The sequence below is a fragment of the Arachis hypogaea genome, chromosome 20 (genome assembly GCF_003086295.3).
Source record: "Arachis hypogaea cultivar Tifrunner chromosome 20, arahy.Tifrunner.gnm2.J5K5, whole genome shotgun sequence".
Lineage (NCBI taxonomy): Eukaryota > Viridiplantae > Streptophyta > Magnoliopsida > Fabales > Fabaceae > Arachis > Arachis hypogaea.
This window is the reverse complement of record NC_092055.1, coordinates 99,610,725-99,678,346: the sequence shown is the minus strand read 5'-3', so window position 1 is coordinate 99,678,346 and position 67,622 is coordinate 99,610,725. Positions and strand designations below refer to the sequence as shown.

The 67,622-nt window shown below is 37.4% G+C and overlaps 2 protein-coding genes across 2 annotated transcripts; both read right to left on the bottom strand.

Moving 5' to 3' along the window:
* Positions 1-38,494: 38,494 nt before the first annotated feature.
* On the bottom strand, positions 38,495-39,826 carry LOC112786049 (protein FAR1-RELATED SEQUENCE 6-like). The gene is made up of 3 exons (XM_025829474.1): positions 39,664-39,826; positions 39,369-39,441; positions 38,495-39,272 (listed from the first exon to the last, which is right to left on the bottom strand). The coding sequence occupies exons 1-3, from the start codon at positions 39,824-39,826 to the stop codon at positions 38,495-38,497; spliced, it is 1,014 nt and encodes a 337-aa protein (XP_025685259.1).
* Positions 39,827-39,832: 6 nt separating this feature from the next.
* On the bottom strand, positions 39,833-42,409 carry LOC112786048 (protein FAR-RED IMPAIRED RESPONSE 1-like). Its single transcript, XM_025829473.1, has 4 exons — positions 42,215-42,409; positions 41,001-41,060; positions 40,161-40,897; positions 39,833-40,064 (listed from the first exon to the last, which is right to left on the bottom strand). Exons 1-4 carry the CDS (start codon positions 42,407-42,409, stop codon positions 39,833-39,835), a joined length of 1,224 nt encoding a protein of 407 aa, XP_025685258.1.
* Between the last annotated feature and the right edge of the window lie 25,213 nt (positions 42,410-67,622).

The following is a 67,622-nucleotide window of genomic DNA, read 5'->3' as shown; positions in this document are numbered from 1 at the left end:
CTAAGATTTATTTTTCATCTAACAATCAACAATTATTCAATGCATGCATACTGATAAACCACTATTTTATGGTTTATCTTGTGCTCAATTGAGTGGATTTTATCAATCTTTCATACACTTGTTCATACAAAATGCATGTTTTACATTCTCCTTCCTGATTTTGTGCTATGATTGAAAACATACTTCTTTGGCCTTATATTTGCTAATATTAATCTTCTCTTATTACCATTCGATGCCTTGATATGTGTGTTAAGTGATTTCAGAGATTACAGGACAGGAATGACTCAGAGGATGGAAAGGAAGCATGCAAAAGTGGAAGGAATACAAGAAACTGAAGGAACTGCTAAAACTGTCCAGCCTGACCTCCTGGTACTAAATTGACCATAATTTGAGCTACAGAGGTCCAAATGACGCGGTTCTAGTTGCGTTGGAAAGCTAACATTCGGGGCTTCACAACGATATATAATTTGCCATATCTGCCCCAAAGCCAGGCGATGCGAACGCGTGGGTCACGCAGACGCATGACCTGGCGAAAATGCAATCCGCGCGAACGCGTGGACGACGCTTCCGCGTCACTTTTCCGCGACCTGTACGTACCAGAAATCGCTGGGAGAGATTTCTGGGCTATTTTTGACCCAATTTTCGGCCCAAAAAACACAGATTAGAGGCTACAGAGTGGGGGAATGCATCAATTCAATCATCATACTTTACACATTCAAAAATTTTAGGATTAGATGTAGTTTTAGAGAGAGAGGCTCTCTCCTCTCTCTTAGGATTAGGATTTAGGATTTCTATTCGGATTAGGATTTCATTTTCTTCATTCCAGGTTTAATATTCCTTTACTTTACTTTATGTTTTCTTCTACTTCCATTTATTCTATTACTTTAGTTGATTACTTGATGTTGCCAATTTAGTTTATGGATTCCTATGTTCAATCTAACTTTTTATTTAATATAAATTGAGGTGTTTCAGATTTAATTTTGCTTTATTTTATTTATGAATGCTTTTAATTCAAATTATATTTATTTTTCCCTTTTTGCTTTGGTTAAGTAATTTATAACACTTGAGTTATCAACTCAGCTGTTGATTGAAATTATAATTCTTTGCTGGTTAATTTGCACTCCAATAACTCTAGTCTCTCCATAGGAGTTGACTAGGACATGAGGATCAAATTAATTTTTTCACTTGACTTTCTTTTATTTAGTAAGGGTTAATTAAAAGTGGGAGCAGAATTCAATTCTCATCACACCTGATAAGGATAACTAGGATAGGACTTCAATTTCCTATACCTTGCCAAGAGATTTTATTAATTATTAATTTATTTTTCTAGTTATTTAAATTACTTGTTTCTTATTTCAAAAACCCAAAAAATATTCTGTTTTATATAACCAATAATAAATCATACCTCCTTGCAATTCCTTGAGAAGACGACCCGAGGTTTCAATACTTCGGTTATCAATTTATTGGATTTTGTTACTTGTGACAACCAAACTTTTGTATGAAAGGTTGATTGCTTGGTTCAGAAACTATACTTGCAACGAGAATTTATTGTAAATTCTAAACCATCAATCTTCCGATCATAAAAAAATGGCGCCGTTGCCGGGGAGTTGCAACTGTGTGCCTTATTATTGGTTATTGTAAATATTTTCTTTTGCTTGTTTATTTCTTTTTATTTTAGTTTTTAATTTTTTTTACTATTTACTATGAATTCTCTCCCCTATCGCTTTGAGTTTGGTTCTAATAATATTGAAAGGAATGGAAGCTATAACAGGAACATGCATCAAGGTCAAAACAATCAAAGATGGACGGAGCCACGAGGATCTGATCAACCCTTTAGGCAACAACACCTTCCAAACTACCATGGACGACGACCATTCAACAATGCATGTCAGAACAATAGTTATGATGGACCCTCTTGTAATTACCGACAAGCCCATCATACACCTATGAACCACCTTCTCAACACAACTATGAACCACCACACTCACAAGCCAACTACCACCATTCACCTCTATATAACCCTACCCCATATCCACCCTAATTCCAACCTAATTACTCCCGAGAACCACCACCTTCATATACACCACATCCATATCCATCAATCCAAGAGCCTTATGATCCTACTTATGATATCCGAGCAGAACAAGAGTCAAGGGATCATCTCAAGGAAACAATGGATCAATTTCAAGCAACCCTGCGTCAATTGGACTAAGCGATAAACCAAACAGCACCCGAAGCTTTCATGGCTAAGGAATCTCAATTTGAGAGCAAGGAATTGAAGTGTGCTGTGCAACAAGTGGAAAAGATGGAGAGTGATGAACCACCACATTCTTATGATGAACCACCCTCTTATCATGAACCTTTTCTCCCAAATAATGAGCCTTCACGTCCACCCCAACCTTCAATGCATGATACTATTGGTGTTCTTCTTCAAAGGCAAATAGAGATGAAATGGGAAGTACTAGAATTCACGACTGCCTTTACTGAGGTAATAAATCGATTAGCTTCCCAACATCTGAGCACTCAAAGTACTCCCATGGCTACATGTGGAGAATCAAAAGAAGAGTGTAGCATGAAAGAGACACTAGAAACTCCGGTGGACAATGAGAAACATGGCTTTGTATTGGAACAAGTGGAGGAAGCCATAATAATTGTAGAGGAAGAAGTGGTTGAAGATTTAAGAGATGCTGAACCTCCATGGGAATCTAGAATTGTAGAGTATCCCTCCAATAAGATTGAAATTGATGTCAAGAAGGCCAGTGCACAACCTCCATGGCATATTCCTTACGAAGACTTGGATGGGATAGATCAAGAAGTAAGTTCCCTTAGTGATGAGAATCATGCATCAAGTCCTCCTTGTGATAAATCTACATCCGCAAACGAACTCCTTGAGTATGAAGACTCTTCTCTGATTGAGTTAGCAAATGATGTGGAAGTAGAAGCCCTTCGAAAAGGATGGACGGGAGTTGAGTACGCTTTGTCAAGAACGTTGGAGACTTCTCCACCTAGGTTGTCGTCTACTCCTTCACTTGAGTGGGTAAAATTTATCTCTGTTCATCTTCCTATCCCACTTGAGTACGGTATTCTTGAAATGGACGGCCAACTTAGGAACCTTTGTGGCATTAAGCATAAGATAAGAATATTTAGTGGTTGGATTTGCAAATCAAGGCTTATCAAGGTTGATACTTCAAGAGAAAAATATAAGGACTCAACTGGTGATAATTTGGTTAGATCTAAAAGAAGAGTTTGGTACTCTGTAGAGAATTCAGAGTACTTGCCACCCAGATGGAACCATGATGATCAACTTGAAGACGGGTGCAGAAACAAGATTTGGGATCCAGGCATATCTGAGGATCAAATTTGGGAGCTCAAAACTTGTGACAAACTCCATCAAAGCTCGAGAAATTTACTTGGTATTGATAGAGCTTATTGGAAGTCCAAGCATTGGTGGAAGTTTCAGGATGAGTTTAAGCACAAGCCGCCATGACAAGGAGCTCACCAAATGTCCAACTTAAGGACTTTAACTAAAAGTGCTAGGTGGGAGACAACCCACATTGGTATGATCGTTCTTTTCTTTCAGTTTTAATTTTATTTTGTTTCGTTTGTTTTTAAGTTTTATTTTATTCTATTTTATTGAACCTGGAATTATTCATAACATCAACATCCTGCATACTGCATACTGCATAAAAAAAAGCACGCACGCAACGCGGCAGCGACGCTGACGCGTCCGCATCACCAGTGCATTTTGAAGAAAAGAGAATTGGACAGAAAGTCACGTGAAAAGCGTGGCTGGAGGCGTGCCTTAGGCACAACTATGATCACGTGACCGCGTCGCGGACGCGTTCGCGTTGTTTGCGAAATAGCCTCCCTACGCGTCCACGTCATCCACGCGAACGCGTGGCCCTGCATATTCGACGTAAATGGATATATGGCAGAGAGTTATGATGGAGCTGGGCTGGAATGGTGCTAGATGCACCAGCTTTACCACGCGACCGCGTGCCCCACGCGATCGCGTCACCCTAAATTTTGGCAAAATGAGTTTGAGACAGAGAGTCGCGCGAACGCGCGGCTGCTCTCGCGCCATTCGCACAATTCAAGTCACGCGACTCCGTGCTCCACGCGTCCGCGTCACTTGACACATTCACATGCCACGCGACCGCGCAACCCATGCATTCGCGTCGCATGCAGCGCACAGATTATCCCCATCAACCAAAATATCTTATCTTTTCTTCTCCAAATCCTTATTTTTTTCCCTTATTATTATTTCTTTCTTCTCTCTTCTTCCTTATCTACTCTTTCTCACTTCTTACTTTTCCCTTTTTCTTTTCTTTTTACATCCATTATCAAGGTTCTTTTTTTCTTCCCTCTTTACTTCTTCATTATTATTCCTTTTCTTTTGTTCATGTTTTCTTATTACTTTCATTATGCATATCATCTTTTTTCCTTCTTTTTATTCCTTTAATTGGTGTTGAAAATTTTTTTGGGTCATTATTTATTTCTATATTCTGCTTATGGATTTATATTTTGTTTGACAATTAATATTACTTCCTTAAAGGGTTGCTTGCATGTTCTATCTTATATTTTCCACAACATATTTACCATGCATGCTAAGTATTTGTGAAAAAGCCCATATGGTATTGTGCATTATTTTAAATTACTCAATTCTACTACGTTAATGCCTATTTTTCACAAAACCTATTTTATATTTTATTTATTTAATTTAATTATCAATACAAACAGATTATTAGTTTGAAATACTTGGTAATCTAACTTGGACATTGAATGCTTGATCTATGCTACTCATGCCTTTGCCAGCATGCCAATAAACATCTTGCATTTAATTGCCATCACATGCACTTGCTATATTACCTTTGATGAACTTTTCACATGCAGTCTAGACCATGTGTTAACGACATCTTCCTTACAGTGCATTGATTACCACCCATAATGTTCGCTCCTTTGCTCGAACCCTTAGCTTTACATGTTACTTTCTTTTTCCCTTTTTAGGATGGCCACCAAGAAAGGTAAAGAGAAAGCTACTCTCAAACCACCAGTAAGGAGAGGAACAAAAAGAGCACTAGCTGCGGAACCACCCGTCCACTTGTACATCTTAGCATGCCCCGAAGACGGTGCAATCTTTAAGTGTGGGGAGGTCGATACCGATCTTCGTGGGTTAGTACCTTCCTATCCCAACACCAATGTTTAAATTTTCTTTGTAGTTAGTTGTTGCATTCACATGTTTGTTTGATTTTGTGCATATTTTACCACCACTTGGTTAAAGAAATATTTTATTTTCCAAGAAATTATTTTATAATATTTCACTAATTTGAATTAAAATTTTTTGTTAAACTTGTTTGAAGAAATATTATACTGGAACATGGTTTAGAGCTCGAACACAAAACCAGTGAGATTTTGAGCCTATTTGGATTGGTTGCATTTTATCAACCAATATTTTATTTTTAGTGTCTTGATCTCTCTAAAATTGTGATCTTTATCTTGCTTAATTCTATATTTCCATGGTTTGATGTATACACGCACTTATATGATTGAGGCCTTTATTTCACTGAGCTTACATACCCATATGGCCTTACCCTTTCATTATCCTTTGCAAACCAATTTGAGCCTATTTTATCCCTTTGTTCTTTACTTTAGCACATCATTAACTCTAAGCGGAAAACAATAATATCCTTAATTTGAATCCTTGGTTAGTTTAGACTAGTGAGAGTGCTCACGAATTAAGTGTGGGAAAAAGTGAGTTTGGAAATGTTTGGTTAAAGAATTGGGTGTTATATATCTTTATTAAAATGTGAAAAAAATGTTTAGGACATGTTCATGCATTCAATAACTTAATCATATGCATTGAAAAAAAAAGAAAAATAAATAAAAAAAGAGAGAAAAAAAGAACAAAAGAGCAAATAATAAAAAGGAGACAAAATGCCCCAAAGTAAATGGTGAAAGCAATACATATGTACTGTACTCGAAATTAGGATGCATGAATATGTGGAAAACATGGTTAATGGATAGTTAGATGTGGTATTATGATTACATGGATTGTCTAAAGCTAGGTGGGAAAAGTTTAAGTTAATTAAGGATTCAGATTTTAGTCCACTTGACCAAATACAATCCTACCTTGACCCTAACCCCATTACAACCCTCAAAAAGACCTCTTGATTTGTGTATTTGTGCATTAATTTTTTGTTGATTGTTAGATGAAGAGCAAGCCTTAGAAAGCAAGGTTAGTAGAGAATTGAGAGAATCGAACCTTAAACACTTGAGCGATTAGAGTGCATACACTTCCAGTGAGGGTTCGATGCTCGATTCTTTGTTCCCGGCTTTCACGAGCTATTTTCTTTTGAAAGTTCACTTGTACTTTATTTTGTGATTTGAATTAGTGAAATCTAGTTCATATTTATTCTTGAAAGATTTGTTTACTTTTAACCAAGTAGGTAGAAACATTTTGCATGTAGTTGTATTCACATAGATAGGTTGCATTTCATACAATTTACCATTCCTCTTCACTCTTATAGTTTCTCTTGAGCTTAGCATGAGGACATGCTAATGTTTATGTGTGGGGAGGTTGATAAACTACTATTTTATGGTTTATCTTGTGCTCAATTGAGTGGATTTTATCAATCTTTCATACACTTGTTCATACAAAATGCATGTTTTATATTCTCCTTCCTGATTTTGTGCTATGATTGAAAACATGCTTCTTTGGCCTTATATTTGCTAATATTAATCTTCTCTTATTACCATTTGATGCCTTGATATGTGTGTTAAGTGATTTCAGAGATTACAGGGCAGGAATGACTCAGAGGATGGAAAGGAAGCATGCAAAAGTAGAAGGAATACAAGAACCTGAAGGAACTGCTAAATCTGTCCAGCCTGACCTACTGGTACTAAATCGACCATAACTTGAGCTACAAAGGTCCAAATGATGCAGTTCTAGTTGTGTTGAAAAGCTAATGTCTGGGGCTTCGCAATGATATATAATTTGCCATAGCTGCCCCTAAGCCAGGCAACACAAACGCGTGGGTCACGCGGACGCGTGACCTGGCAAAAATGCAATCCGTGCGAATGCGTGGACGACGCTTCCGCATCACTTTTTCGCGACCTGTACAGAAATCATTGGAGGCGATTTTTGGGCTATTTTGACCCAATTTTTAGCCCAGAAAACACAGATTAGAGGCTACAAAGTTGGGGAATGCATCAATTCAATCATCATACTTTACACATTAAAAAAATTTAGGATTAGATGTAGTTTTAGAGAGAGAGGCTCTCTCCTCTCTCTTAGGATTAGGATTTAGGATTTCTATTAGGATTAGGATTTCATCTTCTTCATTCCAGGTTTAATATTCCTTTACTTTACTTTATGTTTTCTTCTACTTCCATTTATTCTATTACTTTAGTTGATTACTTGATGTTGCCAATTTGGTTTATGGATTCCTATGTTCAATCTAACTTTTTATTTAATATAAATTAAGGTATTTCAGATTTGATTTTGCTTTATTTTATTTATGAATGCCTTTAATTCAAATTAGATTTATTTTCCCCTTTTGGCTTTGGTTAAGTAATTTATAACACTTGAGTTATCAACTCAGCTGTTGATTGAAATTGAAATTCTTTGCTGGTTAATTTGCACTCCAATAAATCTAGTCTCTCCATAGGAGTTGACTAGGACATGAGGATCAAATTAATTTGTCCACTTGACTTTCCTTTATTTAGTAACGGTTAATTAAAAGTGGGAGTAGAATCCAATTCTCATCACACCTGATAAGGATAACTAGGATAGGACTTCAATTTCTTATACCTTGCCAAGAGATTTTATTAATTATTAATTTATTTTTCTAGTTATTTAAATTACTTGTTTGCTATTTCAAAAACCCAAAAAATATTCTGTTTTACATAACCAATAATAAATCATACCTCCCTGCAATTCCTTTAGAAGACGACCCGAGGTTTCAATACTTTGGTTATCAATTTATTGGGTTTTGTTACTTGTGACAACCAAACTTTTGTAAGAAAGGAATTCTTGTCGGTCTAGAAGCTATACTTACAACGCGAATTTATTTGTGAAAATTCTAGATCGCACGAGAGTTTCGTTCTTCACATACAAATATCATGAGGACTTTTCAAAGGTTGTAATGAGGCTAGCGTCAAGGTAGGATTGTATATGGTCAAGTGAGCTTGAAATTTGAATCTTTGATTAACTTGAGCTCTCATCTAACCTATAACAATCTATACAATTCTAATACAAACCTAACTACCCATTCTTCACTTTTACACACACTCATGTATTCTCTTTTTGATCACAACACATATGCATTGATTATTATTGAACTTTTCTTTGGGGCATTTTGTCCATTTTTTATTGGTTCCTTTTTCTTTTTTCTACATTTTTTTATTTTTTATTTTTCTTTTATTTTTTTATTTTTCTTTTGATGAATTATATACAAAGGTACCAATGCATGTGGTTTAAACATTTAATGCATGAGTATGTACCCAATTCCCAAGATTTTCACAAAACTATAAAGTACACTTTTATCTCACCCAATGTTCTCAATTTTCCTACAATTGAATGATAAACACTCTTACTAGCCTAAGCTAATCAAAGATCCAAACAAGGGACATTTATTATTTTTCGCTTTAAGGTATGTAACTCCCTACCACACAGAGCCTTATGCTTAAGTCGTAAAGCAGAGGTGGCAAGATATTACGACCTTTAAAAGAAAAGGATATGTACATAAATATAGTTGGATGAAATCATATATAGGAGCCTTGAAGGATAAGCTAAACAAAATGATAAACAGAAAATTGTGTCACACTCGCATGAATATTCGTAAAACGGATAGGTAAGATCAAAAGAAAGCTAAAAGAAAGGAAACATATATACATATCAGAGTTCTAAAACTCAGATAGCAAGCTCCAGACTCGACCTGCGAAGCTAAGGCCGACTAGAGTATATATATATATATATATACAACCCAAAATAAAACTCAAACTACAAAATAAACACCTGTATCTCCAAGTCAACCTCTAGGAGGGACAAAACAAAATGTACATACGGAGATTCTATAAACATATATACATAGCCCAAAATCAAAATATGACAGTCCAAAAGGTAGTTCTTCGCTTGTAAGGAGGGTCTCCAGACGCTCAACGAGGTGTCTCTCGACCTGCATCTGAAAAATAATAAAATATATATGGAATGAGAACCGGAGGTTCTCAGCATAGTAAAGGTGCCCGCATAGTTAATATAAAGGGTCCCGGGAGAGTCAGAGGCATTCCTAGAACTTCGACACTCAGATTTCAGCTTAAGGATTCAACTAAACCAGAAATTAGGTAAGTTATCTAAGGTATTAAAGTTCTAAAAATCTAACTTTAACTTAACACTTCACTTTCTGACTCCTCCAATCCTCCGAGACCCTGGTGGAACAACCCCCTTCATACCTCTGCCAAGAGGGGTTTCTCAGAAAACATACACATACAATTCAAGCAATGAAAATACAGATAGAGAAGCATTTACAGCAAGTAGAACAAGTAGCAGATAAGCAGAATTAAACAGTTAAGTAAACCAAAACAATGCACACTCAAGCAAACAAACAAGTGCATATGATGTATGCCTGTCCTATGGCTGATGAGTCTCATCTGTCGGTTATGCAGCCAACCCGACATGTCCTGGTAGTTAACCATCGGACAGTCCCTCTGTGCATACATCCCCAAGCTCAATAATATAGTATTCCATGGAGTCAAACTCTAAGATCAATAACATAGTATTCCATGGAGTCAAACTCCAAGCTCAATAATATTCCATGTATATATGCATACCCATGGGGAAATCCGGGAAGTTAAAGTGCCCGATCACATCTTGCAACAGAGGGTCAACAAATAGTCTCAAATACACAAGCCACATAATAATCTCTTTCCTTTCTAAAATAACACTTCAAATCAAAACTCCAATGCTTATAGAAAGTTTGGCAGTATCTCTTCTAAAACTCGAATTTCTGCCACCTTTCAAGGGTTCCAACTACCAAACCAAACACCTCTCAGTCATTCAAATCGTTTCCAATAACAAATTATTTCAAAATAAAACAAATACTAATATTAAATATTTTTCCAAAACCAACCAACTTCAACAGCAAATTATTAACAACAGCTAAACCACACATTTTATACCATATACACAATCCATCAATTATTCATTCAGTTCATTCCTATCTTAAGGTCTTCTAGCCTAAGTTTTCATGTGATATTAAACGTTAACTATGAGAAACCAAAACCATACCTTCATACGGAATCAAAATATTCAAAGCTCCGAAGAAGCTTTCTGACCGAGCTATCGAAGAAGAAAACGTCCAGAATCGTCTGTGCCTCCTAAAACTCCTGTTGGCCGAACTCAAAGGGTAGAGGAACTACGTTACCGTCAATTTTTACCGATCAAAAGCGGTGTCAACGTGTCGAGGAGGATGATACGAACACTTTTACCAGATTAGATTTTTGATTGAGGTTACGGATCACAAAAAATCGAAGTCGAAAGGTTGGAGGATGTTTACGTTCTCACGCTTCTCTCTCTCGGTCACTCTTCTCTCTCGCCACTCATTCTTTCGTATACTATATATATATATATGGATCCCGCTAGGAAGACAATGAAATATCTATACAATGCCTACAATGGGCTTTTTTATTAAGCCCAATTGAAATTAAAGCATGAAATTAGCCCTAATCCTATTATGGCTGTTTACTTTAACACACCACCATATTTTTGCTATTTCTACTTTTACCCCAAATCCACAATCCCTTTAGTTTCGCCGTTTCTCCTCCCCTACTCAAACCCTCTCAATTCGTTCCAGAGACCCGTGACGGCGCTAGAACCCTGAACCCCTGCAACCTGCAACACAGGAAGGTCACAGGTAAACGTAAGCGACCTGTTTGTTGCCCTCAAGCACGGCGCCGTCGCTGAACATCCGGCATTCGCTGCAACCCAGCCACCGATCAGAACTGCAGCCAGGGAGAACTCACCGCCGAACTGAACATCTTTCGAGTATTCTGAGATCGAGTCCCGTTGTCTCTGAGCATAGAAGCAGCTGACCTTGCATGAATAGCCGCCTGCTACTCAACGGTTCACCAGAAAGACAACGAACATCTTGATCGGAAGAATCCTAACCATCCAAGGTAAGTGGGTGAGGTTGTTCAGTTTTTGATTGGTAATCGCGGTTGCATGTTTGATTGTAGAAAGATCTTGTTGATGAAATGCATGATTAGCCATGGTGAAATAGCAGTAGGAGCCATCTTTGTAGTTAGTTTAGGTTGTTGAAGTTCTTCATGATTTTATTTTAGCGCGGGAAAGGTCGGAAATGTTTGGGATCGTGTTTATATATGAGTTAAGTTTGAAAATTTTTTTGTCTTTTTTGTGTGGACCATGTGCATGCAGCGTGACCGATAATGGCTGACCATGGTTGAAAATTGGGTGAAAATTTTTGGATGGTTACTTTAGTAGGATATTGGATGGTCAGTTTTGCGAATTTTCTCAATTCTGAACAATTTATAATTCCTTCTATGTTGCTCTTACCACTGCAGCCAAATAGTTACATGAACTAGTTGTTATTGGTTTGTAATAAATTAAAAATTATTTTTATCTCAGGGCTGGACCGTTATGATTTTTAAACCCGGACGGCAAAATTGCATTTGGAATAAAAAATATTTGTGATGAATGATACAAATTCTCTCTACTGATTAGATGGTAGTGGTGTTCATAGATTAGTTAGTTTTGTTTTAATTGATTTAATTGGGGGTGCTTTTCTTTTTATTTTTAATTTTGTGTTTCCTTGCAGATTAGTGAGTGTTCTTGTTTTTCAGATGGAGTGATTATTATGGTTACAAAGAGCAGTATTTTGGCTTTCAAAAATTGGATCCCAATTTGTTAGATGTAACCCAATTAGTGAGTGTTCTTGCTGTTACAAATTGTCTCTACTGATAGATGGTAGTGGTGTTCATGGATTAGTTAGTTTTGTTTTAAATGATTTAATTGGGGGTGTTTTTCTTTTTATTTTTAATTTTGTGTTTCCTTGCAGATTAGTGAGTGTTCTTATTTTTCAGATGGAGTGATTATTATGTTTACAAAGAGCAAAATTTTGGCTTTCAAAAATTGGATCCCAATTTGTTAGATGTAACTCAATTAGTGAGTGTTCTTGCTGTTATGTTTTAGCTTCATATCCAGGCTTTCAAAAATTGGATCCCAATTTGTTAGTTGTAACCCACTTTGATTATTTTGCCCCTTTTGTTCTTTATCTCGCTGATTTTTATCATTTTCTCTCTAGTTTCTAAATACATAAAATGGTGTGCCATATACTAGTCTTGTATATAGATAATCCAGCAATAGAGAATCATTCATTAGTGTTTAGGATTTTTTGCTTTTCTTTTTTAAGGTTTTATGAATTGTGAGTGCTTTGTGACGAAGATAGTCTTGTATCTACATAATTGTGTGTGTGTGTGTGTTCGGAGTTAGGGAATGATATATAAGGTCATTAATTTTTGGTTGCTCATGATTCATCACCAGCACTATATACCAGTACTGCCACTTCTTGAGAGTCATTATTTGATCCTATGACTGACTGTTGAGAAATCTGTGGTGTATATGTGACAAACCCCAATTTGAGGGTTTATCTTGTGCTGATTTCAGGGGTTTTATCAATGATTCCATACACTTTCTATATGAAAACACAAGATTTTGCATTCCTTTCCTAGTTTTGCCTCATGAATGAAAACATGCTTATTTCGCACTAAAATAGATACATTTCTAATCTTCTTTTGATGCCATTCGATGCCGTGACTTGTGTGTTACGAGGTTTCAGGATATAGAGTAGGAATGGACTGAAAGAGAGAAGGAAGACGGGTACAAAGGAAGGAAGCATGAGGATTAAGCTTTGGAAATTTCCGCATGGACGCGTGCGCGCACTTGGCGCGCCCGCGCGGATAGGGCAATGTGAAGCCAAAGCCAAGAGCCGGCTTGAGAAGCGGCTAAGCCAGGATCTTCATGGGTGCGCACGCGTACATCACGCCTCCGCGCACATTACAAGACGTCTCGACGGCGCGTGCGCGTCGATTTGCGAATATGATTTTTTTAAGAAGTCACGTGACTTAGGCGTGGAGGCAGTTAAGGATCCCACTTTTGGGGAAACACCTTGGCGGGAAAAGCTTAAGAAGACCAAAGGAGCAAGGGTTAAGGACAATTGTTAGTTCATTTTCTAGATCTAGATATTTTTGGGAGAGGAGAGTTAGTTACACTTTGGGGAGAAGAAGAGGGAGATTCCAAGCTTTTCACTAGGGTTCATCCTCATCTAATTTCTGAATTTTCAATGACTTTTTGGTGAGATCCATTACAATTCTCACTCCACTTTGTTCATGTCATAGATTTTCTTCTCCAATTTCAAGTAGTAGATGCAATTGATCAATTCTCATAGATCTAGAATTCAACTTTGTAATTTTGGATTTCATCCCTATTTTGAGAATTCGATTTTCATTGCTACTCTTTGAGACTTGTTGTTAGATCTTTGTGTTGCAATACTTTCAATTCGACTTTTCTTCTCATTTTACTATGACTTTCCTTCTTGCTCATCACATGTTTGATAAAATGACAACACTAGCTATGGAGTAGAATTTTCACACTTGGCATAGGGTTTGGTCCTTGGAAGAAGTTGAATAGTTGTATCAATAGTTGATTTGGAATTAGGGATTGCTAGTTGGCTTGGAGTGCACTAAAGCTAGATTTCCATAAGGTGAAGCTAGGACTTGTGACTCAAGTTGATTGCTTTCATTTGACCTCCCTCTATACCTAGGGGATAACTAAATGAAGCAAGGCCTAATTGTTGTCAACATTGAATGGACTATAAGGATAGAATTTCTAATGCCAACCCTAAGCCAAGTCTTTTGATAATTGATTGTTTGTTTCTCATTACTTTGCTAAAACCTTCAAAGAATCCCAACAATGCTTACTAAATCAATAAGATGCACACTTTGGCAATTCCAAGGGAGAACGACTCGGGAGACTAGTACTCTCGGATATAGATTGTAGATTTGTTTGATGAAGGATTTTGCGTCGGTTTAGACTATACTACGATTGATCATTTGATAATTTCTATACCGGCAAAAATTCGTTTGTCAAAATGGCGCCGTTGCCGGGGATTTTGCTTAGTGTGCCATGTTGTTGTTTTAGATTAAGCGTGTATATATGTACATAGTTGCACTTCATTGTAAACTGCTCAATTGACTAACTCCTCATCGTTACAATGAATTCCATTCCCCCTTCATTGCATGACGCGTTCACAACCGAATCCGAGCTTAGCCCCTTTTGATCCGGAAATAGAACGAACTTTGTTTCATATTAGACAAGCTCGGAGGCGGCTAAGATTTGGAAAGGGTGAAGAGGTTTTCACCACCTCAACCACCTTACTAGAAGTGAACATTGAACCGTCACTCAAAGAAGGCATTAATCATACTCCCATCAATCTCACTAACAATTCTTCTTTTGTTTTAGGTACTAATACCATGGACGCTCCAAGGAGAGTTACCATCAAGGAAGCGGGTGCACCGGATTATGTCCTTCAACCCCTTCATGTAACTCACCCCAATTTGAATGCGAACTTTGAATTGAAGACCGCTTTGATCAACCTCCTACCCAAGTTTCACGGGCTTCCCGCACAAGACCCTATTCGACATCTCAAGGACTTCCATCGCATATGCTCGACTACTAGACAGGAAGGGTCCGATGAAGTTGCTATATGGTTGTTTGCTTTCCCTTTCTCTCTTGAGGACAAGGCCAAAGAATGGTTCTACACCCTCTCTAGTGAAGTTACCTCTGATTGGGACCTACTTAGAAGGGGGTTCTTGGATAAATTCTTGCCCCCGGAAAAGATGGATAGGCTAAGGAAGGAAATGTCTTGTATTGTGTAAGGTGAGACGGAACCACTCTATGAGTATTGGGAAGGGTTTCGCAAACTACTAGATGCATGCCCTAATCACATGATCGACACTCAAGTATTGCTTGGATACATATGTCAAGGGATGCGAGAGCAAGATAGAACCCTCTTGGACACTTCTAGCAATGGTTCTTTGTCCAAATATAAAACCGCGGAGGAGGCATGGCAACTTATTATTGAATTAGCCGAATCCAATCAACATATGAGGCGAAGAGTCAACCGTCCAAGGACCGTGAACGAGGTATCAACTAGTAGTGAAGCCACCGCTCTAACTCAATCCTTGAATGAGATGACATCCGTCTTGAGGCAACTCCAATTGAACCAACAACAACCACAACAACCTCAATCATATCAACAACACCCTCCACCACCTCAACAACACAACCAACAATTGGTCCCTCAAAGAGTATGTGGCATTTGCTCTTGCTACTCTCACCATACGGATGAGTGCCCAAGCCTTCAAGAAGACAACACCTTGGCGGCTACCCATAATTTCTATGACCGCCCTAATCAAGGGTACTACCAAGGAGGCAATCCTAACCAAGGGCACCCTTATCAAGGAGGAGGCTACAACCAAGGAAGTGGACACAATAATCAAAATTGGAAAGACAATCATCAACAAGGGAATAGGGACAACAACAACAATGGAGGAGGTCAAAGATGGAATAACAACTCGCAAAATTTCTCACAAAACCGACCATACAACTTACAAAATCAACCATACAATCAACAAAACCCACAAAGAAACTACCAAACATATCAACCACCACATCAAAGACCATCACCCAACCAATCACAAACTCCTCAACTCACATATGCAACCACCCCCTCCAACCAAGACGAAACACTCCGGACCATTATCCAAGGCCAAAAGGAATTACAAAACACACTTGCTTCCGGCCTCACCTCTACACTACAAGCTCTTCTTGCACGCATGGACACACCATCGACCCCCACTCCTCAACCCCCAATCCAAAGTGTCATTCCCTCTCAACCTCAACCAAATCCAAAAGGAGGCATCAATGCCATCACCCTTAGATCCGGTACACAACTAAAAGAGAAGGAAGCAAAGGACCCAAGTCCTATCACAACCGCCCAAGAGGAAGAGAGAATAGATATAGAAGAGGTAGTGGAAGAGGAGACACCACAAGCCATAGTTGAGGATGAAGCCCAACCAACAAGGGAGACAACCAAGGCCAAAAGAACCTTGGAAGAAGAAATTGCTCAACCACTTCCATTTCCAACACTTGCAAAGAAAGCTAAAAAGCGCATAGAACTCGACCCCAAAATGGTAGAAATGTTCAAGAAAGTTGAGGTAACCATCCCCCTCTTTGATGCCATCCATCAAGTTCCTAGATATGCCAAATTCCTCAAAGATTTATGCATACACAAGGATAGAATTCTTGAATTGGAAACCATCCCATTGGGGAGTTCTATTTCTGCTTTAATGGGAACATTGCCAGAGAAGTGTGATGACCCGGGCCCTTGTATGGTCACTTGCACCGTCAATGGAGTTCAATTTAGAGATTGTATGTGTGACCTCGGAGCATGTGTTAGCATCATGCCGCTCTCCGTTTACCGGGTATTGAAGTTGCCACCACTAAAAAGGTCGACGGCAAGATTTGTCCTAGCGGATAAAAGCATAATAACCGTAGCAGGTGTTGCGAAAGATGTATTGGTGAATATAAAGGGGTTGGTGTTTCCGATTGACTTCTATGTCCTTGAAATGCCGTCAAGCGAAACCGAGAGAGCATCATCTATCCTACTTGGAAGGCCATTCTTGAGAACTTCTAGATTTAAGCTTGATGCTTACTCGGGGAACTACTCATTTGAAATAGATGGGAGAATTGTAAGCTTTAGCCTAGAGGAAGCAATGAAGCATCCACCGGAGAACCACTCTCTATTTCGGTGTGACCCAATCGATAACATAGTAGCCGAAGTGCATCTTGCAAGATTAGATGAGAAGTGCATGGTCGAAGAAGCAAATGAAAAGTCAAGCGAACTAAATACCACACATCATACAAACCATCCGGAAACTCAAACTTCAAGGAATGACAAGAAGATGGAATTGAAGCCACTACCACCTCACTTAAGGTATTCATACCTTGATGAAGCCCAAAAGCTACCCGTGATAATTGCACAAGAGTTAACTCCTCAACAAGAAGAAAAATTGCTGAATGTATTGAGGAAAAACAAAAGGGCAATTGGGTGGAGTTTGGCGGATCTAGTGGGAATAAGCCCCCAAGTATGTGAGCACCGCATATTTCTTGAAGAAGGAGCAAGACCGGTCCGACAACCTCAAAGGAGACTTAACCCAACCATTCTTGAGGTGGTGAAGAAAGAAGTCATTAAGCTACTTGAAGCGGACATCATCTATTCTATCTCGGATAGCGAATGGGTAAGCCCGGTCCAAGTAGTTTCAAAGAAGTCCGGAGTGACAACAATAAAAAATGAAAGTGGTGAACTTATAGCAACAAGAGTGCAGAATTCTTGGAGAGTATGCATAGACTACCGAAGATTGAATGCGGCCACAAGAAAAGATCACTTTCCACTACCATTTATCGATCAAATGCTTGATCGGTTAGCCGGTAAATCATACTATTGTTTTCTTGATGGCTACTCCGGATACTTCCAAATTCATATTGCTCTAGAAGACCAAGAAAAAACCACATTTACTTGCCCCTTTGGAACGTATGCTTACAAGCGTATGCCATTTGGCCTATGCAATGCACCGGCAACGTTTCAAAGATGCATGATGAGCCTATTTGCGGACTTTCTAGAGCAATCGATGGAAGTTTTCATGGATGATTTTAGTGTGTATGGTGAGTCATTTGAGCATTGCTTAGGTAACCTTGAAAAAGTCTTAGAAAGATGCACCAAAACAAACCTTGTCTTAAATTTTGAAAAATGTCATTTCATGGTCAAACAAGGCATTGTTTTGGGACACATAGTATCAAAGGAAGGCATCTCCGTAGATCCGGCAAAGATAAATGTCATATCCAGTTTACCTTACCCCTCCTCCGAGAGGGAAGTCCGTTCTTTTCTTGGACATGCAGGATTCTACCGGAGATTCATCAAGGACTTTAGCAAGGTGGCCTTACCTCTCTCTCGATTACTACAAAAAGACACCGAATTTGAGATGAGCAAGGAATGTATGGAAGCATATGACAAACTCAAGGTAGCATTGACACAAGCCCCTATTGTACGAGGACCCAATTGGATTCAACCCTTTGAAATCATGTGTGATGCTTCGAATTATGCGATAGGAGCCGCGTTAGCACAACGCGAGGGTAAGATTCCCTATGTCATAGCTTATGCTTCCAAAACATTAGACGGAGCCCAATCCAACTACACTACTACCGAAAAGGAACTCCTAGCTATTGTTTTTGCTTTGGACAAGTTCCGAGCCTATCTTCTTGGTTCCAAGGTAGTAGTGTACTCGGATCACGCGGCACTAAAGTACTTGTTGGCAAAAAAGGAATCAAAACCGAGATTAATTCGTTGGGTGCTCTTATTACAAGAATTTGACTTGGAAATCAAAGATAGGAGCGGTTCCCAAAACCTAGTGGCGGACCATTTAAGTCGCCTCGAACACACAAAAGGCGACACCACTCCTATCAATGATTCCTTTCCTTTAGATGCTTTGCATGCAATCTCGGAAGTGGTTCCTTGGTATGCCCCAATAGCAAACTATTTGGTTTCACACACTTTCCCTCCCAATCTCGACAAAAACAAAAAGGATAAGCTGAAAAGCGAATCCAAATACTATATTTGGGATGATCCCTATTTGTGGAGGTGTGGAGCGGACCAAATAATGCGACGGTGCATACCTCAAACCGAATTCCAAGCAATCTTGGACGCTTGCCATGCTTCCGAAGGAGGTGGTCACTATGGGCCCCAAAGAACGGCAAGAAAAATCCTTGATTGCAGATTTTGGTGGCCAACTCTTCTCAAAGATGCTTCTCTCTATTGCAAATCTTGTCCCCAATGTATTAGGTTTGGAGATATTTCCAAGAAGGACGAAATTCCCCAACAAAATATGCTTTTTTGCGAAATCTTTGACGTATGGGGAATCGACTTCATGGGACCATTTCCAAATTCCAATGGCTTTCTCTACATCTTGTTAGCCGTCGATTATGTGTCAAAATGGGTGGAGGCAATCCCCACCCGAACGGATGACGCTAATGTTGTGTATTCTTTTGTGAGGAACAATATCATTTGTTGCTTTGGCGCCCCAAGAGCAATCATAAGTGACCAAGGATCCCACTTTTGCAACAAAAGAATAGACGGCCTCATGAGAAAATATGGCATCATCCACAAAGTCGCCACGGCTTACCACCCTCAGGCAAACGGCCAAGCCGAAGTCTCTAACCGGGAAATCAAGCATGTGTTAGAAAGGATTGTAAAGCCGAATAGGAAAGATTGGAGCATTAAACTCTCCGATGCACTGTGGGCCTATCGAACGGCTTACAAGACACCCATTGGCATGAGCCCCTTCCGGCTTGTATATGGTAAAGCATGTCACTTACCGGTGGAGATTGAACACAAAGCTTATTGGGCCGTAAAGGAGTGTAATATGAACTTGGGTGGGGCCGGAGTAGAGAGAAAGCTTCAATTGGCAGAATTAGAATGTTTGAGATTGGAAGCTTACGACAACTCTAGACTTTATAAGGAAAAGTTGAAAGCCATCCATGACAAGAACATTAGGAGAAGAGAATTCCGACCCGGTGACCTAGTCCTTCTCTACAATTCAAGGTTGAGATTACTACCCGGAAAGCTTAGATCAAGGTGGGATGGGCCCTACCAAGTGGAGAAAGTAGAACCTTATGGAGTCTACCACTTGCGCCACCCATCAAGCCCGGACATCTTCAAGGTAAACGAGCACCGTCTCAAATTGTATCATGGTGAGCAAAGAAAGAACGCCAAGGAATTTGAAGTGTTCCTCTTGAGGGATGCAACTCTTGAACAAACACTATAAGTTACTGAAAGTCCAACTTAAGGACGTTAAACAAAAGTGCTAGGTGGGAGACACCCCACCATGGTAAGATCTTCCTTTGAGATTTGTACATAGACACTTGACTTCATGTTTGTTAGCTAGATTTTAATGATAACTCCCCTTCATTTGTTGACTTCATTTGCTATAGTGCTTAAGTGGCTGTATGGGGGGGGGGGGTTTTGAAATGTCAAAATTTGTGTAAACACTTGCAAATTTAGAAAAACCACCCCTCTGCGCATGCGCGCACATGGCGCGTCCGCGCACATGGGCGAAATCTGCCAATCGACGCGCAAGCGCACTATGCGCGTCCGTGCCAATTGCCTTGCTGCCCTTCTAGTACATCCTACAGAGAGTTAAGCCACTCTCAAGCCTACACTAAGCCACCGGCCCAGCACCTTTGCCGCGTGCGCGCACCTGGCGCGCACGCGTCCATACAAAGCGAGCACGAAATGCGCGCGCGCGCCGCAGCCGCGCACGCGCCCTTTCATTCTGCACTCCTCTCTGAGCCACTTCACAGAGAGTTGAGCCCCCTCTAGGCCCTTCTCATGCCTGGGGCACAACCACGTGGACGCGTGCGCGCACTGTGCGCACGCGCGCCAAAAAAAAAAAAAACGCTGAAGCAATCTCTGGTACTTCGTCCAGAGAGTTATGCCACCCCTGTGCCTCTCCTATGCCGCCAGCCCAAGCGCATGGACGCGCACGCGAAATGTGCGCGCGCGCGCCCCTAGTCTACCTCACTCCCTGCGCGAGCGCGCACCGCGCCGGTGATCGACGCCATCTTTAAAAAGGGCACACTTACCCCTTCATTCTCATTCCACTTCTCTTCTTCTTCCATATCCTTCTCCATCTCACAAGGTATTATACTAGGCCCCCCTCTTAGTCCAATAATCTCTTGTGGTTCTTATTCATTTAGTTGCACCATCTTTTAGGTAGCTTCTTTCTTCTTTTTTTTCCTCTCTTCCTTCTTTCTCTAGTTACTTCCTTGGGATGTCTTTGCTCTCTCCTCTCTTTCAATCCAATTCTTCATGGGCATTTGGGTCTCAAACTCACTTACATGAATAGATGAATGGTGTTGCTTAATTTTCTTGCAATCAATATGCACTATAATCATTAATAATGGATTGTGGAATGTTACATTGCTCTCATTTTCACATAATCACATACTACTTCAAGGATGCACGCCAAGTGTTCGATGAAAGGCACACTTGAATTTTGGACTCATTGTGACTACCTTGCCTCTCAACCAATCACTTTTGAGTGCATCCCCACTTTCCACAAACCATTCATTCCCATTTTCTTAGCTTGCCTTCCATTTATGGTCCCTAAGGGTGTGTGCTTCTCATGCCTCTTCCTTGCATGCTTAAACTACCCTTGCACCACATGAAAATAATTTGCCTTGCTCTTCACACATTATCCTAGTTACATGTTGCAGCTGTCATGTAACAAAGATACCCATATTCTATGGCATAACTTTTCATTACATAGAGCTCATGTACCTCCACTTCTTTGGATTTGATATTTTCCCTTTCTTGCTTCCACAGGATGGTCATCAAAAAGAACAAGGGGAAAGGCCCCAAGAAGCCAGCTTCCAATAAAGTGCGCCAAGAACTAACGGCCAGGCCCCTCCTGAAGAAGACCAAGGGCCCCGTTGACGTTCTAGAGAAGGACAACCCTCCTAAGGATTCAAACAAGTTTCCCAACCGTTACTGCGAACTTGTTTACTCCAGAATGATTGAAAGGAATTACCATCCGGAACCCCTCCTAGTCTTACCGGCTCACCTCAGTCCGCTTGTGATGCCACACATTGACCGGAGGCAATGGAGGTTCCTCTTGAGGCAACCAAAGGAGGCCAATCTCTCATGGGTGGTGGAATTCTACTCCAACTTCCACTCACCTCATCTCACATCAATATTTGTGCGCCGAAAACAAGTGTCGGTCACAGTGGAAACCATCCGAGAAGTCCTTGGGATTGAACCGTCAACGGATGCATATGACGCCTACCAAGAAGTCTTGGCTACATGCGTTGACCGCGCATTCGATTGGAGCGCGATCCTCCGCGTCATTGCTTTACTCGACGCATATTGGATTTGGGGGACCATAAAGCGAAGACCCAAGGGTTTAGATGTCTGCCACCTCACTCAAGAAGCCACGGCATGGGCCCAAATTCTAGCTCACTACGTGCTCCCAAGCACACATGGGTCATCCATCACCGCCGAGCTTGCCTTATTGATATGGTGCATCTTGACCGAGAAACCGGTCGACGTTCCGCATGCCATCCGCCAATCCATGGGGCGCATTCATGCCAAGGGAAATCTACCATTCCCCGCTTTAGTGACGGCATTAGTTGCGAAAGCCGGCGTCAACCGGGAGGCTAAAGATAGGCGAACTTCAATACCGGTCGATGGTGATATCATTCCGACCAAGAGATGCCTCAAGCCTCCGGAAGTCACCAAGGACATTGAACTGCCCACACCAACTGGCCACGCTACCACTTCATCTACATCACAAAAATCGGCTGCCCAACGCCTTGAGGACCTTCACAACAAATTAGACCGCTATGAGAGGCGTAACCAACGCCGCTATGCTCATGTGAAGAGGCTTCTAAGCATAATCACCCCACCTATGGAGGAACCCGATATCTCCACCTCCACCGCAACTTCAAGCGGAGATAGCAATGGCATTGGAGATGTGGCACACTCGGAGCTCAATCACCCAGTGCGCCTAACCTCTAGCACGGAGGACCGTGCTAAGTTTTAAGTGTGGGGAGGTCGGCCGACCGATCTCCGTAGGTAACATCTGAATAAATCTGAATAAATTAGGATAGGTTGCATGATTAGGTTTTAGTTAGCACCATTCGCATGATAAGTCTGCTTGGTTGGAACAATGAAATTCTCTCTTAGGAAACCAACACTTTGGGGCAACCATGACATTGCAAATTTTAAATGCTTTGATGCCAAAGTTGCATGAAGAATTATATTTTGGAACATGGGTTTGAAGTTAAGAACACAAGCTTGTGAGATTTGAGCCTAATGGTGTGGTTACATCTTATAACCACTTATTTTTCCTTCTTGTGTGCATTATTCTCTTTCTATGATTGTGATCTTTGATTTTTTTGATTCTTTATGTCCATTATTTGGTGTATTCATGCATTTATATGATTGAGGCCATAATTTCATTAGCTCACTCACCCAAATGGCCTTACCTTCTATCTTCCTTTGTTAGCCAAATTTGAGCCTACGATTAACCCACTTTGTTCTTAATTTAGCACATTACAAGCCTTAAAGCGGAAAACAATAAAAGTCCTTATTTGGATCTTTGATTAGCTTAGGCTAGTATGTGTGAGTATCATTCAAGTGTGGGAACCTTGGGACATTGGGTGAATAAAAGGGTATTTTGTATTATTATTGAAAATATTGGGAATTGGGTACATACTCATGTATTGATCAAATGTAAAACCTTATGCATTGACGCTCTTGTATATAGAAAAAAAAATGAGAAAAACAAAAGAACAAAAGAAAAAAGAAAAACAATATGGAAAAGAAAAGAAAAAATAGAAAAAGAAAAAAAAAAGAAGAAAAATAATAAAAAGGGGACAAAATGCCCCAAAGTGAAGCTCAAGAGGAATCAATGCATAAGTATTGTGAAACGAAAAGAAAATGCATGAGTATGTGGAAAAGTGAGGAATGGGTAGTTAGGTTAGTACTTAATTGTATAGGTCATTATATAGGTTAGGTGGGAAAGTTTAAGTTAATCAAAGATTCAAATCCTAAGTCTACTAGCCATATATGACCCTACCTTGACCCTAACCCCATTACAACCTAAGGAAAAGACCTCATGATAATTGTATGCATGCATTGAATAATTGTTGATTGTTAGATGAAAAACAAATCTTGGAAAGCATGATTAGGGGAGAATTGAGAGAATAAACCCCAAACACCGAGTGATTAGAGTGCAAACACTTCCGACGAGGGTTCGATGCTCAATCCTTTGATTCCCGGCTCTCGCGAGCATTCCTCATGCAAGGTTGCACATATTGCATTTGATGCTTAGAAAGTGGCAAGTCCTATGCTTTGACCACCATCGTATCCCATGTGCTCGCATATGTCCAAAGAAGGCTAATTTGCTCCCAACCAAGTGGATAGTGGCAATAGTCATAGTTGCATGCATATAAGTAGGTTGCACTTCATGAGTCTTATACTTTTGCAATCCCTCGGTCTTCTGTGTTTCTTTGCATTTCTCTAAGCATGAGGACATGCTAGAATCTAAGTGTGGGGAGGTTGACAAACCCCAATTTGAGGGTTTATCTTGTGCTGATTTCAGGGGTTTTATCAATGATTCCACACACTTTCTATATGAAAACACAAGATTTTGCATTCCTTTCCTAGTTTTGCCTCATGAATGAAAACATGCTTATTTCGCACTAAAATAGATACATTTCTAATCTTCTTTTGATGCCATTCGATGCCGTGACTTGTGTGTTACGAGGTTTCAGGATATAGAGTAGGAATGGACCGAAAGAGAGAAGGAAGACGGGTACAAAGGAAGGAAGCATGAGGATTAAGCTTTTGAAATTTCCGCATGGGCGCGTGCGCGCACTTGGCGCGCCCGCGCGGATAGGGCAACGTGAAGCCAAAGCCAAGAGCCGGCTTGAGAAGCGGCTAAGCCAGGATCTTCATGGGTGCGCACGCGTACATCACGCCTCCGCGCACATTACAAGACGTCTCGACGGCGCGTGCGCGTACCTTGCGCGTGCGCGCCGATTTGCGAATATGATTTTTTTAAGAAGTCACGTGACTTAGGCGTGGAGGCAGCTAAGGATCCCACTTTTGGGGAAACACCTTGGCGGGAAAAGCTTAAGAAGACCAAAGGAGCAAGGGTTAAGGACAATTGTTAGTTCATTTTCTAGATCTAGATATTTTTGGGATAGGAGAGTTAGTTACACTTTGGGGAGAAGAAGAGGGAGATTCCAAGCTTTTCACTAGGGTTCATCCTCATCTAATTTCTGAATTTTCAATGACTTTTTGGTGAGATCCATTACAATTCTCACTCCACTTTGTTCATGTCATAGATTTTCTTCTCCAATTTCAAGTAGTAGATGCAATTGATCAATTCTCATAGATCTAGAATTCAACTTTGTAATTTTGGATTTCATCCCTATTTTGAGAATTCGATTTTCATTGCTACTCTTTGAGACTTGTTGTTAGATCTTTGTGTTGCAATACTTTCAATTCGACTTTTCTTCTCATTTTACTATGACTTTCCTTCTTGCTCATCACATGTTTGATAAAATGACAACACTAGCTATGGAGTAGAATTTTCACACTTGGCATAGGGTTTGGTCCTTGGAAGAAGTTGAATAGTTGTATCAATAGTTGATTTGGAATTAGGGATTGCTAGTTGGCTTGGAGTGCACTAAAGCTAGATTTCCATAAGGTGAAGCTAGGACTTGTGACTCAAGTTGATTGCTTTCATTTGACCTCCCTCTATACCTAGGGGATAACTAAATGAAGCAAGGCCTAATTGTTGTCAACATTGAATGGACTATAAGGATAGAATTTCTAATGCCAACCCTAAGCCAAGTCTTTTGATAATTGATTGTTTGTTTCTCATTACTTTGCTAAAACCTTCAAAGAATCCCAACAAGGCTTACTAAATCAATAAGATGCACACTTTGGCAATTCCAAGGGAGAACGACTCGGGAGACTAGTACTCTCGGATATAGATTGTAGATTTGTTTGATGAAGGATTTTGCGTCGGTTTAGACTATACTACGATTGATCATTTGATAATTTCTATACCGGCAAAAATTCGTTTGTCAATATGTTCAGTGTATAGTTGCTCCTTCATATTAACTATTTTTATTCCTATGATCATTTTGTCTGCTGGAGCTCTTATTATTTATTTATTTATTTTTTCATCTTCATTGGTCCTGCTTATTAGAACAGTGTACGGAATATATGTATAAGGCCTCCACATCATTTTCAAGATTTGTTTCTGCTTGTCTTTTTTTAAGAAGAAACATTTATTTGTATCAGACCATTTTTTATTGTTATGTGCCCCTGGAATTAATTTTGAGACCATCTTGGACTGTTGCTGAGATTTTATTTAAGTAATTAGTACTTGCAATAATGCAGCTAGTTGAAAACAGCAACTACACCAGACTAAGTAAAAGACAAACCTATCTCTAAACCGGCCGAAGACAAAACCAGATGGGTAAAAAGGTATCCCATTGATTACATGAGTAAATGAACATATCTGGGTATTTTTTACCACCTTCTGCTGATCCATACTTGTTTTGCTCAACAGAAACTAGTCGAGACGCGTTGCTCACCTTGCTATATTAACAACTTATTTACCCACTTGGAACGACATAATAAGCAAGGTAAGTTGGCCGAGATTGAGGCCATTGGATTTGATTTCCTGCGCCGGGTACCTCAATGGCATGTGAAGCAGAGCATCATGCTCCAACTAGCAAGGGCCTATAATATGGAGACAAATACTCTCAGGGTCGACGCCGGGGACATTCGCATTACTGCAGAACTTATCGGCAATGTATTCGGCATACCTTCGCAAGGTAAGTGTAAATTATGTAAGATGTAAACATTTTGCTGTGTGGTAATGCTTATTCCAATGTTGACACGTACTGATAGTGGTAAATTGTTTTGTTTCGCGCAGGGGACCCAATTCCCGAACTGTAGAAAAAAATGAATCGCATTTGGCAATTAAGAGAGAATTTCAGAAGAAAACTACAACCCAACTACGAGACTTTGTATTTGCATGTCCAATGGAGACTGAGCAACAGAGGATGACCTTTAGAATGTATTTTATCATGGTTGTTTTGAAGATGTTTCTGAACCCTACAAGCCAGCAGACTATTTCTCCGTGGCACCTCCCTCCAATATTGGATGTCTCGAACCCTAGAAGGTTTCATTGGCCGTATCATATATTAAAGTGGCTGCGAGATGTGATAAGGAAATTCCAAGACGAGAACCGGGAAACATGCGGGGGGTGCCTGTTCGTGTTGCTGGTAATGGCAATAAATTACTTAAATTTAAAACCAATGTACGGCTATAGGTGTAATTCCTAAAATCTAACATATTTCTGTATAGGTTTTGTACTTTCACCGATTAAAGCATGGTCCGTTGGATGCATGTCGAGTACCCGAGTCTTGGATTATGGAATGGACCACTAATGAACTTGATAAGAAGGCCGACCATGTTATCTCACAGGTTCAAACTCTAATAATATATTTTTCATAATCTAGTTGAACAAAAATGCAATTGGCGGTTCACGTTGATTTTTTTCATCTCTATATTGCCCAATGTTGAACACACAGGGCTGCATAGTCAACAATGCAAGGAACCGGGAAAAAAAAGAAGAAACAGTCTTCGAGTGAAGCAGTTAACGAGAGAGGACGGTGTAAAAGGACTCGCAAGGACACTGACCAATCACCGTCTACCCAAGGGGCGACTACACCTCATCCAAGCTACAAGAAGGCGAAAAAGGTGATTTGCCTTACTTATAATAGCTCGTGAGCTCATTTAATTGGTTCCTTACTTGTGTGGTATGATGATTGATCCTTATCATAGAATTTGCGGTTACAAAATTCTAAAGTTACTTCCTTATGTGGCTGCATGGCTTGTTTTGATACATGGTGGTTGTAAATGAACGTTAGGCAGAGCTGAATTCAATGCCCGTGAATGATATTTACATGTTCTTATGTTGAAAGCTTGTTTGAATATAGTTGCTATGTCTTATTTTTAATAAGGGTTAATTTGAGTTGAGTTTGTTAATTAAATATATGGATTTAGGATTATCAAATTAGGTTATAATCTGAGCTTGATAGATAATTTATGATTGCTTTATTTGGCTGGCTTCTTATGTACAAAACAGTTGCTTTATGGGGCTGCCTAATTGGTTGATTGTAGTTGAGGATATTCACTCGAGTAGGGTTTTGGATGTTCACTATAGTATGGCTTTAGATGGTTAATTTTGATGAACGATTGTCTGTTTGTTCTGTTTCCTTAGCACTTTAAAGTTCACATTAGTTTTTTCCATCTATTTGTTGTCCCATATTGAACACACATGGTTGCCTAGTAAACAATGCAATGAAAGAGAAAAAACATAAGAAACAGTCTTCGAGTAAAGCAGTTAACGAGAAAGCAGGGTGTAAGAGGCCTTTCAAGGACACTGACCAATCTCCGTCTATCCAAGGCAAGACTACATCTCAACCGAGCTATAAGGAGGCAGATAAGGTGATATGCTTTCTTTATGATAGCTCATGTTATAAATTCACTTGGATGTTCACTTCCTAATTTCTTATTTACTTTTGATAATATTTTCATGCATCCTTCTTAGTCTTTGGACATTCCTTCATTGGCTGGTGTGCAACATGATGTGATGTGCATGTAGTTGTAAATTCGAATTACCTGCGTCATTATCATGTTTGTTTATTTTTGCATTCAAATGACAATATCTATGATGAAGAGTTTCATTGTTTTTGATGCAAATGACGATATACATGAATTTACCCCACAGGAATCCAAGACAGGCACGAGGAGAAAGTTGCCTGTCTGCAAAAGCCGTTCTAGACACGGCACCAAAAAAGCAGTTGCAAGAGAAAATTTAGCAGGAAGCAATGCTGCACTATTGGTTGTCCCAGATTATGATGATGATGACGACGTGTCGCTTGTTAGAAGGATACGGTTATTCCAACAGCAGCCTCCGCCACATGATTTGAAACAAGCAGATCCCGTGTTCAAGGGCAATCATAATAGTCATCAAGAAGCAAACACTGACCTAAAAAAAGGATCTCCACAAACACCGCCAGCAGCACTTGTATAGCTCAGTGACTATGATTTTGATCGGTTAGCGGTTTTTAGATTACCTTGTTGTATGCTTCTCTTCTTTATATTTCATACCCATGCCATGTGATTAACCATCTAGCTATGCATAAATTGTAATTTTAGCTAACTACATTTCGCATTCATTTGCAGTGAGTTCGACATCTTGATCGTTTAGTGTCCTGAATTTGAGCAAGTACTCAATAGTGTTGAACAGGGGTGCGAAACCAATGCCATCATCATGCATCCCCTGCAAACGGTCTTGCCAAACAAATCAAGCTACCATACACCGAGTCCAGGGAGACCGAGCTTTTCACTCAGTTTAACTCAATTTGAAAAGACTCCAACCCCTTCCCCGTTACATTCAATTCATCCAACCCTGAAAAAAATAAAGTTGGGGGAGAATAAGGAGGAACAAATCAGAACATGGATAGTTATCTCGTCCTTGGACAAAGATCAAGATTTAGCTAAGTATGAAGGGCGGGACTACATGGTATTACAAAGAAAGGACTTCTGGACCTTGAAACCCCGCAGTTGGGTCAATAGCTGCGTAAGTATAGGAACTTAATAATGTGTTTTTATTCACTATCTTTATATCGGGGTTTAGCTTTCACTTGTTAAGTAAACTGTGTAGGTAATTCAATGGATGTGCTACTCTTTAAACGACACCGACTCATCTAGATTCAAGCGAGACTTCTATTGCGTGTGTCTAGGCATATTGGTAATTACATTCTTCTCATTAAAATTTGGAGAAGATTTTATCGGGATTCTTACTATGTTTGTGGGTTTGCAGGAATCCGTCACATGAAATGATAGCCTTGCTTCATTTATTGACGGTGAGAGACCAATTTATGATGGTCTTAGTCCAAGCTTTGGTGAGGATACTAGGTTCTTTGACAAGGAAGTAGCAGCAAAGAGAAACAGGGTGAGTTGCTATTTTGTTTTGAACTGTTTATATCCACCTTGAACCCGTTATTGGTTTATGCGGCTTGTTTATTAGTTTACCGTGATTTTTTTCCAATCCCTAACCCGGGCTTCTGATTCAACTAATAATTACATGGTTAAATTTGGGACGGGGGGTTGATGAGAGGACTTTTGTGTGGCTTAGAAATTCACAAATGAAGTCTCGTTGCAAGTATAGTTTCTAAACTAACAATAATCCTTTCATATAAAAGATTGTTTGTCACAAGCAACAAACCCCTAAATTTATAAACCAAAATATTGAACCTCAAGTCTTTCTCCCTAGGAATTGCAATAAAGTGTCTTGTTATTGGTTATGAGTTATATTTGGGGTTTTAGAGCTTTTAGACAAGAAATATAAATGGCAATGAAAATAAACTAACTAACAAGCTCTTGACAAGGAATGAGAACTAGAAGTCCTATCCTAGTTATCCTGCTCAATTGTGACCACAAATTGTCCATTGCTATCACTTAGTTAACCTCTAACCATAGAGGAAAGTCAAGTGGATGAATCAACTTGATTCCACAAGTCCTAGCCAACTCCCAAGGGAAAGACTAGCGTTAGTGGTATCCAAATTAATTAGCAACTTCTAATTATCGATCAACAAAGGAATTAGATAACTCAAGCGTCACTAATTACTCTACCTAGGCCAAGAGGAATAAAAATATATACTAAAATCTAACCAAGCATTTCATCAAACACTTGGGAGGGACAAAAGAAAAGCATAGTAAATTGATAACAAGAATAGAATCTAGCAACAATTGAATGTAGGAAATTGACAACAACAATCAAAGAAAACAAGATCTACATGAATCACCTCAAATTGCATTAAAGGAGAATAGAATGAACAAGAGTGGATCTACAAACAAAATAGAAGAAATTAATAACAATAATGGAAGAATAATGAATGTAACAACAAGGAATTAAGAAGAAGAAGTAGAAGAGAGCATGAATTAAAACCTAGATCTAAGAACTAAACCTGATCCTAATCCTAATTCTAGAGAGAAGTGAGAGCTTCTCTCTCTAAAACTAAAACTAAAACTAGCCTAATGTGTGTTATGATAGACCATCCCCCTCCCCCTTCAATCCTTGGTCCTTTTGAGTGTTTTGGCGCCAAAGTTGGCTTGAATTGGGCCCTATAGGCCTTGAGAATTCGCTGGCCACGTTTTCATTAAAAAATCATAAATCAGCACCGACGCGTATGCGCACAGCACGGGTACGCGTCCATGGGTGAATGGCCTAATTAAAAGAGAAGTGCAGTCATTGATGATGAAATATGAAATTGCAAAAGAGGCAATTAAGTGAAAACGAGTCATCAGTCAATTCGTTGGCCATTGGGTTGGGAATAATTGATGTTGCAAGTTTGAATTGCATGTTGTGTAACACAAATCAAGAGAGAAACAAATTTGAGTGAAAATGAGTTACACAAGTAAAATTCACCAATTGTTGCCAATGCACGAATCATTTGCAACAAAATTGTAAGTTAGATCGAATGAGGAGTGAAGCACAAGATAAAGGCATTCGACTATCTTGAAAAGTGTAAACATAGAATGGTTCAAAGCAAGTCACAGGAAATGTAGGAAAACGAAAAAACCGACCCAAGGGTACCTAAGAATTGAACTTGGTGCAACTGGTGAAAACGCAATTCCAAAGCCAACAAGTTCAATTGTAGGTGATATGTTTAAAAGCAAAGCAATTTCTAGAAAATTGGACAGCATTCTGGCAGCAATTCAGACGTTCCTGGATAGGCAAAAACAACAAGATAGGCATATGAATCCAAAAAGCAAGAAGCATAGCCAAATAGTAGCAAAAAGTAATATTCATGATGATTAGTGGAATGCACAAAACCAGGCAGCAGCAACAGAATCACAGAATGAGAAATGCATCAGGCAACAAGGTATGAAGAATGCATCATAGCAGAATATGATCAATATCACTCAGCAATTAATCAACATGAGCTCAGTTAGGTAAACAAATACGGCGTAATTATCAGGCCTAGAATCCTCTATCCAGAACCTAACTACCTAACAGCAGATATCTCTATCTATCCTAACATGCAAAAATCAAATTCTAACTAACAAAGATTAAAAGACCAACAGTAAACTAGTGAAAGTAAAATAAAATGAAAGGAGCAGAACAGGGGAGTAACCTGGAAGCAGACCAGGGATGGAGTGGAGGGGGAATGAGAAAGGGACGGAGGAGGGTGCAGATAGTAGCACTCGCCGGCGGTGGAGGGTGGCGGCGCTTGGTTGAGGTCGTGGTGGTGAGGACAGAGAAGGCACGGGAGTGAGAGAGGAGGGAAGAGTGAGAAAGAAAGAGAGAGAAAACAGGGGTGAGAGAGGGAGAGAGAGGAGCGACGGCGGCGGCACGTCCGGCGTGGTGGTCGGAGGTGCGATGGGATGAAGAAGGGGGTAGGAGAGGCGTTAGAGAAGAGGGGGTGTGAAGGGGGTGCGTCTGCGCGAGTGTTCGTCACGCCCTAGGGTTATCCTAATTTTAGAACCGACACGGGCGCGCACAGCGCGCGTCCGCGTGCATTGATGAATTTAGGGATGGACACGGAAGCGTCTAATGCGCTTACGCGTGACTGAGAGAATTAGTAAGGACGCGCACGCGTACTGTACGTGTCCGCGTGCTACGAGTTGGGCTGAAGGCTTAGTGCTGGCCCAGCGCCAGCATAACTCTCTGAAAAAATATATGGGCTGGTGCCAGCCGCTCAGGGACGCGTACGCGTAAAGTGTGCGTCCGCGTGCATGGCCATCAAGTCTAGGGGCGCGCAAGCGCGATGTGCGCGCACGCGTGCCTCCCCTCAGCGCTGCATGGACGCGCACGCGTACTATGCGCGTCCACGTGGGACGAGTTGGACTAAAAGCTCAACGTTTGCACAAGAGAGGCCCAACTCTCTGGAAAATATATGGGGCTGCATCCGCTCATGAACGCGTGCGCGTACAGCGTGCGCGCGTGTCCTCCCCCTTTTTTTATATTTTTTTAGAAGCATAGAAATAGAATTTGACACTCTCCTAACCTATAAACACTCTAAAGCAACCAAAATTCAAATTTAACAAGAATCTTTAAGTTTTTGAAGAAATTTTCAAAGTCAAAATAAACACAACTTGCACTTCAAGTAACCTACTTTAACAACAATCTAAACTAATCGAAACACACTATAACAACCTATCAATCAAAACAAAATGTATAAGAGTATATAAAAGATAAAACTACCTACGATGGCAACTCAAATCATTTATTAAGTATACATACAAGAGAATGGAAAGAGTTTACCATGATGGGGTGTCTCCCACCTAGCACTTTTATTTATTGTCCTTAAGTTGGACTTATGGGGAGCTTCTTATCAAGGAGGCTTATGCTTGTACTCATCCTTGATTCTCCAAGGATTTATGCACCTCAAATGGTTGATAGAAATCCCAACCTTCTTCATCAAGTTTGGATGGAGTTCCACCCAAGATATGAGCTTCTTTAGTTGGTCTTCATACTTCGATTCGGGATCCCATATCTTATTTTTGCACCCATCTTCTAGTTGATTGTCAATTCTTCCATCTGCGTGGTTGACTAGTAGAACAAGCAGAATTCTCTCTAGCATACCAAGCCTTCCTCCTAGACCAACACAAAATAGCATGCTTCCAATCATAGTTCCCACATTTTGAAGCTTTGACCTCAATGAGCCTAATTCCAAACTTCCAACCACTACACAACTCCTTTCTACTCTTGCTCTCACAAAGAGCCCTAAGTTTTCCATCCATTTCAAGCAAGCCATATTCAAGTGAGAAAGTGAGGCCTAAGGGTAAGGGTGTTACCCACTTGAATGGTGTGTTGGATGGTGATTTAGGGAGGTAAGCCTCCCCACACTTAGACAATGCAAGGTCGACTTCCTTATGCTCTTCTTTGGATATTTCCACCTCTTGACAAATCCCTTCAATTTCTTCTTGTTTGTTGACCTCTTCCATTTCTTCCTCACCATCGATCAAGTCAAACTCGGGAGGTTGTGTGAGATCTTTTTTCGTATCAACTTCACACTCATTGAGAGAGTCTTCGACAAGGTTACTAATAGCACTTGGTGTGGAGTTGTCTTCAATAGCTACATTTTCATGTCCCAAAGGAGAGGATTCCACTTTGATAAAAATTTATTAATGATTGAATCCATCTCTTGATCAACCTTTTCATATTCTTCAATTTTGATATGCTCCGGAGGTTGTTGGGATTCACATGGTGGCTCCGCATCTCCTAAATCTTCAACCACTTCTCCCCTTTCTTCAATAACCATAGGTTTCTCCAATTGTTCTAACACAAAGTGGCTTCCCTCATCACCTACCGGGGTTTCCAATCTCTTCTTCATGCTATGCTCTTCAATTGATTCTTCACATGTGGCTATAGAAGCACCTTGAGTGTTCAAGCATTGGTAGGATAAAGTATGCACTACCTTGGTCAAGTTAGTCACAAATTCTGGGGTGTTCCTTTGCATGTCCGCTTGGCCTTGAAGTAGCAAGGTGAGAGAGTCATATATTGGGGCTTGGAGTGGATGGAGAGGTTCATCAATTTGGAGAGAGGGTTCATAGTAGGAAGGTGGTTCTTCTTGGTAAGGGTATGGAGATGGTGTGCATTGAGGTGGTTCTTGGTAATAATCATGATAAGGTTGTGGTGGTTCTTGAGGTTCTTGCTCATAATGGTCATAAGAATATGGTATGGGTGATTGGTCATATGGTGGATATGGGTCATAGGAAGGTGTTTGGTAATGAGAGGCTTGTGAGAATGGTTGAGGTTCATGTTGAGGATAAGAATCATAGGCATATGATGGTGGTAATTAATTGCCATAAAAAGATTCACCATAGCCATTGAATTGACATGCATTAGGATGTGAATTATACCTATAAGTATCCGGAGGTTGTTGCCAATAGGAGTGATCAATTCCTTGATGCTCCTCCCATCTTTGTTGGTTCCATCTATAATGAATGTCATCATTGAAGTTCACATTTCCTACAACACAATTAGGTCCACACTCATAGCCACAGTGAGAATTCATAGTGGAAAAGCAAAATAAATCTAACAAAAAAACTAGAAACAAGCAAAAGACAAACCTATTCACAATATTCACATATATACAATAACCAATAACATAACACCATTGCAAATTCTCCGGCAACGGTGCCATTTTGATGAGAGGACTTTTGTGTGGCTTAGAAATTCACAAATGAAGTCTCGTTGCAATTATAATTTCTAAACCAACAATAATCCTTTTATACAAAAGATTGTTTGTCACAAGTAACAAACCCCTAAATTTATAAACCGAAGTATTGAACCTCGAGTCTTTCTCCCTAGGAATTGCAATAAAGTGTCTTGTTATTCATTATGAGTTATATTTGGGGTTTTAGAGATTTTAGACAAGAAATATAAATGGCAATGAAAATAAACTAACAACTAACAAGCTCTTGACAAGGAATGAGAACTAGAAGTCCTATCCTAGTTATCCTCCTCAATTGTGACCACAAATTATCCATTGCTACCACTTAGTTAACCTCTAACCATGGATGAAAGTCAAGTGGGTGAATCAACTTGATTCCACAAGTCCTAGCCAACTCCCAAGGGAAAGACTAGCGTTAGTGGTATCCAAATTAATTAACAACTTCTAATTATCGATCAATAAAGGAATTAGATAACTCAAGCGTCACTAATTACTCCACCTAGGCCAAGAGGAATAAAAATCTATACTAAAATCCAACCAAGCATTTCATCAAACACTTGGGACGCACAAAAGAAAAGCATAGTAAATTGATAACAAGAATAGAATCTAGCAACAATTGAATGTAGGAAATTGACAACAACAATCAAAGAAAACAAGATCTACATGAATCACCTCAAATTGCATTAAAGGAGAATAGAATGAACAAGAGTAGATCTACAAACAAAATAGAAGAAAGTAATAACAACAATGGAAGAATAATGAATGTAACAACAATGAATTAAGAAGAAGAAGTAGAAGAGAGCATGAATTAAAACCTAGATCTAAGAACTAAACCTGATCCTAATCCTAATTCTAGAGAGAAGTGAGAGTTTCTCTCTCTAAAACTAAAACTAAAACTAGCCTAATGTGTGTTATGATAGACCATCCCCCTCCCCCTTCAATCCTTGGTCCTTTTGAGTGTTTTGGCGCCAAAGTTGGCTTGAATTGGGCCCCTTAGGCCTTAAGAATTCGCTAGCCACGTTTTCATTAAAAAATCATAAATCAGCACCGACGCGTACGTGCATAGCACACGTACGCGTCCATGGGTGACTTCGCAAGGTGCGCGTAAGCGCCTGGTGCACGCGCGCGTCCATGGCCGAGTTCAACTTTTTGGCTTTTCATGATCTTCTCCACTTACATGCTTCCTTCCTTGCTCCCTTGATTCATCCTTAGCCCTTTTTCAACCTGAGATTACTAACAAACACATCAAGGCATCTTATGGAATCAAGAAGAGATTAAAGTTGTCTAATAAAAGACCAAAAAGCATACTTTTTACACTTAGACACAAATAAGGGAGAGATCACAAAAATCATGCTAAATCATTGGCTAAATGTGAGAAAAGGTTAGCAAAATACTCTAAATCCAACACAAGATAAACCCTGCAAATGGGGTTTATCAAGGTTCATTGTGGCCAATTTTTCTTATGGGTGTTTTTATTTCCATACTTTGGTATTGGGTTTTCCCATGTTATTATGTTGAATGACTTTAGCATACTATGCTGTTGGAATTAGGTTGTCATATAATTCAAGGATGTTTGGTTATTGAATGCTCGAGGGAGATTAATAAGTTTTTTTTTTTGGGTTTTCTTTTTGTTTACTCACGAGACAAACTGAGTCATATGTACTGTTTGCTGAAGTGGTTATTTTCTTATTGTTGGAGGGGCCATTGGTGGGTATATGCATTTGAGGTGAATGCGAAGCGCATAGTTATACTCGACAGTTTGCATTCTGCACCAGAAGATAACAAACGAGATAAACTCGATGCATATGTGGTAAGATACTGTACTTCATTTATTCAATATACAGCTATGTTATTTAATTCAATAGGATGTTGTTCCACTATGTTCATTCTATGGTTTTCAGGAGAGACTGTGTGAGGATATGGCAAGCATTGCTATTCCTGGATTCGTTCGGACTCCGTACGGCCCAGCTCGTTTCTACGCTAGGGTTCCAAAGCAACCGAACAAGTGAGCTGAATATATAACCCAAATTTGAGGCTTCTTTAGATTTCTTTCAATAATTGGGCATAGCATGTTAAAAGTTGTTCTCATCCTAATTGCAAAAGTAATTTATTTTCCTGTAGCTTTGACTGTGGCATGTACATTATTAAATTCATTGAAAGTTGGATAGAAGATCATGAACTTTACGAATGGGATGTGATTTGTTAAATAAACATTTTCGCAATTCTCATTATTCATGCTGTAAAAATATCACTGTAACGATTCTTAACACTAGATCTCCTGATAAATCTACGTACAGGATTCACTCAGTTCATACAGGATGGAGTTGATGCTAGACATAATTTGTGGCCCACATAATGCATTGATTCATCAGCTTGTTTCATTATTGAATGAAAGGGTTAAACCTGTTCGTCGCAATGCACCACGGAACAAGAAGAAGGACGTTAGTTCACCATACACTGCACCTAGCACACGATCATTGATTGAACGTGTGGAGGGATTACTGAAGGGGGAATGCGCAAAGGGAGGAAGAAGTTGCTTACTTAGGATTAGTTACAATAAATTGAACTACCAGATTCTACTGAGTTTACTTACTGATGACATGCTTAGGGATTTGTTTTTGTCACATTAGAAAGACTTGATTCCATGACATATTTTATTTTTCTACATTACAATGATTAATCGGTTATGTTACCTAAAAATTATCTATGTTAGTTTATATGTTAGAATCCCGGATTTATCAAGGTTGTTTGGTAAAGTTGCCATATTTGTGCACGCTAAAATAGGTGACCAGTAGCCATCCACCAATATAGCTAAACTGAACATCCTATACCTTACTATAACGAACATCCACTTTAACTAGGTCAAAATCAAAATATAACAACCAAGTGCTACACACACGAATACTAACGGCTAACCATCCATGATGAGAGTAAAAATGAACATCTGATCACCTATGGAAATGAACATCCACTTTAGTACATTAAAAATACGTGAAAACAATGTCTATAACGACTAGCTACATACCGAAAAACTATACATTAAAGCATGTAGAAATCAGGTACAACTTTATTAAACTATCTCGTAAATTATAGAATAACCATCAAATATACTCTTTATGCATTAAGTCTACACAAAATAAAAATAGTAAAATGGTTCGTTCTAACAAATGCAAAAAGAGTTCTTGCAATTAATAACATGTGGACGTTTGCAACAGCTGTCTTAGAACCTTGAAACAAACGTGAATCCATACGAAGACAGAAATGAGAAAATATACATCATCACAACCTTGTCCAACTAATCCTACTTTTTGTTGAAGGAGCTTGACAAAGACATGAAACCACCGGCTTGGTCGGGAACATTCAGGCCAGCAACAGCACCATGGTTTATATCTTGAAATACGTGCGGACGAACCACCAACCAAAAAAAAAAAGAATAAGTCCAACAGTTATGTTCTAGGATAGTAATATACTAAATAAACATACAAAGTTGAGATTAAGCCAAACATCTACCGGTGATGAATTCTTTTATTTTCTCCGTCTTGAATTCTTGAAGGACTTCTCAAGGGCATAGCCGAGCCTCTTACTCTTTGGCCTGCCCTTTGTGGTGACCTTCGATGGACCTTGGATGTCATCAACACCAACATCGTTCGAACTCTGTGAGCCAATGTTGGTCTGGATATCTGACACGCTCTCGGACCTCATTTTGGGATGGTGCGCAGCCAACTTGGCCCTTGTTTCTTCCAAAGCAACATGCAGCAATGCTGTTTCATCATCGTCACCGACGAACTCTTGAGCAACATTATAGAAGTGTGCACACAGTCCCCTGAATGCAACATGACTCTCATCCGACCGACTGACATCATGGATACTTTTGACATACGTATGCTTGCGCTTTATCTTCTTGCTCCATCGAGGGAGAACATAACTGGAAGGTACTTTGTACACTTTATACGAATGGAAAACTTCAAGGCAGTGACAGCACAATACACCTGAACTCTCAAAAAGATTGCACTCACAACGAAGCTCCTGTGTGGAACGGTCAAAGTGAACATCGTACGGAACGCATAGAATAGTATCGTTGACTAGTTTTTCCTCTTCCACCTTCACGCAGACCAATGGACCCTGTTCATCAACTGCAGAAACTCTGCAGTTAGCCTTCTTCACAAACTCAATTTGAACATCCCTAAAAATGCTTGTGGTATACTCTTGCTGAAACTGTTTCTCCATAGGCGAGGTCGTTGCACAAGGAATTACCCCCCTCGAGTCTGCAGCATCATCCTCCAGTTCCTTCTGCTCCTTGACTCTAAGCACATTGTCATATTCGTGAACAAATTAAACCAAGCTAGTTTTACTGTGTAAGTATCCACCGTAGAATGCGTGCATGCTCTTACTCCTTTGCGTACTCCGCATTGCTGCCCAAAATTCACCCTTGAAGTATATTGGGACCCACATGCGTCGGTCATCATATAGATCTACAAGAAATAAATAATCCCAAATTAAGTATAGAAAGCTAGCACCAAAAATATCACTACACCTGAGAAATGACTATCCACAATCACTGATATATTAAACATCCAAATGTATACTATAATGAACATCCATATAATTCTCATCCAAAATTACTGATAACACTAAACATTCAAATGCCAACTAATTGCAATTAAAGCGTGTGAAGTAATCGTATAGTAACAAACCTGATAGCCATGTGTTGTCATATAAGTTGTACTCATCTATAAAATCAGCCCACTTATCTTCAAATGACTCCTCGGTCTGAGAGTTCCACACAATGTCGTTTAGGTCACCATACAAAGCTCCGTACCGGCGATAACCCCCAAGCTTGGAAGGTAACTTATTCATAATATGCTAGATGCACCACCGGTGGCGTGTGTCGGGTAAAGTATTTTTGATCCCACAGTAAATGGATCGACATTGATCAGTTATGATACACTGTGGAGCAGTTCCCATGCACTTCACCCATTGGCTAAAAACCCACTCATAACTTGCGATTTTCTCATTACCCAACAAAGCACAACCGAGGAGGGTCGACTTACCATGGTGGTTGACCCCAACAAACGACATAAACGGTAATCCATGCCTACTAGAAAAACAAACCAAAAGTAAGAAATGCCAATCACGATCGAATAGCGTTTTATCAAGAAAAGGAAAAAACACCAACTTAACTACTACGTACCTATTTGTACTGTACGTGCTATCAACTGACACGACGTCTCCATAGTATTCATACGACGCCCTACACCTTGCATCAATCCATACTGCGCTCTTAAATTTACACTCCTCGTCCAACTTCACCGCGTAAAAGAAGTTTGGATTGATGTCCTTCATTCTCATGAAGTAGCTCATCATCTCCCTGACATCTGCATTCACGTTGCTAGTTTGGAGCCTTGCTGTTATATAGTTTCTTAAATCCTTCTCTAAGAATCCCAAGTTAGAGGGGCCACTAGCCTCATTTGACAAAGCAAGGAATGTCTTATTTGGTCGAATCCCAGCCTCATCATTATCTTCGATCACGTACTTCGTATGCATGGTCAGCTTCCTATACTCATGGTAGTGCACTGCCTTTCTCGGTGAACAAGGATGTGAGTACGTCAAGTCAACCTTGAACAAAACCCAGTCTTGCAAATCTTTATCAAACTTTACATATATCCTTGCCTTGCACCCAGCAGCTGAAATCGTATTCTTCTGCATTGGTGATTTAACACAAGACTCGCGGATCCTGTCGTGATTACAGTGTATAACTTGGTTAACGGGAGCCTTGGTGTTCTTGTCAAATGTTGTTGTCCTTATCTTAGTTGCAAATCCAGCTTTCTTTGCATATGTAACATAAAAGTCATGAGCCATCTGTAACTGAGCAAACCGCATTCCAACTCTTGATATCTCGTCTTCTTGTAGGCAACCATGATCTGGTAACTGTATTTTATATTAATCTGAGAGTCCCAAAAATTAATTACCATTAGTTATCAAATCAAACATGAACATTATGACTACACAAAAGTAAGCTTGACTCTAATACCTCATCACCAAGCTCCATATTTTCACTTCCAACATCCGTAACATCCGACAACTGCATGACCTATAGCTCCAAAACAAACAGAGTACCAAAAGGAGGAAGATCCTTATCAAAACTCATTTAAATAAAATCTCTAAAATAATCACCGAAAATATAACAACAGCTACAAATCAAGCCAAGAGAATTGTTTTTATATAATTGGTTAATTTATGCAAATGTAGGATACACATAACCATATAATCTCATAAGAATGAAAAATATTAAAATAATATGAAGGACGCATATCAGCATATAACTAAAAAATATGCAGTGAGCATATAAGCATAAAATTAAATCATTAAAACACTCATATAAGCATTCCATGGTTAGCATGTTGCAAATACAAGTAGCATTCACTTCAATTCAGTAAACAAATTCAGCCACTGCATCACCCTATGGTTATCTATTTTACATACTTGCATGATCATCATGTACGGATAATATACGCACACCATAGATAAAAATGCATTCATATTAGCATACCAAAAAATTAAATTATGTTATCCCATCATCCATATAAGCACATGTAAGATACACATAACCATATAATCCCATAAGCATGAAAAATATTAAAATAATATGCAGGAAGCATATGAGCATATAACTAAAAAATATGCAGTGAGCATATAAGCATAAAATTACATCATTAAAACACTCATATAAGCATTCCATGATTAGCATGTTGTAAATACAAGTAGCATTCACTTCAATTCAGTAAACAAATTCAGCTATTGCATCACCCTATGGTTATCTATTTTACATACTTGCATGATCATCATGTACGGATAATATACGCACACCATAGATAAAAATGCATTCATATTAGCATACCAAAAAATTAAATTATGCTATTCCATCATCCATATAAGCACATAAGTCCATAATAGGATGATTAGCAAATAAAGATGCCATTATACAAAAACACGTACGAAAATATGCTTCCTAGATATAATCATATAAGCATGAAATGATTAATTAATTTCACCTAATCCTCAATGCATATAATCATACCATTAAATATAAAACAAACGTAAATTTAGTTGCATCTCAACTGATCGATTACAATTGCATGTTTCAATAAACATACAATTAAAGAACTCATTTACATTGTGACTAAACATAAAAATTAAGCGCAAAATAAACATCCATGGCAGAATTTGAGGATCCTAATTGCTCACCTTGTTCGACTTGTGACCGTGGCCAGCGACATCGCCGGGTAAGTTTTCTTGTTCGTATGATAAATTTTCTGAAACGTTAGAGGCTACACATACTAACGGTTCAACTATATCTACCTCCATTAATGAATTTCGGGTAGGTGATGTGCATAAAGGAGGACCCTTGCTTGAAACACGCTCTTCTTGCAATTCTGCCATTTTGAAGGAGTCAAAACCGGCTGCGTTCTGTGCGGACGAGAGGGCGGCGCTGGTTGGTTAATTGTTATTGGTGGTTGACTGTTCGATCGTAGATGAAGGAGGAAACCGATCAACAGGAGGCAGTGCTGGGGAGTGGACTGCTTTGGGAGGTGGAAAGATATGCATAGGGCAGCCGTGTGATCGTGGAGGAGACCACGCGGGGAGATTCTCGTTTTGACCTAATCAGTTGATTTGAATCTATAATTAAGATTAATCCTAAATGGTTTTAAATTTCAAATTAGAAATAATACAAAATTAATTAATAACCCATTATTTATTTTAAATTTCAATTAAACCCCCATTATATGCATTGTACAATAAGCCTATTGTTTCCTCATACTTGCGCAAGTATAATAATGATAATAAAGTAAATGTTACTTATTCCTTCGGATGATACTATTATATAAAAAGCTAATGATATAATAAGACTAATGATACTCATAACTATATATGTATACGTATACAACGGCTTTCCATTAGATAAATGGCTGATATATATATGTGTGTGTGTGTGTGCGCGCGCGCGCAACGTAATGCATAATCGAAGCCGCTTTTGTTTTCATGCTTTATGATTAATAATAATAATAATAATATAAAGTTGAATGTATATGAGTTACTAATATAAATGATATTAGTAACTTAAGCATGAAAGATATTTAGTGAAGCATTAGCAAAGCTAAGCTCACCAAAGAGTACCGATATTTACTTATATCGGCGGATATCGAACTCAATAATAATATTATTAACTAAACTCTATTTTTAAATTAAAATATCAATTACTCAAATTAAGATATACATATAAGTTTTATTAGTTATAAATTACTAGAATTATAGTTTTAATTATGTAAAATATTTCATCATAATATATATATATATATATATAAAAGAATATGAATTTGATTGAATTCAAATTGTTATAAAATTAGTTCAATTACTGATAGTAAAATAATTTTCTAAAAATAAGGAACTCTAATTTTATAAAATAAATTATAACTTATTTGTATTTATATTTTTTTTAAATTGAGGGTCGCTACATTCTACCTACCTTACAAAATTTTCACCCTCGAAAATTCCGGTTACCAAAGAGATACTCCTATCAGCCTAAACTCCTAGTCCGTATCCAAGTCTAAAACTACGTCCAGTCTTTCCAGTCCTAAATTTCCCAACTTGGTTATGTAACCTAAACGAAAGCGGGGTCCTAGCTCTACACAGAACAAATCCGTCCTACGCATCCGGTATCATACTTACCTCGATCCTGTTGTGGCCAACCCGCGTCTGTGGCTCTCCCACACGAACAATCCCTAGACATGTGTCCTGGTGCTCCACATCGAAAGCACATTCCCAGTCCAGCCCTGTGCGGCTCCTCTGGAGCAGTCTCACCAAAGCCTTCCTATAGCAGCGCCCACTTCATGGAGCAAAAGAGGTAAGGTTTTATAAACTAATCAATGATTGGCTGTGTTCTTGAAGTGTGAAATCATATCTTGTTGCTTGAGGCTTGATTTTGAGTGCTTGTGTGATGGTTTGATCATGAGATCTTGTTGTTTAATGCTTCAAAATCAAGTTTTTGATGGTTCTGAAGTTGTTGTTGTTGCTGCTGGAAAACGTGATTTTCCAGCCATAAAATTCATGACATTTGATGTGTTTTTTATGTGTATTTGATGGCTGAAACGTTGCTCTTTGGTTTGGTTTAAATCAGGTAAAAATCGATTATCGAAAAGATTGAAAAACTAGCTGAAAATCAAGTAGAAATCTGATGAACTTTTGGAAAAATGTTTTGGGTTTTTAGAAGGATGTGAAAACGTTATTTTGATGATTTTGAGGTCAAAATATAATTATTAAAAATTTTAGGGTTGAAAGTTAATTAATAGAAAGTTGAGGAGCCAAAGTGCAAATATTAAAAGTTAAGGGATCAAAATACAATTTTCAAAAAGTTCAGGGGTTAAAATGCAGTTTTTAAAAGTTGAATAAAATATTATTATTTTAATATTTTTATAATGTGCTAAAATTAAAAACAAAATAGGATTAAAATAGGTTCAAAGTTGGCTAACAATGGTAGATAAAAGATAGTCTATTTGGGTAGGTGAGCTCAATGAAATGAAGACCTCAATCATATAAAAGCATTCATACACAGAATAATGGACATAAAGAATTAAACAAACCAAAGATTACAATCATAGAAAAAGAATAATACACACAAGAATGAAAATAGTGGTTATATGATGTAACCACACAATCAGGCTCAAAACTCATATGCTTATGTGTTCTTAGCTCAAAACATGTTCCACAATATATATAATTCAAGCAAGTTCAATGAAAAAATTTTTCTCAAATCAATGGGGATACCCTATAGATAAATTTCTTGGAAAATTTCATTATTTTGACTAAGATTATTGTATTATATATGCAAAACAAGAGAATGCAACTAAAAATTCTAAATGAACTAAAAATGAAATGTGAAAATGTTGGGATTAGAAATTTGTCACCCAAAAATGGCCGATCAGTCGGACCACCTCCTCATACTTAAAAGTTTGCACTGTCCTTGATAAACTCCATTTGTAGGGTTTATCTTGTAGTGATTTTAGGGGATTTTATGATCTTTTTCCCATATTTATTCAATGAAATAGCATGGATTCATGATTGTCTCCTAATTTGTGCTTAAGTGTGAAAACATGCTTTTTAGGCCTTTAATTGGTTGATCTTAACTCACCTTTGATTCCACTAGATGCATTGATGTGTGTGTTAGTGATTTCAGGTTGAAAAGGCTAGGAATGGGTCAAAGGAATGGAGAGAAAAGCATGCAAAGTGGAGAAATCATGGAAAAATAAGGATTGGGAGAAATTCACTACACGCGCACGCGCAGCAGACGTGCACGCGTGAATTGTGACGTCGAATGGCGACGTGTATGCGTACATGGCGCGTACGCGTGGATATGAAATTGTCAAGTGACGCGTACACGTGACCCACGCGTACGCGTCGATGCTCGCACGTGATTCACTTAAAGGCAATCCGTTGGGGGCGATTTTTGGGCTTCCCAGGCCCAAATCCAACTCATCTCTGATGCTATTTAACCCAAGGACTGAAGAGGAATCATATGTCTAGGGTCTTAGTTAGTTTTAGTTTAACTTTTGGAGGGAAAGTTAGTTTTAGAGAGAGAAGCTCTCACTTCTCTCTAGAATTAGGATTATGTTAGATCTAGAATAGAATTTCTTAGATCTAGTTAATTTCATGCTTTGATTCACTTTTCCTTTTGTAATTCTTCTTCTTCTACTTCTCCTCTCTCTAGTTTAGCATTTAATTCTTGTAATTCTCTACTTTTATGTTGATGCACTTTTGTTTCTTCTATTTCTCTTTTAATGCAATTTATGATTCATTTGTTGTTGTTTAATTCCTTGCAATTGAGTAGTATAGATTTACTTTCCTTTTATGCGTTCCAAGTGTTTGATGAAATGCTTGGTTGGATTTTAGTATAGACTTTTCTCCTCTTGGCCTAGGTAGAGTAATCAGTGACTCTTGAGTTATCTAATTCCTTTATTGATTGATAATTAGAAGTTGCTAATTGATTTGAATGCCACTAAAGCTAGTCTTTCATCTAGATTTGGCTAATACTTGTGGACTCGAGTTAATTCATCCACTTGACTTTCCTCCATGGTTAGAGGTTAACTAAGTGGGAGCAATGGACAATTCTCATCACAATTGAGGAGGATAACTAGGATAGGACTTCTGGTTCTCATACCTTGTCAAGAGCTTTGTTAGTTGTTTGTTTATTTTCATTGCCATTTACATTTCATGTTTCTTATCTCAAAAATCCCAAAACATACCTCAAGGCCAATAACAAGACACTTTATCGCAATTCCTAGGGAGAACGACCCGAGGTTTGAATACTTCAGTTATTAATTTTAGGAGTTTGTTACTTGTGACAAACAAATATTTGCATGAAAGGATTATTGTTGGTTTAGAAACTATATTGCAACGAGATTTTATTTGTGAATTCTTTACCATCAAAATTCCATTCATCAGTCCTCGGTGTATTCAAAGACGAGCAAGAGGGTACGACGACTTTCCGGATTGACACCTTCAGCTGGTGGATCAACCGGTTGCTGCGTTTCTTTCTTCCACTTCTGTTTTTGTTTATGACAAATTATCCTGAGCAATAGGAAACAGGATATAATAAGACAAGTAAATGCACAAGCAAGGAAGCATGGATCGTTAGAATGAGGTAAGAATCACTATAATGAAGTGAGTGAATTAGTGTGACATTGATAAAAAATAGTGTGTGAGTTCTAAGTTGCATGCGATTTAGAATACACACACTAATTTTTAAAAGCTATGTCACATTGTACAAAAGAGGTGTGCATTTCACTCATTCTAGTGTACTTGAGATACTCTAAAGATAACTTGTAGGTCAAATCAACCAAACAAGTAGTGAAGAAGCATGAAAGCATTCAAGCAAGAGTTAAGCGATTATGAAATGGATGATGAATGGACATTGATTAATGTGCAAGGAAGCTTAATGAATAAAATGAAATATGAAACTTACACATCAATCGATGACACACTTTGAATTTTGGTTTACATCACCTAGTAGACATAGAATGGGAAACATGGTTGCTATGCAATGTAGTAAAAGAGAACTAAAGGTGAGAATCAATCACATAACAAGCATGGTCCATATAGCTTGAGAATTTCAAAAGGATGTCCCTAGGTGAGCTTACAATCCAATTTCACAATTGAAGCATTATGACAAAATGACTAGTGTTAAGTATGTGTAGAGCACATAAGTAAACAATTAATGGTCAACATGTCATTAAGGCATAAGCATAACATATGGATGCATATGATCAAGCAACACAATGCATTAAGGTAAATACATAACATCCAACAAGAATTTGCCTAGTCAAAGTAGAGAATTCAAATCACATGGTGGCCAAATCATGCAATTCAAAAAGATTTAAAACGCTTTAAAGGCAATGTCATAAGTACTTGGTATTCACAAATGTTCAACATGAAAACTTAAAACCAAGTAACAAAATATAACCTCAACAATGAAATCCAATAATGAATGTCAACAACAATGATGCCAAAATAGCAACATGTCAGTGATCAGCAGCAATAAACGGTAAACAAGATTAATAATCCACCACTTATCATGAAAAACAGAAGATTAAACATAAATTAAACTAACTAATAACTAACAAACAAACTAACTAAAAGAAATGGTGATAAATGGTGATTGGTAGTGTTGGATGATGGTTGAAGAAGGGAAAAAAAAGAGGAGAAGGAAAAAGAAGAAAAGAAATGGAGAGAAGAGAAGAGAAGAAGTGAGTGAAACAGGGCAGGGGATCACGCGTACGGGTGCCTGGCAGAATTAGGGTGTGATGCGTACGCGTCGAGCTGGCACGCGCGGGATATGCAAAATCAAACAGTGATGCGTATGCATGGGTCACGCGTAGGCGTGAGAGAAGAGAAGAGGGTGTGACGCATATGCATCGTCGACGTGCACACGTGAGTAAAGAGAGAGGAAGGTGACGCGTACGCATAAAGCACGCGTACGCGTGAAGTGAAATTGTGATAGACGCACAATTTTATCACGCTTGTCGCACAACTCTTTGGATTTTGTACTGCACCTGCAAAATTTTAGAGGTCACGCGTACGCCTGGGTGACGCGTACACGTGGGATGTTGGAAACTTGGGATCACGTGTACGCGTGGGAGATGCATACGCATAGATGGCTGCTCTATTTTTCAAAATTTTCCAATTTCTAGCACCAAACCAAGCATTCCAAACATCCAAACAACTACTAAAATACCATCAAACTTTATTTAACATACTAGACTCCCAAATAAACTAAACAAACAAAACTAAACATGAAATAAACCTATTTACCAATATGTACAAAAGAAAAAAAATGAAAAGAGTTTACCGTGGTGGGGTGTCTCCCACTTAGTACTTTTATTTATTGTCCTTAGTTGGACTTATGGGGAGCTCTCATCAAGGTGGCTTGTGCTTGAATTTATCTATGAACTTCCACCAATGCTTGGACATCCATTGATTGTTAGAATTTCCAACCAAGTGCACTAAACCTTGGTGAAGTTCTTCACAAATCATGAGCTCCCAAAATTGATCCACAACTTGTAATCCGGGATCCCAAATCTTATTTTCACACCCATCTTCAAGTTGATCATCATGATTCCATCTGGGTGGTTTAGCTTTGAAATTCTCATTTAGGCATCCAAACACCTTCCTAGACCCATTCAATGGAGCACTACACCAACCATTGCACTTAGATTTTGGTGATTCAACCATAGTGAACCTTGAATTGTGGTGCCTACCACTAACTAACTCTTTCTTGCTTTTCATTCCACAAAGATTCCAAAGTTGACCATCTGTCTCAAGCAAACCATATTCAAGTGGAATAAGAAAGTTAAGGGATATGAATTTTACCCACTTGAATGGTGTAAAGGATGATGGTGACTTAGGAAGAGAGGCCTCCTTACACTTTGACAATGTGAGGTCCACTCCCTTGTGTTCTTCTTTGGTTACCTCCACCTCTTGACAAGCATCTTCCATGTTCACCTCTTGACAAGGTTCTTCACATTCAATCACTTCCTCACCAACCTCTTCTAGCTCTTCTCCATCCTTCATGTCACAACTTCGAGGTAATGTGGAACTTATCTCAACATCAACCTCAATTTTAATGAAAGAAGACTCCTCAAATACCAAAGGACCATGTGTTGGTGTGGAATCATCATCAAGAGGAAGATTTGTTACTTGCTCAACTTCTTCCAATTCTTCATCATTCATTCTATGCTTTGGAGGTTTTGCACCCTCCTTGACATTGCTTTCAAGATCAATGGAAGAAGGTTCAATGGGATCTTCGAGGTGATTTGTTAGTGAGGACAAGAACTCATCAATAATTGAGTCCAATTCTTAATCAACCTCTCCTAATTCTTTAACCACTCCTTCCGGATCAATTGTCTCAACTTCCTCCTCTTGTTGTAATTCTTGCTTTAACTCATCTTCTTCACCTTGAAGCTCCAAATTCACTCCCTCACTATGCTCTTTGGTCAATCCTCCACATTCATCAATGGGAGTGTCTTGAATGTATGAGCTTAAGTGGGAGGCCATGCAGTTAGCACTTCAGTCATGGTAGCCACCATGATTTCTATTTTCTTTAGCTCCTTTTAATGTTCTTCTTGCTTTTGGTTTTAAGAGCTAATATCTCTTTGTTGTTCTTACAAGAAGGTGTGGAGAGCTTCATCCATTGAAGGAGGTGGTGGAAGAAAGGGTTCATTGTTTGGGGGAAAGGGTTCATAATTAGAAGGTGGTTCATCTTGGTAAGGATATGGAGGTGGTGTATCTGGAATTGATGGTTCTTGAGAGTATTGATGTTGGAATGGTGGTGGCTCTAAGTATGGCTCATATAGTTGTTGGTATGGTGGATATGGGTTAGGATCATATGGAGGTGAATGGTGGTATGAGGCTTGTGAGTAAGATTGTTGAAAGCTATGTTGAGGAGGAGGGTCATAGGTATATGGTGGTTATGGTTAACAACCACAATGAGGGTCACTACATCCATTAGGTTGGTATGCATTACGAGTTGGATTATACCTATAAGAAACCGGAGAAGGTTGTTGCTAAGAAGGTCGTCTATATGCTTGAGGCTCCTCCCATCTTTGATTTCCAAATCTTTGATGCAAACTTCCAATGAAGCTTTCATTTCAATTTTCTACAACATAGTTTGAACCAAACTCATAGCCAAAGTAATGAGAATTCATAGTAGAAAGAGAAAATAAAAACAAAAGCTAACAAGAAACAAAGAAACCAAATCTTAAAATAAGCAAAAACTAGCAAACAAACCAAAAATCAAGTTATTCACAATATTCACATATGAACAATAATCAATAACAAGCACACATTGCAACTCCCTGGCAACGGCGCCAAAAACTTGAAAGAGCGTAATCGTCGGTAATGGAATTTCTTCTCAGTAAGAGGAAATAACTTCGTTACAAGTATAGCTCCAAACCGACAAATAACACTCAATCAAAGTTTAATTTTGTTTGACACAAGTGCAAACTAATAATAATAACCGAGAGTATTAGATCTCGGGTCGTCTCTCAAAGGAATTGCAGTGAGGTATGCATGTTATTGGTTATGAGGTTCAAGGGGTTTGAGGATAAAGAGACTAGAAATTAAATGGCAAGAAATTAAAGCAAACAACTAAAGATAACAAATGCCAAAAAGAGGCATTCATGGCAAGGATTGAGAATCAAGGCTTTCTATCCTAGTCATTAATCGTAACACAATAGTTAACAAGAGCTAATCCTATTTCGTCATCTCTAACATTGGAAGAAGGTATAATGTTATCTTCACATTGAGAGAAAGTCAAATATGACTAGTTAATCCCAATTCATAGGTAATGTTAATGGATACAAGACTAACTAATCACTCTAGATCACCAATCTAAATTGGATATTAATGACTCAAGATTGTCCAATTTCTCTTTCCAAGCCAAGAATGCTAAAAAAAGTACTCTAACATCTAACCAAACATTTTGTCAAACACTTGAAAGGCATAAAATAAAAGCATGGTAAATTGCAAGAAATAGTAAATTCTATAACTACCCAATGCAAGAAAATAACACTAATAACTCAATCGAGCAACAATAAACAAAGAAACATCAAATTGCATTAAATGAAATTGAAATTAACAAGAGTTCATCAACATAGAAGAGTATCTCAAAAGAGAAATTAACAATGTAAACTAAGAGAATAAAGATGTAGAAACAAGAAATTTCAAAGAAAACAAGATGAAAACAATAATTAAACCCTAGATCTAAGAGGAATTAACCTAATTCTACCCTAATTCTAGAGAGAAGAGGGAGCTTCTCTCTCTAGAAAACTACCTAAAGCATGATCCTAAGCTAATCTAATTGCCCCCTTATTCCCTCTTGAATTCTGTATCAAATAGCCTCAGAAATGAGTTGGATTTGGGCCTAGATGGCTCAGAAATCGCCCCCAGCGTATTGCCTTTAATGAGGTCATGTGACCAACGTCACGCGTGCGTGTCGCCTTGCAAATTCCCTGCTCACGCGTATGCGTGGGTGACACGTGCACGTCGCTTGGCAAAATCCTATCTCATGCCTATGCGTGAATGACGCGCGCGCGTGGTCATGAGTCCTCCAAATGCTCATTTCTTCATGAATTCTCCACTTTACATGCTTTTCTCTTTACTTCTTTCACCCAATCCTTGCCTTATGAACCTGAAATCACTCAACAAACATATCAAGGCATCAAATAGAATTAAAGTGAATTAAATTTAGCAATTTAAAGGCCCAAAAAGCATGTTTTTAACCATTAAGCACAATTAGGAGAAATTCATGAAACTATGCTATTTCATTGAATAAATGTGAGATAAATTGATAAAATTCCCTAAATTCAACACAAGATAAACTACAAAATTGGGGTTTATCACATTGTCTCACCAAAATTCTTAAATAGTGACTATGACTATCATTTTAATCATGAAATTATCAACAGTTAACTTAAATTTTAATCAATTGCTCTTATTAAAAATTTATCATCTCAATTCCACATGATGGTAGATTTTTAATCTGTTTCAGTGTGACGAACTTAGGTAGATGTATTATGACTTTGACAGAACTCATATATGTATGGTAATGACTCAAGAAAATTTTCAAAAGCATGAAAGAAGCTGTCCTCAACCACAAACATATGAATATATGATAGAGCCATAACAAAAACAAACGATAGGTAAACTGTAATCACAATTTCTTACTTAAAAAAAAACAAAAGAAAATAAAAATCTTCACTTACTGAATCACAGCCGCCGAGAGGCAGAAGAGGAGAGAGGAGCGCCGGCGGGAATCTGCGGGACATAGAACCACCGAGGCCCGAGAGGTAAAGGAGGAGAGAGGAGCAAAGGGCATAGTAGAAGCAAGACGAGATAACACCACTGGGACTTCGATTTGGTGAGGACTGACGAGATGAGACAGAGACCGACAATGGGGAGACCGATGACGATGAGTTGCTGAAGGCTGAAGCTGAGGGTTAGGGTCTCAGGGTCAGGGAAGGGTTAGGGTTGGCTGTTGTTTGTGGGAAGGAAAACCTAATTTTCTATTCAAAAAACTATTTATACCATTTGTAAATTTACAAAAATACCCTTAAAAAAACAAGATGGCATCCCGTCAGGCCAGCCCGCCCCCTCTCCCTCGCCTTGGCCCGTGATTTTGGCGGGTTTTTAAAATTTGGCGGGTTCAAAATCTCGTCCCGACCCGCCTTTTGGCAGTTTTGGTGGTTTGATTTGGCGGGTTCGACCCGTTTTTCTACCCCTAGCTGAATCCGAAGAATGCAAGAGGAGGTGTCTGTTAGAACAATGATATAAGAAGAAAATAGAGGACAAAGGCTTATAAAGAGGCTCTTGAATTGGAGCCAAATTTGAATTTTGAGATTTTAGAGAACTTTATAGTTTGATTTGTACAGTGTAGTTTGATTCTTAATTATATGAATGGTGCATTGCAAGAAAGTTAACTCACACCTACACTAATGACAATCTACCATGATTAAGGTTCTCACAAAGGCGTCATGGGAATGTGACCTCACAGAGGTCCTGAAGCTTGGCTATCTGAACCTATCATCTTCCCAACAAGGTTGAAAATGGAGGTGTAATTAAGGATTTTAATTCTCTTTTGGAGGGTTTATTTGGGTTATTTAAAATATTGCCACATCATGTATCTATTACCCTTTCACATGGCAATTTGAAACCATATGAAAACACACCTTACCCACTTAACAGTCACATCAGTGCTTTGTTAATGGAGATCACTCTAGGGGCAAACGTGAGCTACGGTTTAATATTTGGGGGTTACAATTGGGTAAATTGAAATTTTATGGTCGAAATTGAGGCCGAGTTGAAATTTCAGGGACCAAAATAGATTTTAACTCAAATTTTGTTATTAATTCTCAATATGTGTCACTCAATATAACTTAACACATACACAATAACATTGCATACATAATGTTCTCTCAAAGGAGTTAAATGCCTACTTGAATTACGCAGCTATGTTATGTATGTTTTTTATTTTATGAAGTTTGGAGTTTCGGTATTTATAGAGGTTAAAAGTTCAATTACTAAACCTACTAATTTTACCTTTAGATAATAATGCTCTACTTTACAAGGATTAATGCTTCATTAGGAAATTTAGTGCTCTAATCCCAATTAATGGTAGGACATCCAAATGTTTACAATTCTCTTTCATGGATCTCTATTAAAGATATGCCTTGTTAAAAATCTTGTCAAAAAAAATTCTATGGAATAATAAAAACCTAACTAAAGCGGGAAAAAGTACAATATCCTTTGTAATGAGAACTGTCTCGTTAAAAAACCTCATTAAAAAAAACCCAGTGGAATAAAAACCTAATTAGAAAAAAGAGTACGGTCTCTCCCCTATTGGTAACATCATACAAGATTTTAAAATCAATGCATTTCAATTTTATATACCAGATTTTAAATCATTCGATCACTTTGATTTTGAATCTCATTTTCATTAAATATTTTGTAAGACAGTTATACGATATCTGTCCAAATTGCTTTAAACCATATATATAGCGTTGCATCTTAACCGAGAATAAGCCTTGAGAACTTCCTTTGGATGATTTAGATATCTTTAATCATTCAGGGAATCTTATATAGATATCACAATCTAAAGATCCATATAGATAGCCATGATCAAATCCATTAGATGCATATTTAGGTTATGATATGCAGATAAGTTAATCAAATATCTCAAAATAATTCCATCAACATGAGAGTATGTCTCCTTGTAGTCTATACCAGTTTTTGTGAGAAACCTTGTGCTACAAGTCGAGCTTTGTAGCGTACAATTACATTATTCTCATTTTGTTTTCTCACAAATACCAATTTGTATCCAACAGGTTTCACACCTTTTGGTGTTCAGACTACAGTCTAAAGATTTCACATTTTTTAAGTGAGTCTAACTCATTTTTCAAGACTTCTTTCTATTTTTGCTAATCAATCTCTTCGTCGACATTATTCTATAGTGTTTTGTTCAGGATCTTCATTTCATGCATAATATTTAGTGGTACATTATATGCAAATATATCGTTGACAGTTATTTCTCTTCAGTTCTACTTTTCTCACGTAAAGACATAGTTTATTTAAATCTCATCATTTTGACAATTTTCATGTACCCAAACATCTTTTGATGTTTCAATTATGTCATGACTTTGGACAACTTCAGATATCCCAACTATATCTTTGTCCTTCTCAACAAGAAGAGTATTTGCCTCATTACCATAGTTTGCCCTTCTTCTTTTGAGTATTTTTATTTTTAGAACTAACTAATCTACCATACTTTTGGCATGTGTTTACATTATTGACCATTTGTTCAATAGAAATATCAATTTGAATTGATTTATTTTTAGCTAGTATATTGAATTTTGTTATTCTTTTTGTATTAGAAAATTCATCAAGCAATTCTGCAAAATGTATAATCTTTTGAACTTCTAGTTCACATTGCCTTGATCGAGGATTCAAATGTATCAATGATAATGCACTCAACTTAGCTCCTTTAATTTACTGGATGTTTATTCTCTTTCCTACTGTTAGAAATATTGTCTCATTAAAGTGACAATATGCAATTTGAGCTTTAAATACACTTCCATTTGTATCTCTAGATATCTTATAATAGAAGGAGAATCATGTAAGAACCAAAAATTTATTAGTATTTTTTATTAGAATAAAATAATAATTTAAATGTCCAGAATAGGTTGAAAAATTTAGAAATATTAATTTAAAAATTTAAAGGTGATATTTGAATTCAACGGATTTTTTTTAGTAGGAAAATATAATTTTCAGCAAAAAATACGTAAAAATGCGTACTGATAATTTAGCCAGCAGTACCAACCTAAGTCTGTCCGATACTACGTATGAGAAAATAAAAACAATAGAAATACTTAGAGAAATAATTTAGATTTGAAAATCGGACACTTATTCTAAAGGTTTGGCTTGAGGTTGGGCCAAACGAACCAAAAATGCAACCTGATTGGATCATGCCCACGTTGGGCCCAAGCCCAACATATATAAGCACTTTAATGAGGCATGTCGGCCTCATTCCATCAGTTGAGAGGGAGAGTGCAACTGAGATTGGAGAGGAAGAATCTTAGAGAGAGCACTATTTACTTTCATCTTCTTTGGATCATAAATTTTGATTTGGTGCTCCGTTTGGCATGCCATTTATGACCACGCATTTGTCTCGGCGAGCTCTTCAATTCTATCCAAACAAATTAGTAAGAAACTTTGTATTTGTTGTCCAGTTATTCTCTCTATACATTTTTGCAATTTTGGATTTGGTTATTGAGAAAATTTTGTGATTTTGGTTGTTGAGATGTTATCTAGTATTGAATTATTGTTAGGCTTTACTCTAATCACCAGTAGTTAAGATAAGAAGACTCAAAAATTTTGTGGTTTATTGATTTTGTGAATTCTAGTATTGATTGTGGTAATTTGTATGATCTAGCTTGAAATTGATGTTGTTTGGAGCTTAAAATTGGCAATTTTAGAGTGGTTGAAGTTGAGTTTTTGGTGGCTGAGTTTGTGATTTCGGTTTGAAGGATTGGAAGCTTTTGTGTAAGGTTTTTTATGGTGTTCCAAGCTTGGAAGAAAATCGGCTAAGATATGGTTTCAGTTTTCTTTAGTTAATATGTAATGTTGTGTGAGACTTAAGCTAGTTGCCTTAAAATAGGTTGAATTTGTATGAATGATTGAATTATTATTGAGAATTGTAAATGTGTGTGATATGAGAATGTTTGAAACGGAGATTGAATGAGTTTGCATGATGTTATAGATTGATGACGAATATTGATGAGTATGTGAATGAAATTGGTGTATAATGAATATGATGATGTTATTGATGTTGATGAGAATTGATGAGTATTGGTGTGATTTAGTTTGGATTGGAAATTGTTGAATGAGTTGATGAGGTGAGAGTTGAATGATTTAGGTGTTTAATTGAATTCTTGAGAAATGATTGAGGAATGTTTTGAGTATGGTTAGTTTGGCTTTGGGTTGAGTGTTTTGAAAACTATAGGATTTTGCAAGTTTTGGTAAAAACTTATTTTTGACAAATTTCAATGGGCTATAACTTGGTTTTCAGACCCCTAAATTGTGTGAAATTTGTTTTGAATGAAAATTGGGTTCGTGTAGTTTATGCCGTTCAAAGAATGGATGAAAAATGGTTTTTAATGAAAAAGTTATGCGCATTTGAAGTTTGATGTAAAAAACTAAATTCTGCAGTAAAATAGTTTTTTCTAAAAATTTGGAGACATGCGTACGCGAACAGGCCATGCGTACGTGAAAATTTTATTTTTACATGCATGCGTACGTGACGGAAGGCGTGCATACACGACAACCATTTCCTATACCTAAGCTCGCGTACACGGATGATACTACAGAAGCCGCCTCCGTAATTCTTTTTTCATCAGAAGAGTTTCATTCAATCCTATTAGAGATACAGAAGGATTTGGTTGAAGAAAATTAAAGAACTAAACTCTTTCAATTATACTGACGAATTCAGGTACGCTTCTACTTTTAGACATCTTTTTCAATGGTTTAATGTGGATGGTCTTGGAATTAAGGAAATTTAAGAATTTTCAACAAAGCTAACATGCTATAAGAAAGAAACAATTAAAGATAACTACACTAATAAGCAATTAGATCAAACTATAAAATATTAAAGAAAATGAGTAATAAAAGGGATGAAATTCAACTATTTAAAGCATCTTGGCTAGGGTTGAAAGTTTAGGATTCCTATCCTTGTCATCAACCACAAACATGATAATTATGAAGAGTTAACATGATAATTAGGAAGAGTTAGTCCCACTTCATCAACCTCTAAACGTGAAAAAAAGTTAAGTAGGCATAATTAATTTTAATTCATAAATCCTCAGCAACTTACCAACTGAATTTAGTAAAAAGTTAGCAATAGTGAGAACAAAATCAACTAACAACCTTAAATTACCAATCTCTGTTGGACATTAATAACTCAAGGTCACTCAAGTACTTAACCCCAAGCCAAGAATTAGAAAATCTACTCCATAATCAAAGCAAACATTTTATGAAACACTTGGTATTCTAAAAAAATCATAAATTACAAGAATTAATAAAATCTATAACTATCCACTACAAGTATTCAATATCAACAACTTCAACAAATATAAATAAAGCATAAAAACATCAATTCATTAATAGAAATTGAAATTCACAAAGTTCATATAAAATGAAGTAAAGTAACTCAACAAGAAACTCTAAACAAAACTAGTGTAGAAGAACAAGAAATTAAGGACAAAACTACAACTAAACAAGATTAAAATCTAAAACGAGATAAAATTGAGAAGAAAATTAGAAAACCTAAAGAGAAGTTAGAGTTTCTCTCACTAAAACTATTAACTAAAAACTTAGAAAATGTAAAATGGATGAAGTGTGTATGAGTGTGGCTTGCCCCCTTCATTCCTTGCTTCAATAGCTTCAGAAATGTGTTAGATTTGGCCAAGAATGGGCAAAAAATCGCGAGTCACGTGCTATTTTAATTGAGACACACATTGGATTTAGTGCGTACGTACGCACCATGCGTACGCATTCTTGCAGCTTCTTCCAATCTTCATTTGTTCATGAAATCTCCACTTTTGCATGGTTTTCTTTCATTTGTTTTAAGTCATCCTTTCCTCTTAAACCTTAAACAACTTAAACAAACATATCAAGGCATTGAATAGAATAAAAGTAAAATTAATTAAACAATTTTAAAGGCCTAAAAGCCATATTTTAATAAATTAAGAACAATTAGGAAAAAATTCAAAAAGGTATGCATTTTTAATGAATAAGTGTAAGTTAGGTTATTAAATTCCACTATTTTCATTAAAAAAATTATCATAAAATATGAATTTATCAACTATAATATCGCTGTAATCAAAGGGTAACTGTTTCTATTTCGCTAGTTGACAAGATTTACAAAGCAATTTTTTATCATTGCATTGTATGTATGGATGATCCTTTTTCAGGATGCTAAACGTATGCATGGTAAATAACCTAACCTAAGATACCAAATGTTGATGTTATTGGTGCTAGTAATGGATGATGTTATATGTTGATTTACTTCTACTAGGTGAGCCTCTTTTATTGAATTTTGTTGAAAATTTTCTACCTCTCTATTCATTGTATATAACCCTTCTCCACATTTACTAATTCCAGTAATCTTTAATGTAGATTGATCCTATATCTCATAATGCTCATCATTGATCACCAATGGACGGTGTAAATTAGAGGTTAATTTTAAAACTGAAAATTAGTTTGTAGTCAAAGCTTAGAATATATAAAATATTTGAAGAAAAAATATGTTAAAAATGTAATGGTGCTAATAGTGTTGCTAACTGTTGTGGTTCTATTTGGCAGCTTTACATTTATTGGATCAATTCATTGAAAATTTTGAAAATCATTTAAATTAAAAGTAACATGATCAGTTGCACACGGGTCAATAACCCACATCGCAAATTTTGGAGCTAAAATGTTCGTTAGTTTGCATTTAATTATAGTAAAATCACTTTATCTAAAGTGGAAGTTTGAATTAAATCGGTGAGGACCTGATTTGTATTATGAGGTTGCTATTGGCTCTTTTTACTTTTGAGAAGTTCCAACAAAAGGTTGATCTCTACTCAAGAGTTAGTTTAGAGCTTGTGATTCCATTGTTCTCTTGAAAATAATTGAGGTTGTTTGTTACTGGTGTTTTCATCAATTTTCTAAGTGAACAAATGGTTAATTGTTGTGCCATGTTGCTGTTTTTGCCTTAAATAGGGGGAGGGTAGGAAACACATGCTTTTTGTAGCACACACTTCAATGTGACCTTATTTGTTACAGTAGGAGCACATCGTCTTGACTCCTCTATCTTTGCCACCTTGAAAAGCTATGCCACACCCTCTTCCTGGGTTAGTGAATTTAGGAGCTATTTATCCTAATCCTACACTGCTTTGTTGGATTCCGACGGCTATTAATCTGCCTTTGTGGCTCTTTGGTAATGGAAAAATATCCTTCCCATTCCTTGCCCCGCCGATGAATTACCCCTAGTGAAGACACTCTGGTTTGAAAGGGGCCACTCTCTAGCTCTAGCTATGATCTAATTTCTTGGATGTAACTAAGAAATCTTCGGCCGTTGGATAGATTCGAGGCCTGTGATGGACCCTATCTACCCGAGAGGGTAGGCTTCCTGTACCAGGTTCTTGGTTGTCTCGGTTGCTCACTAGAAGGGGCTTCAACCTGAGTGGACCGAACTCTTTAGTAAGGGCTCGTGATTGGGCTTGGAATGCTTATTCTAGACTCATGTGGTTTTGAATCTAGATTAAGGTCCTTGTAAGTGCTTTGACCTGAAAGTGCGAACATGAAAGAGCCCATAGGTTAACATCAGTTAGCCGTGAAGAACGCAGGTAACAGCAGAGACCCTTTAGCCCCATTCAAGCAACTCTTTGCTCGTATTGAACTATCACCTCAATGAAGCATAAGCAGTCCTCGGCCTTTATTGCTTGAAAAATTCGGTAGTCGTGAGGACTTGATTTGAGACAAATTGAACAACATTCGTGCATTGTCTATTGTAAGTTGTCTTTCTTGTTGAATCAACATAGAAAAGACTTTTGCCATGAACATAATCTGCGACCTTAATGTGGAATATTACTCGTTTAAGCCTCTTAGAAACCTTATCACTTGATCTTCATCTCTATACTCTCTCATCTTTGGCAAACCACAGTAGCATGATGCTGCACATCCTATACAATTTGGGATTGACCTGAAGTTGTTCAATTCCTCGGATATTTGCTCAAATCTTGTGAAATAACTTATGACATTCAAGCCATCTTACTTTATGGAAAAAGTTCATCTTGTAATTCTACAATTCTAAAATGTCCCCCTGATAATATCTGTGTTTTAAATCCTCCCACAGAACAACAACAATGTTATTTTATATTACACTCATCAATTCTAGGACTGAGAAATGTTGATCCAAGAAACAATAAAATCATTACATCTTTCTAATGCTTCAAATTCCACTTCATTTTTCTCAAGTTTTCTTATAGTTCCATCAATGAATTTAAGTTTATTTTTCTATTTTAGGGCAAATAACATGACATAACTCCAATTATTGTATTTATCAGGTGTAAGGATCTCTAAGGTGATAGGTGTACCTAAATTTTCTCCAAGATAAATGAAATAGGGGCTTCATGGATCTTGCATATGGCTCATGTTATTCTTCGCCAATTGAGATTGGAGATTCATCAATTGATTCAGAAGGTTTGCTAATGTGTGCACGTCCATCTGATCTATGTTGCTCTGATTATTGGAGCTTCCATCCAAAAATTTGTTCATCATTTTTGTCATTACTGAAAGATCAATGAATCCAGAATAATGAGTGATTCAAAACTTCTTACTCAACACTCATTGATTGGAACAGTTGTATTATTCATCAATATTAATTTCACAAATTAACTTCTCATCAAACACTGTGGTATGAATTTAAAGGAAGAGGAATATAGATTGAGATTTGGAGAAGATTGAGATTCGACGAAGGAGATGTGAGAGAGGAAGGATTGTGAAGTGAAAGAAGGTAGTGGAAATTCATGGAACTGGTTGACAGCTGCTTCGAATTGATTTTCTAAGCTTAATGCTCTCTATGCTCACCGTACCACGTACAAAATCTATGTTCTGAGTTTGTTCAAGTTTTAGCTATGATGATGGGAGAGAGTGAGAACAATGGAAAGGAGAGAGTAAATGTAAATTTCTAAATTCTTATTGTACAATGTACATTGCAAATAAATTGGAAAAAATCTACAATTGAGTAAGTACTAGCACTTTATATTATCATGTTACAATCAATCTCAACTACTAATTAAATAATAGAATAACAAACTTAATACACTGCCCGTGTCTTTAACTAATAACTAACTCCTACTATAACGAGTAAATACCAATAAACTAATATGTTTGTGAAAACTGAAACTAGGTAACACCGTACCAAAATATATCAACTCACTGTAACAATGAGACCCGATTTCACTATCAAGATGCCACATTCTTAAGCTTTACCAAAACCACCTGCCCACAATTTTCAGATTCAATTATAAGCAGTTTCAACTTTGAATTAATACTTGGTACCTTGGTGGTGCTTCTCATAAAACCCATCGTTTTAAATATATTAAGTCGTTATTGACTAAACCTGACTCTTGTATCGTGCTCTATACTATACCTTGTTATTGGGGGTGCTTCTTCTTCGAATGATTCACATAATAATTCTTTCTTTCAACAGTAAAATAAAATACTAATATCAATTATTTATTTGACAAATAGACAATAAGCATATGGCAATTATAACAATTACTTTTTGGCCAGTTTTTGCATTGATAATTTTCGTTCCAATCAACGAGTTTGACTCTTTTTTTATTACATAGCAATGAAAGGCCGTTATCGTAAGACCCATAATTTTAGAAAATCTTATTAAGAGTTAATTTTGATTTATTTATTCATTAAGTATTTTAATCTTAGAAATTATTTTATTAAAGATAATTAAAGTAAAATTTGACTAATTGAGTTTAAAGTAATTTAAGGTTTTATCTGATTTTATAATTATTGAATTATTTTCTATATTTAAATTATAAAGTTTAGCAAATATAAATAATAAGAATTTTATATGATATAGTTTAAATAATGGATATTTTGGATTTTAATACTAATATTTTTATAAATAAAGAAAATAATTATATTACCTTATAATTTCAATTAGAGTATTTTGATACAATAAATAATATTTTAGAGTAATTTTAGAGATTTAATTATATTTCAGATTAACTTAAAATCTCCAATTTCATACACAAAACCCTAATTCCCAAATTAAAACCCTAAATCCCCAAAACACAACCCTAATTTTCCTAAACCTAGTTGCCATCCCCCCCCCCTTTTCCCTTCTTCCTTAGCCACACACTTCCCTGCACTCATAGACATGACACACACAGAGAATAGATGTAAAAGGGAAGAAACGGCTGTGACGTGAACAGAGGAAGAGGAACTAGCTGCGCCGCCATGCCCTGCTGCCAAGCTTGCTTTGCTATCGTCGTTGTTCATCCATGTCTCGCCATCGCCATTTATGGAGTCGCCAGACACTGTCGAACCCATGCTATTGCCGCCGTCACACGAACCAGAGGAGGGGAGATGTCATGTTGCGTAGGAAAGGGAGGCCGAATCAGAATCGCACAGAGGAAAGGACATGCACCGCCGTCGAGCTACTGTGCGCCACCAGGTTTGTCGCCGTCGTCGTTCGTTTCAGCCACCGCCGCCGTGGAGTTCATTGTAGTCGGACCAAAGAAGGAAGGAGAGAACTCGTCGAGGACGCGCGAATGGGAGCCGCCGTGTTACTGGGCTTGTCGTTGCCGCGTCTGTGTGCCGATGCGTCACCGAAGTTCCACGCCGCCGTTCTGGCCATCGGAAACCACCGCTAGGGCTCCTGTATTGGTAAGAATTTTTCATTTCCGAAACCGTTGAAATCGATATTCTGTTATGTTTGGTTAGAGTTTCTGAGGTTTCAGTAATGTAGGATCGATTCCTGGTTGTTGCATGTCGCGCTTGCGGCTGCCGCCGTAGTGGGCCGAGAGAAAACGGAGTTTGGTCGCATAGTTAAATTGCAAACGAGGTAGGGGTGTTTTCTTAAATTCATTTTACTTTCAAGAGTTGTTATAAGTCGATAAGAGTAAGGAAAATGTATTTTTATAAATACGTGAGTCTTATGAATTGAATTGAACTATTTGGATGGCTGTGATTATTTATTTGATTTATTTATTGAATTATTGAGGAAGCTAGTTATTTTGATTTGCTGTTTTGGTTTGTTAAGTTGGTCATTGTTGAATTGATTTTTCTTAAATTACTGAAAGAGGTTTAATGTTTTAATTTAGTTTAATTTTGGAAATGTTTGATTTTAGAAAAAATTCAAAACCAGAATTTTGTTTGATTTTGGAAAAGATTGATATTTGAAGTTAGTTGGAAACGGGTTGGAAAATGTGGTTTTGATGGGACCCGTAAGGGTGGTATAATCTGAATTTTAGAGGAGATGCTGCCTATATTTTTATAAAAATGGAAGATTTCATTTGAAATGGTTATTTAAAAAAGATTTATATTTTTAAGGATTTCATAATTTGATTTTTGCAGTTATTAAGAAAAGGATTATGTTTTGAAGTTTGAATTATTTAGAAATGAATGAATTATGTTTGAATCTGAATTATTGAAGAGAGTAATAAGAGGTATGACGAGAACGAGTGTGAGAATGAAGATTGATTTTGAACATGATTTTTAAATAATTGAATGAAAATGAGAATGAATGTGAAAGTGAAATTGAATTTGATTGAGATACCTGGGCAGTAGTAAGGATGGTAGTTCGTCCCGTTTGCTCCAGGTTAAGGCTTGAGGTTTGATAATAATGATGATTGTTTTAGATTGAATGAATGTATGTTTGAGGTACCTAGACAATAGCAATGTTTGTGGTTCGTCCTGCTTGCTCCAGGTCAGTGATTGTGAAGCTTGGGTAGTAGCAGCAGTAGTGGATTATTTCATCTGCTCCATGTTGAGCTTTCAAACACCCGCCTGGGTAGTAGTCACAGTAGTGGTTATTCCACTGGCTCTGGGTTAAGCGGGTAGTAGCAAGGGGGTTGTAGCTCAAACCTACTTACTCTGCATGGATGTTTCTGTCCATGGTTAGCTACCATGACATGTTGGGTTGGCTATATAACTGACAGATGATATCATCAGTCATAGAACAGGCATGCATCATATGCACTTGTATGCTTTGCTTGAGTTTAAATTTGTTTGGGTTTACCTAATTGCTTAACTATTGTTAACTGCTATATGAGCTATTCTATATCTGTATTTTCCTTGTCTGTTTTGCCTGTGTTTGTTTCTGTTGTGGTAACTTTGAGATTGGATATTGATCATGAGATGATGCTTTGGCTGTTGAATTGTTGAATTGCTCGAGCTGAAGGTTGTGATTGGTTTCTGATTGAGGTATTAGTAAAGTATGAAAAATCAAGCTGGTTCAGCATAGACTTAATGAACCTATACTTGGAATAGGTTGGTCATTCATACAGTCTAGGAAACTGATTGAGATTTTTCTTATAAGAAAAGGAAGGTTTTGGATTTCTAAGGAATAACCTATGGTTTCTTTAAAAAGGTTTTGGATGATTAACAATTGGATTTTTAAAAGGATTCATAAGACGAGCAATAGTCTCTGCAATCGAAAAATAGTTTTCTATTAAATATCTTCTTATAACAATTCCTAAACCCTCTATTGAGAACCCTTTCGAGGATGATGTTCTCATCCCCTACAGACTTCTCTTTTCAGGAAACGGATGAGAAAGCTTTTATGAAGAGTTGTTGAGTTTAGCTTATGCGATATGGATGTATTTGTTTGGTTATCGTTATTCTTCCTTCGCCACTAATATTATAATTTTATAGGAGGGATAGCAGTTGTATGAGTTGTAAGTATATAATATGTATAAGTTACTTGAGTAATAAGTTATGTATATTGGTATATGCTTGTTGGTTTTCAAAATAAGATAATTTTTTCTGGTTTTTCAAAGGAAATAGAGGTATGGCTTCGAGTCAAAGGCTCCTATTATATTATTAAGTATATGAAGTCATCGCAATATTTCTTACTATTAGAGTAGCGCAGCCGGAAGCGTGACATACTGATAGTGAGGGTGTTACAGCTATTATTACATATAAATAAATAATTGTCCTCTTTATCAAAATTGATTCAGGGTTGATCAACTAATATATATTTTAAGACACACGTTAAGATTTTCATTAGTAAAAATTTTAAATTTTTTAATAAATATATATTAAAAACTTATATTTTATTTATTTATATATTATAAAAATTAATTAACATATTTAACATGTGTCTTAACCAAACTTATTGAATGTGTGTGGTAATGCCCTCCTCAAGCAAAGGAATAGAGATTTAACTGTTAAAGATGGATGCATTATAAAGTCATAAAAAATTTAAAAATAAAAATAAAAAATAAATGTAAACCAAACACATTCTAAAGTATCAAATAACGAAATTCGAAGCTTTATAAAGTCATAAAATGTGTTGATGTATCTATGCCATGAGCTAGAAGACTGTTTGTGTAGGATTATAAGTGTTCATAATACGCAGCGGAAGTAATAAAATAATTCTATTAATCTATTTTGTGTTTAAAATTTTATTGAAATAAGATGGGTTAAATTCCAATACCTGAGTACCCTAGTGAATAAAAAACTTTTTTTTTCGATAGTACGAAGGTACTATGTGTATCCAAACCGAGACTGGTCCTTGTTGTCAACTCCTTGACCAATAAATTTAACTGAAAAATTTCTTAAAACTCCTTGCACCAACAATTCTTCACTAAGAATTTGAATATTTGTGTATGTAGAGGTAAAAGAAAAAGTTGTGCCTTTTTTTTTACCACACACATCTATATATAGTATGAGATTAGTAACTGATTTTAGGATCAAATCTTATGAATCAAATTACAATATAATTTGAAACAAAATCAATTAGGAACTTAGGATTTTATCCATATTTAAAACTCATCATAAAATAAATAATTAATTATTTAATATTCTCAATTATCATATTATTATATTCATGGTGCTAACAAAGAATATAATAATATTCTATTTAAATTGATATAATTATTTATTTGATCAAATCAAAATAATAATAAAATAATTATTTACCAAGGATTAGAACACTCGTTAGTGTGTGACCCAATAGGTTAAATAATAAACGGGTAGTAAACTAGTCAACTAAATTTACTAATCAAAGTTGGCATCAAGCAACACTACTTGACGATCCGATAGTATGAAGTAATAATATTTTTACTAAGAACCCAAGATGAACAAAAAATATAACTCCTTTTATCTTTTCAGCTCTTGGATAACTTTTAGAGTACGGTTTGATTGGCCAACCCCTTAGTCAAGGCATTGTTTATTTCATTCATTATAATCGTAGAGCTCAAACTCATTACCATAATTGATGGATTCCATATTGACTAATCATTAATTTTACAAGTATTTAAATAATACCCAATCCATTCAACTAGCACCGTAGGGTATTAGGTGTCCGGAATCAAAGTATAATAAATACATAGTTAATTACTATGATAGTTGCAGATCAAAGGAAAATTCTAATATTATGTTCATCATAAGAATATCCTATTAACAAATATACAGTAGCTATAATCATTAGGAATTCTTAGAGCAAGGCAGTTCAATGGTCATATCCTATGTATACCATTTATATATATAATTTAATAAATGAGATTTATTCATCTTCATCCAATGAAGACTATATATATATATATATATATATATATTAATCTACCTGAATCACTAATGTCCCAATTTTAGGGACTCTACGATTAAGAACAATTTAAATTAAAAGTACTCAAAAAACATATATCTCATTATTACAATTTCTTTCGTAATTATTCGTTTTTAATTTTAATTAAGGATACTATCATAAATTATAAAAATTTTATTCTCATATAATAATAATAATAATAATAATAATAATAATAATAATAATAATAATAATAATAATAATTCATGATAGTATTTTGTTGGACATACACACTTATCTCCAATAATCTTTCACTTGCACTAGAGTCAATGACAGATTGGATTTAGGGCATACATGTATTTCTAACAAAATCTCCCGCTTGCACTAAAGTCAATCAGTCATATATTTCAATCCCAATTCCCACATGTGCTTATCAAACTCTTTTTATCCGAGCACCTTAGTGAATGGGTCTGTTGCATTATCTTTCCGAACAACTTTTTGAATATCAACGTCTCTATGTTCGACAATCTCTCTTATCAAATAATATCTTCTCAAGATATGCTTAGATTTTTTATGTGATCTTTGCTCTTTTGTTGTGCAATGGCTCCATTATTGTCGCACAGTAACGGAAGTGGTTCTTTAATTGAAGGCATCACACCAAGCTCGTTTATGAACTTCTTCATCCAAACAGCTTCCTTAGCAGCCTTACTTGTTGCTATGTACTTAGCTTCAGTCGAA

Bases quoted from the DNA above. Each gene is read 5' to 3' on its own strand.
- LOC112786049 (XM_025829474.1), bottom strand. From the start codon at position 39,826: ATGAATAAGTTACCTTCCAAGCTTGGGGGTTATCGCCGGTACGGAGCT. The intron at 39,442-39,663 runs GTTTGTTACTAT...TATTTCTTGTAG, and splicing joins TGACAACACATGGCTATCAG to ATCTATATGATGACCGACGC. The intron at 39,273-39,368 runs GCAAAGGAGTAA...CAATGTGCTTAG, and splicing joins TGGGCAGCAATGCGGAGTAC to AGTCAAGGAGCAGAAGGAAC.
- LOC112786048 (XM_025829473.1), bottom strand. From the start codon at position 42,409: ATGGCAGAATTGCAAGAAGAGCGTGTTTCAAGCAAGGGTCCTCCTTTA. The intron at 41,061-42,214 runs GTGAGCAATTAG...TTGGAGCTATAG, and splicing joins ACGGTCACAAGTCGAACAAG to GTCATGCAGTTGTCGGATGT. The intron at 40,898-41,000 runs GTATTAGAGTCA...TATAAAATACAG, and splicing joins ATATGGAGCTTGGTGATGAG to TTACCAGATCATGGTTGCCT.